Source organism: Lotus japonicus, chromosome 3 (genome assembly GCF_012489685.1).
Source record: "Lotus japonicus ecotype B-129 chromosome 3, LjGifu_v1.2".
In the NCBI taxonomy this organism is placed as follows: Eukaryota; Viridiplantae; Streptophyta; class Magnoliopsida; order Fabales; family Fabaceae; genus Lotus; species Lotus japonicus.
Window position 1 is genome coordinate 29,180,852 of NC_080043.1, and position 72,089 is coordinate 29,252,940.

Below are 72,089 nucleotides of genomic sequence, written 5' to 3' on the forward strand. Positions count from 1 at the left end.
CTGATTTTTTAATAGAACAATTTTAACTTATTTTGTAATGGTTTTCAAGTAATTTGTGAATTCATAGTTTTGTGGTCAATTGATCAATAATTAGGATTTTTATTTTGTTGTTAAACTTTAATTGATTTTATGTTGAGCTTTGATTTAATTTGCAACTGAACTTGATTTTTTTTTTTACCTTACTTTTCAAGATACTAGAGTATTTTTAATCTTCTCTACTGACATTGGTGTGTTATTTTTTTTTTGTTCATCAGAATGTCTCTTTGTATCATTTTATTTAATTTTAATGTTTTTCGGCACACTTAAGTACTCTATGTGATAAGGATAATGGTGGTGGTTATATATGGTCAGGTGGTATTAAAATTTTAGAATAGGAACCTCCAATTTGCACTTTCCTGCTCACTCTTATTTGTTAACTACTTTATGTCTTACTTGAAATTGATTGCTTATAGTTATAAGGAATGTGGTTATATATAGTGGGGTGGTGTTAAAATTGAGAATAAGAACAAGCACTTTGCACAAATGCAATACTTCCCTTCTGAATACGTTTCATGACCACAAAAGAATGAAGCTTATTGACAGATTTGGAAACACAAAGATTGAGAAAGCTTTGCTGGATTGTAAGAGAACAAATATGAATTATACCTGGGGAACGAATGATATGAATTCTGGAAAATTGCTGAATTTGGGAGGAGAGTATTGGCTTTTGGTGTAATGCACAAGATTTTTATGTGAGGGTCATTAAGGCCCCTTGAGTTAGTGTTTGCCTAAAAAAATATTCTTTGGTTTTCCTTTTGTTCTTCTAAATTTCTAATAGTTTTTTAAAGCATAGTAAATGAGAATTAAAATTCTATGGAAACTGCTTTAGGGGAAACTCAAACATATTGAAACTGAAATATAAAAAATTAAAATCCTAATTTAATTTTTTATTTGAGTAACTGAAAATTTTGTGGGATATTTTTATAGTTTATTTATTAGGAAATTATATAGTCAAAAAATTAATATGTAATTTGAATTAATTTTGTTGATTAATTAAAGGTTAATGAAGAATCATAACAAAGAAAGAATTGAATAGTTACACGTAGTATATAATAATATATAACGCAAAACTATTCAAAATTTCAAATTCAAAAACCGTAACGGCTGAAATTGGGCACATGTCTTTGAAAAATTATTTAAACCTCACAAAAAATAATAATTTTTAATTAATTACTTATAACTTTTTTTGAAAAAAAAACTTGAAGGAGGCACTTCTACAATAATGGGTATGTAACAAAATGCATTATTATTTCACTTTAAAATGTTGACTATCACTATATTCCAAAAATTAATTTACATTGATTATTTATAATTCTAAAACTAAATTATAATCTTTTTTTTATTACAAGAGGAAAACAAACTAAATTCTAATCTAATTTAATTTAAATTCTAAACTAATCAGAAATAATTAATTAAATCCTTTAATTTTTATTCAGTTACTATATTAAAATTAAACTACACTTAAAAATGTTCTTATTTTTTATTTCTACCGTTAAGGTTTTAATGGAATTTGGAATGAGTATACCCTTAATTGTACTAATATTTAGGACATCAGTTTCCTCTATCTTTTTTTTCACATGCCTTGAGTTCTATTCTCTATTCCCTTATATAAAGCTGACACTTTCTTTTGCGACCATTGCTATTGAGCACGACAAATGTGTCGTTAAATCATTCACTATAATGTGTTAGGAAAAAACAAAAAACAAAAAACAAAATGTCTTTTAAGAAACAAATTTATGATTTCTTATATCTAAAATAAATTTATTCTTTTAATCCATAAAATATCTTTTAAGAAATAACACATTTAAAAAAACACAAAAAAAAAAACAAAAATGGATGTCCCCGTGCATCGCACGCGTAAAAAATACTAGTAATATGTATTTTATAAGATAATAAATGAATAATAAAAAAATAAAAACAATTATATTTTTTGAACAAATAATTATTTTTTGGTACATGAACAAATAACTATTGATCATTTACATAGGTAAATTCTAATTGAATAAATAAAATTTTCATTAAATTCAAAATACAAATTTCAAAATTTTTATTTTTAATATATGATCAGATTATTGGACGGATATAATAGTGGTTTTCACCCGACTTGATTGATTATTGATGGTTTTTTTTTATAGGCAAATGTTAGATGTTAGAAATGTTAGTATATTAGTCATTCCTCAGAGTTCGAACCCTAGACCATTCACTCTTCATCTCATCAACCTTTATGTCCCTATCTCTTACCACTTGAGCTATCCTTCGATATTCATTGTTTTTAAGATGTATCATTTTATTCCATCAGATGGTCCGATCACTTGACCGGTTTCTGATTGAACTGGTCGGTCCAGTTTGATTTTTAAATTTGTGATCATATTTTACTTGATTAATTTGAGAGTTAGTCTCAATTCTATATCCACCGAAAACCCAGTAAAAAATCCAGGGAAAACCAAAATAAATTCAATATGCTTATTGTTTTATCCATGAAAATTGAGATGAGGTGTAGTACCTAGAGTGTAAGGAACGTGATGTGAGATTCCCAGAGAGAATGAGAGCGTAACAGCTTTAGAGAGAGAAAGTAACTGAATTTTAATCTTATTATTTCTCCAATGAGCTAAGAGTCCTTTACAATTGATATTCATCCCCTATTTATAGATGTGCAGTTGGGCTTGGCGCCTTTAACCCTTCCTAATGGGCCGGTTGGGCCTCTGGGAGGAGGCCCAAGTCCCTGGTCCACTTGTCGCCCTAAGCTGGCGGTCCTGGGCGAGGGACCCTGAGGTCTCGCCCAGTCCACAAATCCACATGACACCGAGCTCGAAGCATGAGAGCTAAGTGTGTCTTGAAATAGAAAAACTAGGGCGACGACCATGAGAAGCTAATTAACGCTAAAACTTGAGGTCTAACAACAAAAAATAATGGCCAACATGGCTTGATAATTAAAGCTTTAAAATTAACATTTTGAACGTCTTGCCACGTTCCCTTGGCGGCCCAAGTCCACAAGCGGGCTTGCGACGATGACGCTTGGTTCCCTCGCCTTGATTTTAGTTGTGGCCGCCAGAGTCCACAATGCCTTGACGCGTGTACATCACATTTTATGTGTTGAAACAATGCAAAGGTCAATGAATCTGCAGAACCTCAACTGCTATTCCCGAAATGCCCCTTCAAATCTCAATTGAACCTGTCGATTTGATTTTGAACCAATGAGCTTCAACTGTTGTAACCCTCCGCTTAACGCGTTGTTCCCACTTCCCGAAATCCGCGTCACACTCCCTCGAGTAATCATTTTATCTTGCCACGTCGAGGCTCGATTTCCCAACCGCTATTCTCCCTAGCCTTTAAATTCTTCCTCTTTCCATCATTCATCACTTGCTGTCAACTGTTCTCATATTCGTCCCTGGCTCTCATACTGTTTCCTTTCGCCGATCTTGCAAACTCCAAGCTTCGACCCTTCTTGCTCCTCTTCTCACAGTCCCTTCCTGGTTAGTTTTTTCATCCCTTCTTTCTTCTTCCATTTTTACGATGCCCACTGCTGGGGCCCTTTCCTCTACGAAGGAAATCAAAACTCATCGCTTGACAACCTTTGCCACTCTCCCTTCCCCCATCTCAGAAGTTCCTGAACAGGGGATCCTTGATCAACCATCAGAGCTTTCTACCAGCGGCTCTATTTCTGACCTTGCCCGCAGGGTTGGTGGGCTTTGTTGTTCCCCTTCGTTAGAGAACCTTCTTCGTACCACCAGATGCCGGGGGAAAGACCGCCTTTGGCAACACCGCGTGTTTAATGACCCTAAGTACTCATACTTCTTCTTTGTATATGAATACTTGTTTCTTGATCTTGGCGTTAAACTCCCCTTTTCACCCTTTCTTACCCAAGTACTGTGCGATGTCAACGTTTCTCCTGGCCAACTTCACCCCCGCTCCTAGACCTATCTAAGGTGCTTTGAGATTCTCTGTTGTAGTTTTGATGTGGCGCCTTCCCCTGCCCTCTTTTTTATTTTTTCTTTGAAACAGATTCTCGATCCCTGAGGACCCACGGTTGGGTCGTTCTAGTGCCTCGGCCGGATCGAGAACGGTTTGCTCCTTATCAGGTTGGTTCCGAATCTTACTTGGCCCGCCGGTACTTCCGGGTCGTCGTCCACCCTGCTTACCCCTCGTCATTCACACAGAGGGAAGGGAGAGCCCTTTTTCCTTTTTATTGGACACAGTGTCCCAAACCCATATCCGATTCTCCCAAAACGTCTTCCTCCTCTAGAGAAAGTTTCGCCATTAGGGTCTTATCCCGGCTTCCCTTTTTCAATTGCGCTGAACTACTTGGCGCTCCTCCGGGCTCCAAGTTGTCCCCCCGATTAGGTTTTCCCTTTTACCGTCTTCTTCACATCGTCCTCCGAATCTCTTCGTTTCTGATGATTTTCCCTTTTTACTTTTCAGGAAATATGAAGTTCTCTACTGCCGATCTGCTGGAAGCTTTCCTCTCCGAGAACGTTAAGGCGCCCTCTCCGGTCTAGGTTGGAGAGAAAAAGCGAAGCTCACCGGTGGGCAATGGTTCTCCCAAGAAGAGGAAGCTAGGCGAGCCAAGCTCCCCAGTTGCACCTTTGACCGTCTCGGGCGATGGGTCCATCGCGCCCGACTCCATTGTTCCTGATAGTGTACACGATTCCTTGGCGCTCGATCAACATGGCGAGGTAAACGCTTCCCCAGCCGTGGGTACCTCTCGCCCCCTGACCTCAACAGGGGGCCAACAACCACCGTCCTCTGTCCGCCCTCCGTCTCCTCCGCCCGTCCAGACTACTCATGGTTCATCAGCCCCTAGCTCTCCTAGGGTTGGTGGCGGGGAAGAAAATCTTTCCTCGGACCGCCCAAAGGACCCTTCCAGCAGCTCTTCTACCGACCCTTTTTCCTTCTTGCTTTCTCACCCTTATCTTGAAAAATTGAGGGAAGTGCCCAGCCAAAACCCGCAGGACGTTACCCAAGAAGCCGTGTCAAATCTTCTCCGCGCCGGTTGTCTGTTCGCCCAAGTGGCTTGGCAAGGTCGACCCCTTACCAGAATTGCAGAGCTTCGCCAGGAGGTGGAAAAACTGCATTCTATCAACCTTCAGGCCAACAAAACCTGCTCCAATTTGTCCAACCAGTTGGTGTCTGAGGTGGATAAGACAAAGAAGATGCAGAAGTAACTCGGGGAAGCGCAGCTTGCACAGAAAACGGCGGACGAGAAAGAGAGGAAGCTTGAAGTCCAGTCGAGGAGCTTCGTATGGACCTTGGCACCAAGGAGGCCATCATTGCTTCTCAGGAGGAAAACCTTGCTGCTAAGGACAAGGAGATTGCTGATTTGCGCGAAAAACTGGTGGATAAAGGTAAGATACTTGCTGAGGCCCAGCCGGATTTGGAATGAAAATGCAAACTCTTGGTTGAGAAGGATGCCCAGGCTATCGCCTTGGAGAAGTAGATAAGGAAGGTGGCTGCTCATGCAGCGGCTAATGAGCGTATCCGCGGCTTCCTAATTGCCAAGGCTCAAGTCAAGTACCTCCATCCTACTATTAACCTTGACCTCCTGGGGGCTTTCAAGAAGGTTACCCCCACCGGACTGGTGGGTCCAGAAGATCCGCCGGAAGTTGCTTGCGTTGACCTTGGAGACACTGTGGAATAAGAGAAAAAAGATATAATGTTAACCTATTTCGAGTTATTGTAATGCTTAGTACTTCTTTTCTTCGTTTAAACTTTTTGTTTGTATTTTACTTTCAAGTTATTCGATTTAGCTTTACTTCTTTATGTTTTATGCTTGTTTTTGCGCTTTTTAGAGTTTTTCTCTCTCGCACCCCCCATAGTTCCCTTGTTCCTGAATTACGTCTGAAGACATTGATGGTGTGCCTTGTTTAACTAGGACTTTTGCTCAGTTTTTGAACCGAGGCTTTGTCCACACCATATTTCCCGTAAGAGCAGGTGCGACCTCGCCAGTTTTTTCCTGTCGAGGACTTATTGCTGCTAGGGACCCAATGACCATATTGGTTTACCCAGACTTATGCATAGTTAGGTTCGCTCGCCCATATTTCGGGGAGGTTTTTAGGATAAGAAGCTTATCCGCACACATCGCCAATGACAATGAGTGACAGCGAGCTGCGTCGGCTTTTCCGGAGCGATCCCCAGACATCAAGGTCGTGTTGGGATCGCCACCTTCAGGGAATTTTTCCCACCCAGCGCTCGTCGCAATTCAGTGTGATTGAAATTGCTGGATACCATTTTTGTATTTTCAATCAGACGTGATAGTCAACAAACTCCTGAGATGGAGAACAAGAACGTGTATTTATTTTTACCATTTAGGCGCTTTGGCCAACAAACTCTCGAAATGGAGAACAATAATATGCTTCTTCGTTTTTAAACCTTCAATCTTCGTGGGATGCGCCTAACTGATCATCCTTGCGCTGAAACCAGCTCCCCGTCAATACTTTAGCTGTAATAGTATTTCAGGCTCACCGCGTTCCAGGAACGTGGCACTCGCCTTCCGTCTAAGCTCTCCAGGTGATAAGCCCCCTTCCCTAAGGCCTTCAAAGTTCTGTAGGGGCCTTCCCAGATTGGACTCAACTTATTCCCAGTGTTCCTGGTTCGTTTCTTAAGCACCAGGTCCCCCTCCTACATCGCCCTCGGTCGCACTTTCGAGGCATACTTCGCCGCAGCTCGTTGCTTCATCGCAGCCTCTCTGATGCGAGCTTCATCGTGTGTTTCCGATAACAAATCTAACTCCACCGCCATGTTGGAAGAATTCTCGCCCTCAAACCGCGGCGCTGTTCGCCAAGAACTGTTGTCTATTTCTACGGGCAACATAGCGTCCGCCTCATAGGCCATCCTGAGAGCCGGCGCTTCAAACCCCGCAGGATTATCTTATTCGCCGACTCTGCTTGCCCGTTAGTTTGAGGATGTTCCACTGAAGAGAACCTTCTCTGAATACCCATCTCTTCGCAGAATTCTCTTGTTTGGTTACTTGCAAACTGCATCCCATTATCTGAAACGATCGCCCTTGGTACCCCGAATCGGTATACGATTCTTTTCCAGTAAAAACTTACGACCTTGGCTGCAGTAATGCTTGCGAGGGGCTCGGCTTCCATCCATTTGGTGAAGTAATCCACCGCTACGAGGATGAACTTCATTTGTGACCTGGCGGTGGGGAAAGGCCCGACGAGGTCAACTCCCCACATGGCGAAGGACCATGGGGAGCTAATCGTGGCCAATTGTTCCGGCGGGGCCCTGGGCAAGTCTGCAAATACTTGACACTTTTCACATTTCTTCACGAATTCTGCACAGTCTTTTCTTATCGTGGACCAATAAAAACCTGCCTTGAGGACTTTGCTTGCCAGAGACCTTCCTCCGATGTGACTAGCGCAAACCCCCCCGTGAACCTCTGCCATAACATCCTCATATTTCCCAGGTGGAAGACACCTTAGGAGGGGCGAACTAAATCCTCGTCGAAAGAGTATCTCATCGAGTAATGTGTAGTGTCCCGCCTCTCTCCTTTGTTCCTTTGAGTACTTCACTACCTCACTTGGTTCTCCCGCCAAGATGTCTACGATGGGGTCCATCCAAGTTTCTTGGCGGTCAACTGAGGCTAACAACTCTCCCTCTATGCTAGGATTGGCGAGCGTCTCTTGGATCACACTTCGATTATTTCCAAGCTTCCGAGTGCTTGTCAATTTTTCTAGGGCGTCCGCCCTTTGATTCTGCGCCCTTGGCACGAACTCAACTACTACCTCTTGCAATCGACCCACCAATAGCCGTACGCGCTTCAGATATTTTATCAAGGCCGGTTCCTTCACCTGGAATTCCCCATTTACTTGGTTTGCTACTAATAGCGATTCCGTTCTAACTAGCAAACTGTCAATTTGCACCTCAATTGCTAGCTTCAGACCTGCGATTAAAGCCTCATACTCTGCCTGATTATTGCTGGCTTTAAACTGGAATCTGAGGGACTGCTCTAATACTAACTCCCCAGGCCCTTGTAGCTTGACCCCTGCTCCACTTCCGTTGTCGTTCGATGACCCATCAACAAACAACGTCCATTGCGTGCTTACCTTCTCACCGTCTTCGGGCGTTAACTCCACCACAAAATCAGCTAAAGTCTGCGCACCGACCTTCCCCTTTTGTCATATTGCAAACTGTATTCCGATAACTCAACCGACCACGTGACGAGTCTTCCTGACAAATCTGGCTTCTGCAACACCTGTCTCAGAGGAAGATCAGTCCTTATATTTACCTGAAAGCTTTGAAAGTAAGGTCTTAAGCGTCTGGCGATAACGAGGACGGCGAGCGCCGCCTTCTCTATGTTCTAATACCTGATTTCCGCCCCTTGGAGTGTATGGCTTACAAAGTAAACTATTTTTTGTTCTCCGTCTACCTCCTGGAGGATTACCAAGCTGATCACACGATCGCTGACGGAGAGATACAAGTGCAAAGGAAGACCCTAGACAGGCTTCGATAGAACGGGCGGTGCGGACAACATCTATTTGATGCGTTTAAAGGCTTCTTTGCACTCTGAACTCCATTCAAACGCCGCGTTCTTCTTGAGGCATTTGAAGAACGAAGCCGATTTATCGCCCGAATGAGGGAGAAACCTGGATAGGGCCGCAATCCGCCCCGTCAGGCACTGCACCTCCTTCACGCTATTCGGGCTTTTTCGTTTCCTGGATCGCCTTACACTTATTTGGATTGATCTCAATTCCTCTCGACGTAATCATGAAGCCTAGGAACTTCCCGCCCTGTATGCTAAAAGAACACTTCTCCGGATTGAGCCTCATGTTATGCTTTCGGCGCCTGCCGAAAGTTTCTGTTAAATCCTCGTGATGGCTTGATCCCAAAACTGACTTTACGATCATATCATCAACGTAGACCTCCATGTTCCTTCCTACTTGGCCCTCACATACCTTATCCATCAACCGCTGATATGTCGCCCACGCATTCTTCAGTCCGAAAGGCATAGTCTGATAACAGTAGTTTACCCTGGCGGTCATAAATGTCGTTTTATCCTCATCCGACGGGTGCATCTTGATTTGGTGATATCCCGAATAAGCATCCATCAGACTCAGCAACTCATTTCCGGACGCCCCATCCACTAAATTGTCTATGCTTGGTAATGGGTAAGAATCTTTTGGACATGCCTTGTTCAAGTATGTGTAGTCCACACACATTCGCCATTTCCCATTCGCCTTCTTTACCATCACCACATTCGCCAGCCAGGTAGGATACTTAATTTCCCGGATAAAGTCTGCCGCCAGTAATTTGTTTACCTCTTGTTGGATTGCTTTCTCCTTTTCATCGCCCATTCGTCGGCGTGTCTGGGTCACTGGTTTAATTCTGAGATTCAACGCCAGCCTGTGGCAAATGAAGTCCGGGTCTAATCCTGGCATGTCCTTGTGACTCCAAGCAAAAAGATCCAAATTCTCGCCCAACAGCTTTGATAATCTCTGTTCCTGGACCTTAGTCAGTCTGGTCCCTATTTGAGCACTTTCTCGCCCAATTTCAGTTCCTTGGTTTCCTTGATTGGCGTGGGCCTATTGACTCGCCCTTCGCCCTGGATCTAGGTTTTCTTCCGGCGCCTCGACCTCGTTGCATCGGTGTCCTACCGAGGCGCTCCTTTTCTCATACCGATCTACCGCGTTGCAGTAGCACTCCCTTGCAGTCTTCTGGTCCACAACAACTCTCCCAATTCGTCCATTTGGCAGAGGATATTCAACCGCCAAATGTGTCGTCGAGATCACGGCGCACAGTCGGTTTAAGGTGTTTCTGCCAATTATCACGTTGTAAGATCCCTCCGCTCCTAGGATTAAGTATCTCACCTTCAGCGTCCTAGCGTTCTCTCGCTCGCCAAATGTGGTTTCAAGGTCAAGGACGCCTCTCACCCATACTTGCTCGCCCGCAAATCCCACCAGAGTCCCTGCATAAGGAGTGAGGTCTCCCTCATTCAAACCGAGCCTATCAAACGCTCCGCCGTAAATGATGTCTGCTGAACTCCCCTGATCCAAAAGTACTCGTTGTACATTGAGTTGGTTGACACGAAGGAGGTTTACAATCGGATCGTCCATATGCGGCTTTACTCCAAAGAAGTCTTCGGATGAAAAGGTAATGTCTGGGTGTGAAAAGCCGAAAGGAACCTCCGTGACTGCGTTCACCGCCCTGGCGTGGGGCTTTCTAGCTGCACTAGTCACTCCTCGTCCTCCAAACCCTCCAGCGATCGTGTTTACTCCTTTAGGTATCAAAGCATTACCGCCCTGTGTTCTAATAGGTTTTTCTGCCGCTATCAGCTTTCTCACCTCGCGCTGCAACATGCGGCATTCCTCCGTGACGTGGCCTATGGCTTGGTGATAAGCGCACCATTCACCTTCCGGTTTGCCGCTCATTCGCGTCGCTCGCGGTTCCCGGAGACTCTCTGCTTCGTACGATTTGTCCAAGCACGCCAGCTTTCCTTTTGGAGACGAATTCCTCCACTCCTTCGAGGACTTCCAATAGCTTTTCCTTTGCAGTGTCTAAGGGTCCGCTGCTGCATTCGCCCTTCGGACCTCCGTGTCCTGCTGCTTCAGGCGACTATGGACGTCACGAATCAGCCACCTCCAATCCTTGCGAGCGTCCACCGGCTGAGATGATGGCGGTCCTTCTCCTAAAGGTTCCATCAAGGAGACTGAGGACTCTGCTTCTTCACCGCGTCGCCTTCCATACGCGCGGCGCGAATCACGCATGTGTTTCATCCTTCTTTTACTTCGCCGACGTTGCGCTTCCATCAAGTGTCGCTAGCGAATCAAGAATTTAACCGAAAATCAAGAAACCAAAAAGGAATTGCACGGAAATCGAACTTCTCTGAGCCAAATCACAATCCACGTAGTCTGGGAATCGAAATCTACCGATCCCCACAGACGGCGCCAAATGTTCTATCCATGAACAATGGGAGTTTAATGGATATGCACTGTGAGTGTAAGGAACGTGATGTGAGATTCCTAGAGAGAATGAGAGCGTAACCGCTTTAGAGAGAGAAAGTAACTGAATTTCAATCTTGTTATTTCTCCAATGAGCTAAGAGTCGTTTACAATTGGTATTCATCCCCTATTTATAGATGTGGAGTTGGGCTTGGCGCCTTTAACCCTTCCTAATGGGCCGGTTGGGCCTCTGGGTGGAGGCCCAAGTCCCTGGTCCACTCGTTGCCCTAAGATGGCGGTCCTGGGCGAGGGACCCTGGGGTCTCGCCCAGTCCACTTATTGTTCACGATTGAACTTTCAGTCAGTAGACCAGTGAAAAAGATTAAGTATATTACTCCAGTGAGAAAAATATGATCTTTAGACATACAGAAGACCCCCTTTTATAGTGGGTGAGTCTCTAACCCTAGCTCTCATTCCTATTGCACAATCCATTAACTAAAACGGCTAGGTCGCACTGATCAGGGTGGGCTACTTGACTTTCCCGCCGGTCATGCTGCGGTTGCGAGTCTTCCGTGCCGTGATTGCGAGTCTTCCGTGCTATGATTGCGAGTCTTCCGTGATTGAGGGGGACTTAACCGTAGCGTTGCTCTGCCGTGATTTGTGGATGGGTGAGTCAGTGATCTGGTCAAACCATCATGTCTGTGTTGGCTCTAGAGTATTTCAGGATGGATGGGCATCTTGGAGTAACCTGACTGGCTCTGTGTCAATGTCATGTCTACGCGGCCCAAGTCTTAAGACAGCTTGGATGTGTCCCTTAGAGTGGTATGTCCAGCCTAATAATGGTGTCTCGTCTGGTCCAAATCGCGGAGCGGTCCACTTACCACAATAAGGTTGAGTACTCTTTGCGGTCGGTGACTCTTTACTTTTAAAGATAAATTAATGATTAAAGTTCAAACATATGATAATACAACTGTTAGAAGTCATTTGAATATTCAAATTAGAAAAATGTCTGGAAGGTATACTGGATCGTTCAAACAAAGTTGGAGGGAGGGGAAGAGAAAAGGAAAGAAACACACAGAAATTGAAGAGTTAATTTGTTTTTAACCTTAGTCCAAATTCATTCATCGATTTCTATATTTTCTTTCATTTTCCCTGCCCCTCTCTCCAACCAAACATAGTGTAAAGATGTGTATATTCTAGCTATCAAGAAATAAATTGGAGATTAGATCGTGACAAAAAATATCACGATTTATCAGTTTAATCAGTTAAGTTTATAGTCAAGTTGTAATTGTAATTGAATTATGATGAAATCAAACATATGATAATACAACTGTTCAACTTGCCGGTCCAATTGGAATAATTATATCTTCACACCTAATAAATGAGGTGTAGAGAAGTGGAGAAAGAGAGAGATAAGAAGAAATAAAAGAGAGAAAGTAAAGATGCGATAGGTGATCTGATTGATAAAAATCAAAATAAAAATATATAAAAATGAAGGTGGAAAAAAAATGAAGATGTGTGTATATATCATAACCCTCGCAATGCAATTATAGTTTTGTAGTTTTATTGTTTTACATCATTGATTGGATGCAGTGTATGGGAAGGCTAATAAAAAAATATACTTTTGAACGGTCCTTGGTGGCTATTGGGAGTGAAATTAAATACTTTTACTCAAATGACACTTGACGACCTGGATGCTGGATCCAATAAAAGTAGTCTTTTCTTTTTGAACGTTAATAAAAGTAGTCAAGACTATGCAAAGTGAAGTTGGTAAAAATGAGCCACATATTGGATTTGACTTGAAATTAGTGCATTGATTTGACAAAATAAAGTTGACAAAAAACTAGAAATGACAGAATAAATTATGTATCCAAGACTTAATCAAACCATTGACTCATTCCTAACTTCCACAAGAGATCAGAACCCTAAACCACTACAACAAAAAGTGGTTTTAGTGCATCTTTAGCTTCAATTCGAGCACCACTAAATATGGATCCATCTCTTCAAAAATAATTATTTGTTGCTTCTACTTGATGTAGACTAGACCTAGATGTTAATTCATTTGGATTTTCTAAACACACACTTAAGCTACAATAGTTATTGCTTTTAGTGTTAAGAGTTAAAAGCTTTGCCGGCAGGTATGCTTAGATGTTATTGTTATTGCCAAGGTAAATCATTTTTTTCTTGCAGAAGATTGTTTGTGGTCCTGGGCTAGGATGGGGGGCTCGGGATGATTTGTCATGGGCAGAGCCGGGCCTGGGCCTGTGCAAGCAGACCCACAACCCAAGGCCTCCAAAAAGAAGGGACCCAAAAAAAAATTTGAATTGTTTTACAACGGTTATCCTTAAAGAACCACTGTAAATAATCTATCTTTTACAGCGGTTTGGACCGCTGTATAGTCCTTTACAGCGGCGAGCTCTACAGCGGGTCTGAACCGCTGTAAAAGGCCTTTTTTGGCGTAGTGTTCCCATTAAACTTTCTCCAAAGAAAAAATTTAGGGGTCCATTTTTATTATTTACCCAAGGCCTCCAAAATGTCGGGACCGGCATTGGTCATGGGTGTCTTGTCGCCTCTTGTGAGGTGAAGACCAAGTCGATTGTCGGAGTTGGGGTGATGTCGCATTTCTGGTTTTGTGAAGGAGGAGGCCGCTCCTTCGTCATCAGGTGGAGAGTCGTGCCTGGTGGTTGGAAGGTCTGAGGTTCTTCTTCATCTTTTTCTATTACCTGTGTTGCTCCTCTTTGGGTGGATTATCTCGGTTGTTGGTGTTCATTAGCCTTGGCAGGCATGTTGAAGGGGTCATTTCTAGCTTCTTGAACATGACAAAGAGGTACAAGCAGCTTCTTGCGACGTTGATGTTCGTGTGGTTGTAACTTCCAAACGGCGAAGTCGACCTAGTAAGGCTAAGAGCAGTGTTGCTGATGAGTCCAGTTTATCTTCTAAGGCAAAGCAAGGTCGTAAGCCTTGATCAGCAAACATTTCTTCTCCTAGAAGCGATTTTTTGGTATCTTCTTCATAGACGTTTACCACTTTTTCTATTAGTCCTCTTGAGGATCTATTCCTTGGAGTTATGGCTAGAGCTTGTCGAGCTTGGTTAAAGGGGAAGGTAGTTAGCTTGGTGTTTGATTGCCTGGCGACTCAGATGGTGGAGAATCATGCACGTAGGCGATTTTGTTGGATGGTTCTTTTTTCGCTCTTGTTCATATTGTTTTGGTTCTCATTTTTTTTTGGAGATAGCATATTGGGTGGTGGATTCTCTTCTTGGGTTAGTTGAATTTTCCCCGTTTGAACTTTGGTTCGTTGTTTTGTTTTGTAGAGCTATTTGTTTTCAATTCTCTTTATAAATTGTGCTCATATTAGGGATGACAATTTCCACCTAAAGATGAGAATCTTTGTGGCGACTGCCCCGTTTGGAGCACCGACCTTGGGAAATTTCCCCCCGTAGGAATGGGGATGAAAAACCCCCCTATAAGATTTTGAGGACAAGGATGAGGATCATCTCTTGCCTTGCGGAGTCCCCACCCTGTATATATAAGTTAAAAAATAATAACACACTTACAAATATTGAATTACTTAGTTGCATTATCATATATTTATATTGAGTTTGATGTAGTTGCATTATCACTTGTGTATTTTATATAATTAATTAAAATTTTAATGACATTATAAGAATTTTTGTGGGGAGATGGGAAATAGGGATGACGTAAAAATTCACCCCTTTATGAGAAATGGGAATTGGGGCGGGGAGAAAAGAGTTGTGGGGATGGGGAGCGGTAAGTTCCTTCCCGCCTGGCCCCGCCCTCGCCCCGCGTGGGTGCCATCCCTAACTCCTATATTTTACAGAAATATACTCTATTTTACTTTAACTATTATATATATACACAATTTTACAGAAACTAGTCAAACTATCATATACAAGTTTGTAATTGTCGTTAGTATTTTTAGTTATAATAAATATATTAGCACTAAATTTATAAAATTCTGCTCCTTTTTAAGAGTAATTTTTAATTTTTAATAAAAATACTTAATAACTTCTTAATATAATAATATTTATATGAATTTATTTTAAATATTTTTTATTATTAAATGAGAAGTATTTCATATATAACTTCCTAAAAAAAATTTCATATATAAATTAAGGAGTATATTTATTCGTGTAAAAAAGTTAAGAGTGTCACAATCTGTTCCACCATTTTTCCACAAAATCAAACTATATTATTTTATGAGTCTTATGTGCTGTCTTGTTTCACGTTAAAAATATAACAAACACTAAACATAATCAATATGCTTTTGTTCCATCCCGTTTTAACCTGGTTACTTATAAATACTGAGAAAACGGGTTGAAAATTGAGTTTAATGGATATGCACTGTGAGTGTAAAACAGTTTTACACTGCCAACCAATCATAACATGCCACGTAGGAGAAATAATAACTTCTATTTTAAATGAAAATGAAAATGAATATATGTGTTATAACGTGGCGAAATTCAATTGGATGATTGTGTATAATCTATTTACACTAGCGGTGCATATCCCTTTAATTCTTGAAAATTATACAAAATGTTCGTGGTTTAAGTTTTTTTTTTGAAACATTCGTGGTTTAGGTTACCTTGACTACAATTGAGCATTATTTAATTTTAATGTTTAAATGACACTAAACCTTTACAACAATTGAAGATGCACAATAGAGACTTGGCACAAACAGTGGCGGAACTTGAAGAAAAAGTTTGAGGGAGCTCAAATAAGATGATTAAATATTTTATTTTTAAAAAAGCTTTTTTGTTAAAAAGGGAAAAATGTCCAAATATCATAAAAATAGCGGAAGGCAGGGTTCGAACCCCTTACAACAAAGTTAAAAGCAAATTTCCTACCGTCAGAAAGCTTTTGATTATAAATACTTCTTTTACGTATATATTGACTTAATTGAATAAGTTTCTTAAGTACAATGCATTTTAAGAGTTTTTTCTAGAATTTTTGGGGGAGCTAGAGCTCCTCCCTGTCTCCTAAAAGGTCCGCCACTGGGCACAAATGTGGCTAGCTGTATTTTTATAATTTTATTCCTAATTACTCCCTCCCTGCCTATTTTCTAACGAACAAAATGGAATACATTACAAACACCAATTTCAACCTGGGAAAGTCATATCCAGTGCTGATACACAGACCACAGAATAGTGGTGAACCACTTGGGACACCACTACACCAGAAAAGGGCTTTTACAGCGCCCCTTTTACAGCGGTTTAGGTGGCAGCCGCTGTAACAACACAAACACGGAGCGGTTGATGGGCTATTACAGCGTTTTATTAAACTAACCGCTGTAAAAGCATTACCTTTAAACAGCGGTACTCTTAGAAGGCGCTGTAAACACAAAAACACGGAGCGGTAATAGGCTTTTATAGCGGTTTATATACTGACCGCTGTAAAAAATAGGTTCCACTATTTACAGCGTTTATTAAACTAACCGCTGTAAAAGTAACGTAAATAATAAAAATCATGAATTCAGGTTCCGTGGATCGAACCCAGGTTCCCTTAATAAAAGGCAATAGTCTTTCAACTAGGCTAGATTCACTTTATGTTAGATATGTACAATTTATAGTATTAATATAAGATTTAGTTGATTTCTTTAATAATTGGTTCAAAAAATATTCTGTGTGGGATTCGAACCCGAGGCACCACAGAAAATATAATGAGTCCTTTCCACTGGGCTGTTACACGTTTTTTATCAGTTTGTTCGTTTTGTGTATATAAGTATTATTTTCTTTATTGATTTTGTAAAATTACATCTGTAACTGCAAACCCTTATTTTTTACCAGTTACATCTTTCACCAATCTGCTACCTCACGACGTAATCTCGACCTGCTACTTCTCTCAAAGCCCTCGCCACCTCCTGCCGTCGCCGCCTCCATCCCTTCCGCCGCCTCTGCCTCTGCCTCCATCCCTGCTGCGCCGCTGCCTCTCTTGTTTTGGGTCGCTTCCTGCACGGTTGTTGCCCTGTTCTCATTATCATCCTTTCGAGACTGTAGCTTTGAAGAGCGTTGCTTCCACCGTGTAAATCATGATGTGGAGACTCCAGGTAGCTTCCATTGCTCAATGTTCATTATTGTTCTAACTCTTGATCTTGCTCTTTGTTCATCATCGCTCCTATTCTCGATCATGCTCTCTTTGCTGTTTGATCCTGGATTTAATGCTCTAACTCAATGGATCTCATAGGCTCTAACTCAATAGCTCTATTCGCTATCAAAAATCCCTCTTATGCAGTATTTCTCGCTCAATTTCATCAATCTAGGTCTTCTCAAGATCTGATGCCTTAGTTCAATAGATAGTTTAGTCGAAGCTTGTTGTGTTTTAGATTAATGTTAGGGTTGTTTTTTTTTTTTTGCTAGATTGACATTTCAATTAACATTGCTTTGTTACTTTCATCGAGGTGAACAATGTATGGTTAGAGGGAACACCCATCAGTTCCCCTTTCAGCGCTCTGGAAGAGCGAATTGGCGAATGAGAAAACTAAGAACCGGAGATGGTAGAGGCTAGGGAGAACAAGAAAGGAGAGGATCTCATGCTACTAAAAATCGAATGCCAAAGGGTGGTGGGAGATGGAGTGTGTACATACTCTGTTTTTTTAGTATGTTTCTTTCTTGCGCCATCACCTCCTGCTTTTCTTTTACTCAGATTTGATAGATTGTGATTTTGATGCATCAAAAAGTCAATTTTTGTGTGATGTCTTATTTTTTAATACTAGCATGGCAAGATGATAGAGAAAAGTAAATGATTGAGTGAAAATGTTATGCTATGCTGCTTGATGCTGAGTTGCTTTATATTTGTCTCACCTTTGTTATTCAGTTTGAATTTTTAAATATTCTGAACTGTTGATGCTACACATGTATGCAGAGGATCAGGAGGTATTCGCCGACTGAAATTGAAGGCATACACAAGTATTTTTATAACTTCGTATATTAAGAGAACATATTGAGTACCCTCTCTGGAAGCTAAATATTTGCATGTGCTTGACAATTTTTTCAGGAATATATACGAGATGGCATTGACTGGGCTAAAGTTGAATTATACCTGTACCCTTCCTTGGATGCTGTCATTTCGGTTCAAACTGATTTACGGAAGGCACACTTCCATTAGCAATGGATTCACTCTTCTCCTTATCTCTCTATGTGGATAATGATGTCTTATGCTTGATTGTGTTGTGTTTATTAGGGTTTCATTTCGATTACATTTCAAATTTGTTGTTTTGTATTTGATTTAGGTTTGAAATTGATATCGTTAACTTATAATTTTTATTTCAGATCTTTCTCTCTTTGAATGCTGCAATTGAAGATTTGGATTTGTGGGAGATGGTGATTCCGGTGTTGTGTTGCAGGTTTTGGATGCATGTGTCGATCATAAGATGCGTTCAGTCTCTCATACAATACTTTCTTGATTCTTCACTCTACTCCACCCTCACAACATCGATTCTCAGAATTGAAGGGAATATGAAGAACACCTCTGTCCAAGCATAGTTGCCTATGCTACAGTCCCCGGAAAAGAAGCAGGTACCACCAGTATAAATAATAATGCTAGGAAATCATCTTGCTCCTGTTCAGGTTTCTATTTGTCTATTCGCTTTGTGTATTATTCCTAATCTAAAGAAATTAAAGCTAGGAAATTCCAGATAAATTTTGTTATAGATGCATGTGTCTCTTAGTTGGATAGTGAGTCTAAATTTTAGATGTTAATGTACTATAATGATAATTCCTATGATTTCCATCTCAGCTTACATCGTCTTGTGACTTAAATCATAAACAGGTATTGATTTTGCAGCAATATATTTTCTAAATTTGGATAATTTTCATATAAATAGGTAACTTTTGTTTGTAATCAATGTATGGTATTGGTGAAATTTAAACCGTGCATTTTTTATTTTGGGTTAATTGCACTTTCGGTCCCTCAACTATTGCCTTCTTGCGAAAATCGTCCCCAAACTTCAAAATTAGCAAAAAACACCCTCCAATTATACATGTCGTTGCACTTTCGGTCTGCCGTTTGCCTTCCGTGAGAAAACTAACGTGAGAAGCTGATGTGGCTCCCTCATGCGTGTCTCACGTGACCTTCTTCAGAGAGGTTGATGACTGGACAAGTCACATGCTTCTCACGTGACTCTGAAAGGCTCCAGCGATCATCTCTCTCCTTCATCGTCTTCTTCACCATGAACCATTTTAGAGTCACGTGAGAAGCATGTGACTTGTCCAGTCATCAAGCACTTTGAAGAAAGTCACGAGAGACACGCATGAGTGAGTCACACCAGCTTCGCACGTTAGTTTTCTCACGGAAGGCAAACGGCAGACCAAAAGTGCAACAACATGTATAGTTGGAGGACGCTTTTTGCTAATTTTGAAGTTTGGGGACGATTTTCGCATGAAGGCAATAGTTGGGGGACCAAAAGTGCAATTAAGCCTTTTATTTTTCTATTGAGGGGCTTGTGTAGGGTGTCCTGCAGGTGAAGAAGGAGTATCCGATTCATTTTCTTTTCTTCTTTTCTTTACCTTTATTGTCTTAATTTCTTATCATGAGCTCATGTGCGTCTATATGCTCAAGTCGGTGTATATTGCTCATGTTTGTTCAATGTTTATGTTATTGTTTAGGTTTTCATTTGTCACCACTAGCCAATAATATGAGAAAACTGATGTGTGTGTTCTCTAAAACCACACAAGAAACTGTTAATTGCATTTCATTCTTAAGTACTTTTTCTGATAATATAGTATGTCGGTGTATATCTGCATAGCATGTTGATTTCACTAATCTTGTAGGTAACATGTATATGCAGGTAGCTTGTACCATCCACTTCACAAGTGACAAGAAGAACCAAATTAACACCATCTTCTTTTAATGTGACAAAGTAATGTGAGAAAGTCTTGATTTGATCATTTATGTGAATGACAACTTCAAAGGCCATCTCTGTTTCTTAATGTAAGAACTGCACATTCTCTTTTTGCTTCCCTTTTCTTTTCAAATAGTTAGAATTAGAATGAACTAATGTTGTTAAGCTCATTTTATTAGCTTTCAATTTTTCTTTTTAATTTGGTTTTAGTTTAAATATGTACTTAGTTATCTATTATGTGAATAAAGGTTGATTTGTTGTAATCATGGAAAATCAATCGTTATTCTTTTTTGTTCGTGTCCATTTTATTCTATATTCATTTTTGAAATGCTGACATGGGCTCACCAGTATAGTATAATAGTCCTTGCTTCTATTGTAATACCTATTGTTGGACAGTGAACACCAAGGTGGACATGTGATTCAATGTTAAAAATGCATATTGGCTAAGTGACGGGGTCAGAGAGAAGATTATACAAATGGTTAGTTTGCTGCCACTTATCATTTCTCATCCTTATAAAATCAAATGATTATCTGATTATTTGTTTGATGTAAAACCATTATCTACACTTTCTCCTACATGCTAAACTTTTTGAACTAGTTGATTTATCATATGATATATGCTCATTACTCACAGCTCATCTAGCTTATAGTTTAATTGTTTTGAATTCCTTAGCATGATAAAAACCATATCAAGATGGATGAGGAGCTTGAGATTTCTTCCACCAGAACTATAAAGCAGAAGTTTGTCTTCTCACATTTGTTGTCTGCTTCCTTCTATATTGTAAGATTGATCCTTATGCTATCATTTTATCTTCAAGGGTCTTTTATTAAATTCTTTAAAAGCATGCTTAAATTTTTTAACTTGATCGAATTTAGCATTATCAGAATGTGTTTGTTTGATTATTGACCTTATTTAGGTATATATGTTGTTAAATTGTTTGGTATGGCTCTTCTCGGTTATCCATACAAGCAGCTCAATGATGTAAACCATTTGTGCATTTTATTTATGTTATTTACTGGCGGTTTGTTGCTAACCAGTAGGCACAATGAACTGGCAAAAATTCATGTCAATGGCCATCTGATTAAGGTATTCATCAATGAGATGTTACTGTGCTTATATGCTATACCTTGTTTTAACTTATGTTACTGTGTTATACCTTGTTTTAGTTTGGTGATGTGTATTGATTTTGCCGTCAGCTTTCATAGCTTTTGAAATGTGTACCCTTTCGGTTAAATTATGATCAATATATCTTATTTTCAGAAAAAAAAAAATGTTGATCTTTTGGCTGAACAGGTGTGGTAATTAATTCAACCAAAAAAAAAAAAACAAATTACAGCGGTTCCGTGGTGGAACCGTTGTAATATATATAATCAAATACAGCGGTTACCGCCTGAAACCGCTGTAAAAGAAGACTCAAGTACAGCGGTTATTTTAGAGAACAGCTGTTGTAGGTATGTATTTACAGCGGTTTTATTAAATCAACCGCTGTAAATAATGAGTCTTTTACAGCAGTTAGAACCGCTGTTAAGGCTTTTACAGCGGCAAGATCTACAGCGGTTCTGGACCGCTGAAAACCGCTGTAAAAGGCAAAAAAAAACCGCTGTAAAAGCCATTTTTTGGTGTAGTGCACCCAACTTTGTGGCGGTTTAGAACCGCGACAAAATTAAGCCGCCACAAAATTGAAAATGGAGGAATAAATGACTTTTTCACTTTTGTGGTGGTTTCAAACCGCCACAAAAGCAGTGTCGAAAGTGGTTTCTACTGTTGCATGGGCCACCAATATTTATTGAGTCATATCAGACCAATAGAAAGAAAATAAGAAGAACGAAGAAAATCTCTGCTATTCTCAATCTACAATTTCTAACTTGTTTATTAACTGGGCCTTTATCAGCTAGGCCTGCAAGGTTGTCACATGACTATTTTACAAAAAGGCACTTAAATAAATCAAGAAGGAAAATGAGCCTACGGCCCAAGAGGCCTTTAACTAAATATGCCAATATCACACGTCTAAACAAATTAATATATGTTTGACCTAATTTACTTTCAAAAAAAAAACGACCTAATTTTGTTTTTAATACACGAACTTAATAACAAAATTAAATCAGCGAAAAATGAGACTACTAACTGAGGAAACATATTTAAAAAAATTTGTATTGCCACCACCTTATATCCATTCATGCAACCCTTAAATTCGTAAAATCCGAAAAAAAAATTGTTCCTTCATGAACATCGAGATGGGGTATAATACCTAAGGTGCAAGGGTGTCTCTTTGCCAGGTTGTCGCAAGATTCAGCCACATCCGCTGAAGCTGAAGAGCTCCGCCAGAGGGCTTAGGGTTACCGCCATGCCACACTCGAAGCGCATGGCGAGCGCGACAAGTTGCTGACCCAGGTAGCGGCCCAAATGACTAAGCTGAACAATTTGGGTATCGAAATGAGCTGTCGCGAGGAGGACTTGTCCGCTTGTGAAGAGAGAACAGAGGAGCTGGAGGGCGAGCGAGACGATTTGCAGCAGGAATTGAAGGCCAAGGCTGAGGCGATTGCCGCGGGCAGGGCTTCCTGCCTCGTCAGAGACAAAGAGATCGCGTTCCTTCAGAGTGAGTTGGGGTCGACGAACGAATCTCTCACCGAGGTGAAATCTGAATTAGAAATAAAGGCCAAAGCTGTTGCGGACGCGGAATACCGTGCGGATTCTGAGGTCAGAACTCTCTGGGCAAGGCTGGCAGCTAGGGCTGCCGCTGAGGCCGTGGAAGACAAGGTCGCGGTTTCTTCCTCGCCAAAGCTCAAGTTCAATATCTTTATGAGGGAATTGACCTCAGCGGGACGGGAGCTTTCAAAAAGGTCCCCCCCAGGGATTGGTCGACCCGGACGATCTCCCGGGCTTCAATGCTGCATATTTTGCGGCTGCTGAAAACGCAGGAGAAGCAGAAGATGTTAATGTAGTGTGAATATTTTGTATTGATTTTTCTTACCTCCTTTTTTTGGTAATTAATATAACCCCACGTTATTTAATAAAAATTTGCTGCGATTTCGTTTGTCCATTTTTCTCCTCGTTCGCGCCTTTGTGCCCTTCGGGCTTTGCATTTTGTGCTCGTGTAGCGATTTTGAATGTGTGCTAGCGAAACTAGGACTTTAGCTCAGCCTTGGACTGAGGCTTTCTCCTTCACACCAATATTTCCCCTAAGAGCACGTGCGGCCTCGCCGGTTTTATCCCGGCGAGGGCTTACGGTGCTAGGGACCTAATGGCCATATAGGTTTACCCAGACTTATGCCTAGTTTTTGTTCTCGCCCATAATTCGGGGAGGTCTCGTTTGTCCATATTTCGGGGAGACTTTTTGGGATAAACTGCTTGCCCTTGGATAAGGAGCTTTCCCGCACACATCGCCAACGAGAGGTCAGCGATTCACGTCGGACTTTCCGAAGCAATCCCCAGACATCAAGGTCGTGTTGGGATTGCCACCTTCAGGGATTTTTTCCCACCGGGCGAACGTGACATGTTAGTTGAGTTGCTATCTAGGTAGCAGCGGTTCGCGTCGGACTTTCCCTGAGCGATCCTCAGACATCAAGGTCGTGTTGGGATCGCCACCTTCGAGGAATTTTTTCCACCGAGCGACCGTCGTATTGTAGTCCAGCTAGGAGTATTACTTGAGAATATCCTTTTGTATTTGATTTGTAAAAATTTTACATGGGAGGGATGCCTCATTAAAAAACTCCCGTGGCGGAGAAAAATAGTGCATCTTTATTTTTGGTCCTAATTTTGGTTTTGTTGCTTTGTCCTCGTTCCCGCTTCCTTTGCTGCGTCCTCGGCCCTGCTTTCCACACGCTACCGCTTCCAGCCCCTCGGGTCAAAGTATCATCCCCATCATCACATCTTTCGAGCCCGACATGCTCGCTATCCACTCATCGTTATTTTTGGGCTGGCTTCCTTCCATGCTCGCCTCGTGACAATGAGGAACTTCTCCTATCTTGCCCTTCTGCTTGTCGCGCTTGGACGCCCCTGGCTTGAAAACTACCGAACCCACAGGCTTCCAATATTTTGACTCTCTTTTTGCTTTACCTGGGCGACGACTCACTGGGCTCTTTTTCCTCGCCTTCCTCTTGTCCTTAGACCGCTCGCCCGTCTTGTTATCTCTTTTTTCGCCGCTGCCCTCCTGGATGATTCTCTGACCCATTCCTTGAATCATGATTCCTTTTCCCTTTTGCTCATCTCGCCTTGAATTTGAGAGATTCGGTTTCCTGAACATTGGCAGTTCCCAGAGTTCTGGGTCCTTTGAGCTCCGGCTGAAGAGGTCAAAGTTGTCCTCTTGACTAACCGTGAGCCTGGGCTCGATCGCCAACACCCCCCTGCTGAATTTATACGCCTCTAAGTCTGCGATCACACTCACCCAACGCTCATCTGCTGAGCATCCGTGAACTGTCTGTCCCTTCCCGTCCTGCCATCTATCCTGACCTGTCCTTGGTTGCTCCCTGATCTTGCTATCTTCCTGTCAACCCCCTGCTTCGATCCCTCTTGCCTGCCCTGATTACCTTGGACGACCTCAACCTCATGACACCTGTGTCCCTCGCCAGCTCCTTTCTTTCCATACAGGCTGAGACAGTTGTTGTAACATTCTCTCGCCCTCCTTTGATCAACTACAACCTTTGGTAGGCTGCACAGAGGCGATTGAGTGTGTTCCGTCCAATGATGACGTTGTAGGATGCCACAACCTGCAACACAAGATACCTTACGCGGAGTAGCTTGGCGTTATCGTCGATACCAAAGACTGTGTCCAGATCTACATATCCGCGTACCCAGACTTGCTCGCCCGAGAAGCCTACCAACATTCATGTATAGGGCATCAAATCTTTGTCCGTCAATCCTAATTGATCAAAAGCATTGTCGTAGATGATATCAGCGGAGCTTCCTTGGTCCAAAAGAACCCGCCGCACATTGAAACTGTTAGTCCTTATCATCACAACCACGAGATCGTCTTTGTGTGTCTTGATCCCTTCGAAATCTGCCGACGATATCACAATGTCTGGATGCTGGAAACCGAATAAAGTTTCATACTGTTGCACTGCTCTCACATGCCTTCACCTTGCCGACGCTGTGTCTCCGCCCCCGCCGAAGCCACCCGCGATTGTGTTTATTGTCCCAACTGGCGGCTCAAGGTCTTTATTAAAGGTTTCTTCCACCCCTTTCTTCCTTGTTGCCAGTGTTTCCTTTTTGTCAGCGGTTGGCGTTCGTCTCGCCTGCGGTCATCCTGATGACGTCCCCCTTTGTACCGGTTCCCTTGCTGTCGTTCTCCATTCCACCGATCGCCACGGTCGTTCATCTGCGATCGTCCCTCTCGAATGAGCCTCTCAATCTCGTTCTTCAGGGTAAAGCAATCTCCCATGTCATGGCCCGCCGAGCGGTGATACTCGCACCACTTCGTTTTATCCAACGCCATTCGGGGCGGGTCGGCCTCTTTCTCGCCTTCCTCAAACGCGTGGGTTGCCTTGACCTCTCGAAGCAACTCCGTCAAATGTGCATTTAGACTCCTCCCTGAGTCTTCTCGCCGCCGAAGGTCAGCTTGATGTCACGGTCTGCGGCGCTCAAAATTTTCCCTCTTTGGGTACAACTAGAGCTGGGCGAATTGGCCCGTGCCCGCGGGCCGGCCCGCTTAACCCGCAGTCCGCGCGGGCTGTGGCCCGCTGATTGGTTGCCCGTTTAAATGCGGGCCTACGCGGTCTGGCCCGCTCAACCTGCGAGTTCAGGCGGGTTGAACCGCGGTTTTGCGGGCTGGACCGCATTATAAAAAAAAACCTTGAAATGAAGAACTGGCCCAACAGGAAAAAAAAAGGTTTAAGACACCAAAAAAAAAAAAAAAGGTCCAACCCATTCCTCTCTCTAAAATCTGATCTGATTTCATTACAAACCCTAAATTACTTTTGGTTCCTCTCCTCTCTCTCTCAAAACAGCAGCCACCCCATTCCTCTCTCTCTAAAATCTGATCTGATTTCATTGCCCAGCACCCATCACAGCAGCCACCCGCGGCCACCACACACGCTCCCTCTCTTCCTCACGCCGCCGTGCCACCGCCCATCAACCACGCCGCCGCGCGCCGCCGACGTAGGGAAGCTCTTCATACCCGAAGGCCTCGACGAGGTCGTTGAAGTGGGATGCTGTGTGGAGTGGGAAGTTTCTGAGAAGGACGGCGACGGATTGGTGGAGGAGTGATTCGAGGTAGGGTTTGTGGGTTTTGATAGACTGTGTTGCGGAGAGAGGAACCGCAGTTGCGGTTGCCGGAGAAGGTGATACTGCGGCGGGGAATGGAGCTCCGGTGAAAATTTTCTGCTGTGGAATTTGGATTTCTATGATTATTACTAATTATGAATTATTATGTATCAACAAAGTTTGACAACTTTGAAAAAAAAATCCATTCATTTTTTAATTTAGTCATTCATAAGGTTTTTTATGAAAAAAAATATTTTTAATTTAGTTTTAAAGTGCATTTTTATTATTTTTTAATTTGGCTGGTGGCCCGCGGGCCAGCCCGCTTATCCGCGGGGCGGGGGCGGACCAGCGTATCAGAGGCCCGTTTAAATGCGGGCCTACGCGGTGTGGGCCTACGCGGGGCGGGCCTACGCGGGGCGGGCCTATGCGGGGCGGTTTAACCGCATACCCTGCTCTAGGTACAACGGCTCCTTCGCAACCTTCTCTCCTGTCCTCCTTCGATTGTCACTTGCTTGGTTTTACTGGCGGAAAACTGAACAAGGAATTTTGATGAGAAGTCACAGAAATTAGTAATGGATCCTCGGGTTAGCGTGGTAAACCACGCCATGGCTGTGCCTTTGAACGTAGCTGGAAACATCCTACACTTCACAGCGTCGGAAGCGGCACTGATCACCATCTTTGTATTGAAATATAACAAGTTCTCCTTGAGATCAGCTTTCCCGCTATAGGTTTCAAGGACAATATTCTTCATGTTATCTGGTATGGCAACCTCCCTCACTGCCGCTGAGAACGGCTCGAATTCAGCTACGGCCTCCGCTTCGCACTCCCCTTCATCCTGCTGCTCGGAACGATAATATTCTAGCTGTTCTTGTAAATAATCGTTTTGCTGCCGTATATCGTCAACGCTACGGATCAAGCGCCTCCAATCTTGGTCGGAGATCGGTGCCTGCGGTGCCGGAGTCTCCTCCCCTGAAGCTTCGAGTGAGTGCGCTGGTGATATCTGCTGCTCCGGTGAAGTTGGCGGAGAAGGTAACTGAGGCGTTGGAGAAGGAGGTCGAGGTTGTGGTGGAGGAGGAGTTAACTGATCGGTTTCTTCACGGCGAACTTGCTCGCGTCGCGGCCTGCCTCTCACGCGACGTGGAGGCGAACCGTGCCGCCGCTCCTGATGCTCGTCGCATTGTCGACGACGTGTCTCCATCAATCTTGGTTTGTGAACCGGAGAATTTCAAGCGGAAAACTAAAACTGAAGAAAATTCACATAGAGAATCGAACTTCTCTAAATCCAATCGCGATCCACGTAGTCCGGGAATCAAAATCTACCGTTCCCCACAGACGGCGCCAAATGTTCCTTCATGAACATCGAGATGGGGTATAGTACCTAAGGTGCAAGGAATGTGATGTGAGATTCATAGGGAGAATGAGAGCGTAACCGCTTAGAGAGAGAGTGTAACTGAATTTCAAGTTTGTTATTTCTCAAATGAGCTAAGAGTCCCTTACATTTGGTATCTCTCCCATATTTATAGTAGGGAGAGTTGGGCTTAGCGCCTCTAAATCATTATAATGGGCCGGTTGGGCCTCCGGGATGAAGGCTCAGGTCCCTGGTCCGCTCCTCGCCTTAGGCCAGCCCTCCTGGGCGAGGGACCCTGGAGTCTCGCCCAGTCCAAAAACCCTTAAAAATTTGTCCACTCGCACTTTCAAAGTGTCTTACGTACGCACTCTCAAATTGTGTTTGGTTACACACTTTAAAGTGTGTTCATTACGTTGTTGATAGCAGAAGCATACATGAAACACTTTCTCTCTTGGTTGTCGTTTCTTTGTTCATGAGTTCCAAAGCATGCTTGATAGCGGAGCGACATGCATCATGGACACAAGTTCATCAACACAATGTGTAACTTCGGGCTGGAAAGCCTTTAGCTTTCTAGTATTCAAATATTAATGCAGGAAAACGATGAAAGCTTCATATCCAACAGTGCCATGTGGCACCAAATCTGAAGTGATATACCCTGGCTTTCCTTCCTGAAATGATCCATCATTTCCATTGTTAAATCGAATATGTGATTGGAGGAAAGCAAGTTGAATCTAAGAGAGGAAGAGAAGAGATAAACCAGGGTAGATTTATGTTTTATCTACTCCGCATGTGACGCACTTTATAGTGCGCAAGTGATGATGGTGGGGGTGGAAAATTGAGGTGAGTATTTTTTTAATTAAGGGCAGTGGCAGACCTATGGCTTTGAGGGGGTTCAGCCTGAAAAAAAAATAATGACACGTACTCCCTATATTTTTTTTTGAACCCCCTAAAAAATTTAAATTATACTAGTAGACCAAGTTTTGCACATATTTACACCAAAGACCCATTCACTTCTCTCACTCCCTCACTCAATCACTTTGTGTCTCTTTCTCTCGCGTACGGCGTACCCTATGCTCTGTTTGGATAAAGAGATGAAAATGAGAGGAAGGATTATAAGTGGAAAAAATATAAATAGAAAGAATATAAGTGAAAAATGAGGTGATTTTAAAGTTGTTTACATTGATGGAAAAAAATAAGAGAAAGAAAGGAAAAGTGAGAGTGATATTTACATAATTACTATTGTACCCCTTATTAATATAATATATAGTAATACTTTAATAGGGATCAAATTTTGATTGTGACACATTTTATAGAATCTCACGCATACCAAGGCAATTATAGGTGCCCTTGGTTGTTTTCCTCGCTGAATTGAGCGGAAAACAATAATGTGACTGTAGTCCATTCCTTTTCCGCGCCCCCTCATTTTCCTTGCCCATCCAAACACATAAAAATGTTATTTTCCACTTATAATCCATCCTACCAACTTCCTTCCCCACAAAATACACTCAAACAAACAGAGTGTAAGTCCCTCCTAGGCTCCCACCAACCTACCCAAGCACCCACCAAGCCACCAAATCAGACCACATCGCCTTGCTCAGGGGCGGACCCAGCACAAAGTGAGGGGTTCATATGAACCCCCTAGAAAAAATTACACTTATCCCCCTATATAATTATTTTTTTGAACCCCTTAAAAATTTTAAATTATACCAGTAGACCAAGGTTTGCACCTATTTGCACTAACGACCCACCTATTTGTACAACTATGACTTGTATAATTTCTTATGTATAAACATATTAAAGTTGTTTTTAATTATACTTTTACCGATATGTTCATTTGAAAAATTTAAACCCCTGACCCCAGGTTCTGAATCCACAATTGATTAAGGGTATTATGTTATTTTCATCACTTTATAGGTGACAAGATGTAGGGGCACGACACCAAATACTACTCCCTTAAAATAAATGCAAAAAAAGGATTGTGGAAGCATCATCCTAAGCTGCAATGGAAGAGTAGTGTTTATGGCTGCGTAAGGTTCCAACATTACCTTAGAGAGCCGAATTCTACTTAGCCCATATTGGGAATAATTTTCCTTTGGTGTTCATGTTTTTAGACCCCTATGGGTGATTGGTTAAGTTTGTTAATCAAGATTTAGTGGAGGCTACGCCCTTTATTTATGTTCCTGCTTGCTTCTAGGTAGCGTTCACTTTATTTTGCGCCTAGCCCCTCCATTAAAAAAGATTGTAAATGTTGCAGTTCAACATGCCATCCTTTCTATGTGCCAAGTTTCCACCTGCACAATACAAAAGGGTAGAGATCAACCACTTGCAATACAAAGTACATTCTTAATTATTGTATTCCTAACCTTATATCTAATTAGATAACTACAAGGGCATGTTGAAAATTCAAGTATTGCTGAGAATTTAAGTGTGAGTTGAAGTCTCACATAGGTTAAGTATTGGTGAGGAGAAGACATTCTGAAATTCTGGTACACGCAGGACATATGTTCTACACAATGTCCCGGACAATGCACGCTGGGGGTTTCACCCGAGAAAAAACAGAAAAACAATAACAAATAACACAGAGGATTGATAACCTAAATCGGTGCAACATCACCTACATTTAGGGGTTTCACCCGAGAAAGAAAATCCACTATTAGTAATATTGGTACACTCGGTCTTAGATGAACAAGCCCCTTGTTCAAAGCTTTCCTACATAATACTACCTAGCGTTTTATACTTAGTCTGTCCCCTTAAGTATGAGATCCCTCTCACTTTTCTCACAATCACTGTCACAGTGATTGAAACAATAAACAACGAGAGATTGAAGAGATTACAACTCAACTAAACAAACCAACTCTATGCCTAATGATTTTCAAAGGAGGCAGTAGAGTGGTGTACAAATAACAATAAGGACTCACAAAATACAACCCTAAAAACACAACTATACGGTGCCCAACGCACACTTAGCAACTAGGGTTGGACTTCCTTATATATATGTTCTTTTGTAGGCCTTGATCTTCAATGGGCTGAACGAACAAAGAGTTCATTAACTAAATATGGAAAAAACCTTGTTGTCAAAGATTTGATCTCAAACATATTTTCTCCACAAAAAACAAAAGCAACAACAAATCTCTCATCAGAAGATTTGTTCACATAATAAAACAATCACCTCATTCTGAATCTGGAACAAATATTTTAAACTAGTAACAAATCTTATCAAATTAGATTTGAACACAAAAAGATATAATCTTCTACAATTTAAGCCAACCCTAACTTGTTGATCATGTCAATCAATCCAAAGTTTCTAGAAAACACGCGCAACACACAGCAGCTACGCATGGGCAAATGTTGCACCAGATGCTCCAACATTTGGTAGCACATCTTGACAGATAAAACATCTTAGCTAAAATGTAGACAACTAAGAAAATATGAACAACACTTTATAAGAGATGTGACCCATAAACCTAATACATTAAGGTTTTGAGTTAAAATGTGGCGTCGATATCTCCTGGTGACAATGTGGTCACTGTAGAGTGTCCTGTTGGACCATGGTGAGAACTGCGGTACAAGGGTGGATAAGCTTCCGCGGAGGGGGGCATGATAATGTGGTGTTAGCTCGCACTTGAGGGGAGATTGCTGAGAATGCAAGTGTGAGTTGAAGTCTCACATTAGTTAAGTATGGGTGAGGATAAGATTTTATAAGAGATATAACTCATAAATCTAATGCCTTAAGATTTTGGGTTAAAATGTGACGTCAATACCTCTTGGTGTCTTGCTCCTCGGCCATGGACTCTGTCTCCCCAAAATGACATAAATAGAAAACCAATATTCAGAAGTTTTGTAGAACTTGGAATTTTCAGGTTAAATATGTGAGAACTTGATAATTTTTCTCATCAAAACGGAGATGAGGCAAGACAAACACCCACTGGCCGGATATTAATTTTTTTTTGTCTTAAGGAGTCTAACTTTCACGCATTATTTTTTTTTCTCTGTCGCAACCATGATTACGGCGGGACGGCGCTACAAACATTAGAATGCAGAAAATTCGCCACCAACATTTTTAAAGAGGAAAAACGTTAGAAAACCCATAAGAATATAGCCTTTGAAACCAGAAACGGGTCCAAGAGTCAATTACGCATAGGAAAGGTACTAGTATCCTAAGCGTCCATTTATAAATGGTTACCCTAATTAATTATGCAAATTCACTTAGCTTTCTAAAAATTTGTTTAACCCCACAAGAAAATCATTTGATTAAGGATTATTTTATATTCTATTAAGAGAAAAAAAAGATTATTTACAATTTTGGTTAGACGGTTGTTGATGCCCGCCCCTGCGTATTTCTAAGTGCAATGGAGAATTCAAAGCCACGTACTTCTTAAAATACTTTTAGATTGGTTTGTGTTTTTTCATTTTAAAAAGGTTAATCATATACTAAGATATCTCTAATTTTTTTTAGAAAATATATCATTTAAATTGGTAGGTGGATTTTATTACATACAAAACCAGCCAAGCATTAAGAATTCACGTTAGTTTAAATTGATATTGGAAATATTTGTGTTTTGATAAGTTCAAGTGGTAGGAGCTGGAGACATATGAGCTGGGCAGTGGAAGGTCTAGGGATCGATTTCTGACAGGTGCAATTTATCTTTTCGATGTAAAAAAAAAAGATAAGTTACAAGAGAATAAGAAAGTTCACGACATGTAATATATAGTTGTAAGAAACATATTCTAAGTAAGAATCAGATCCTTTCTAAAAAACCCCAATCCCATGTTGGAAAGAAAAATAAAACGTATCCTTTTGGCAAAACAGTAACCGACAAGGAAGCAAAGGAAAAGGAGAAAACATGGCAGACAAGTGGAGGGGAAGGGTAGCTCACTTGTGGTGAGCTAAGAGAATGAAGGGATTTGCAGGGTGAAGGGACATGGTTCGAATCCTGGCGAAGGAACTAATTTACTAACAATTAACAACAAACATTGACTTATAAAAAAAAGGGCAAACAGTGAGGTCTCAAGGAAGAAGAACCATGTAAACATCATAGCGCAACATCACCTGATCTTGATTATAGCAGCAAAAGAACTTTCACTCCCGAACGTCCTTCCTCTTGCGGTATTCTGCGCTCCGTCCCTTCTCTTCTTTCCAAACTCAGAACTGTATCTCTTATTTAGAATTGCAGTTCAAGGTTGAAACTGCAACTCACAAGTGATCACACAGTTTCTCTCTCACTCTGAACCTGCCTCTACCCCAACAACCTCCTCTATTTATAGTTGTCTACCTAGAGTTTGGTCTCTAGCCTCCCTTTGATTCTCTCTTGATTTTTTTCCAGTTTACTAAATTAAACATGATATTCCTTGGAATCTTTACCTCGTAGAACAAGAAATTCTAGAATCTTCTAATTATTTATTATTTTCGGATTTATTTAATTAATAACTATAAATTTTGAAATTATTTAATTAAATATTATTATCATAATTTAAAGTGCTAATTTTTATATATTTTAAACATGTAAGCTACATTAAATTAATATTATTAAGGTAGGAAAAAATTAGGTGTTCACATTCTCTATATGGTATCCCACGGCTAGCATACATGAAACTAAGGGCATATTTAATTGCAGTTTTTCAAAATAGTATTTAAAAACTGTTTTTAGAAACTGTTTTTAAAAACAGTACTGTTTGAATTAGTTTTTTTTTGAATTTCGGTTTCATTCAAATTAAGAAGAAACCATAGAGGCTAAAACATCATCCTGGATGATAGAGGAAATCTCAAAAGGAGCCTCTTCAATCCAAACCATACAACCCAACTGAAAAGCTAAACGAGCCATCGCGTCAGCGACACAATTAACAGTACAACGCACAAAACTGAAATTAAAGACATCAAAATTAGAAAGTAATAAATGACAAACCCGGACAACGGTGTCCAAATGCAAAAAACCGCTATCCTTCCGCTCCTACGTCTGAACAAGAGCCAGACAATCAGACTCGAACCATACCCTCTGGAAACCAAGTTCAGCCGCCAAACCAAGAGCCCACCGGAACGCCAAAGCCTCCGTTAGCACCGGATTCAGAACTGGACTAGTCACCATGGTTTCCGCTGCCAAAACTTCGCCACGACTGTTGCGGACAATCAAACCGAGACCTGCATCATGAGAAGCTTGCACAGAAGCATCAAAGTTTATCTTAAAAATACCAGCAGCTAGTGCCCGCCAAGAAGACTGCAACTCGCGACCAACCGGAGAAGCGTCTTGCTGAAGTACAAGGGACGGACGGAGCGCTGCTGCTTGCGGCAGGATCTGGGCTACGGACGTGTCCCGCTTGTTATACACCAGCTCGTTTCGAACCTGCCAAAGAGCATAGAGCAGCGTAAAGAGAATTCCCGCAGCAGCAAGAAACCGAGACATGAACTGCTGCACAGAGCACTCGACGTCCACACGAATAGCCAAAGGGGAGGCAAATAAGACCCGCTTTGCAAACGGACAATAGAACAAGACGTGCTCAACGGTCTCTAGAACTCCTGGACAGCGTGGGCAGCAAGGCTCTTCCACCACACCCCGACGGTAAAGCACGTCCTTCACCGGCAATACTCCAAGGCTAGCACGCCAGACAGTCTCACGACAACGAGGCACATCATCAGCCTTCCACAGCTTGGTCCAATGCGCATGAGATAGGGTGGACGCTGTTGAAGATGAAGCTTCATCTTCCATATGCTTTTTCCTGATGAAATTATACCTAGTTTTCACACTATAGCTGCCATTACTAGTCTCGGGCCAAAAGAAACAAACTTCCCGTGCTTGCAAAGACAAGGGGATAGATAATATAGTTGTAGCCGTAGGAGGCCAGCACAAATGTTCCACCAATTCACGGTTCCATCGAAGTCCGTTCTCTTCAAGGATATCCGACACATGAGTGACGTTCAACTCCAAGGCCACATCATAACGAACCACCACGGGACAAGAAGTGGGGACCCATTTATCATCCCAAGCCTTAATGTTCTTGTCATCACCCACTCGCCACATTCCTTCCTCATGAAACAACCAAGATGATTTCAATAAACTAGACCATGCGTAGCTCGGTCTATACCCCTTCTTTGCCACAAAAATTGATTGATGAGTAAAGTACACCGCTTTATACACCTTGGTCAACATAGTATCCGGCTTGGTCACTATTCGCCACCAATTCTTGGCCACCAAGGCTACGTTGAAAGCCTTAAAATCTCGGATACCTAAACCACCACGACCCTTGGGACGACATATGGTGTCCCACTTGAGCCAATGGACCGTGTGCTTATTGACATCGCCACCCCAATAGAACCGGCTAATAAGACCCTCAATCTGGGAACATAAGCTGTCAGGAAGAAGGAAACAAGACATAACGTAAGAAGGTATAGTTTAGGCCACAACTTTGACTAATACCTCCCTACCTGCTCTGGAAAGTGCTTTTTCTTTCCAACCCTTGAGTTTTTTCCAAACCCGGTCCTTGACAAAATTGAAGATCTGGATCTTAGACTTCCCAATTATTGTCGACAAACCAAGATACTTGTCAAAACACTACACAATCTTTACGTTCGTCAACCCTTTAAGGTGATTAAAACAAACATCAGGTACATTTCGGCTAACCGTGAGCTGTTTTGGTATTTTAATTTTAAAAATTGAAATTGAGAGCTGAAAATAGTTTTTGAAAACAAACTAGCTTCTAAAAATAAGAATCTATTTTTGAAAATTGTAATTAAACAGGCCCTAATTCATTCGAAGTTTTGAGATTACATTAAATGAATATGTATGCACAATAAAACATTCTCCACACATATCGTTCAGAGATTGAACTATATGCTAGATGTTTAAGGAGCTTAACTATTTACCCACTGCATTAATCGATAATTATTAAAAATTTGAACAACTGTGCATTACCATTTACCAATATTTACCATGTTTCGATAGACAAATATTTCATGGAATATTCTTAAAATTAAGAAAACTAAATTTTTGTTTATCAGCAAGAAAACTAGAATTAATGTCCTAGTTAGTGTCATGGGATTATTTAGTGGAGCACCAATCATTTTCAGCGGTGGTTGTGCTTATAATGGGACATATAATATGTATTTGATATGTAATTGAGATCAAGAATTAAAAAAATACCATAAGAAGTGTAACAGAAAAATATTACTATAAACTAGAACTTAAAAAAAATCAATCAAAGATCTAATAAATTTGGTTTTTTCTAGAATCAGTCTATTGAAAAGTCAAGCAACCACAATAAGCAGTCCTGGTTTCGATCTGTTTCAAGTCAAAGTAATTCGATTTGTTTAGAAAGCATTGGAATTTGAAGGTTTAATTTTTCAGGAGTCTGGGAAATATATATTAATTTATCTGAAGGATGAGAAAATGTTCATATACATGACGACGATTTTTTTGGAAAATTAATTATGATGTTTCTTGTGGTGCCCATTGCCCACTAGGATGGAGATAGAACATTTTAGTCTACCGGTACACCCCAGGGGGACTTTTAACAATTTAAGTCAATGTATTTCCGCCCCATCCCTTCTCCTCCTTCTAAAATTTGACTAGATCTTTGTTCCAACAAAGAAAAATAAACTCTTAGCTTGTTTTTACTGAATTCTTTAAATCCGTTCTTGAACAAGTGGTTTTTCGGAAACAAGTGATTTAGTGGTGTATTGACCATCAAAGCATCCAGACCATAAAACAACAAACACTTGTCAAAAAAATAGATAATGAAATAGAAACAATTTGTTGGACCACCATAGGTGGAGAAACATAATTTAATACCCTCATGTTCCATGAATGAGATTCGACTTCAATCAAATTAGAAACATAACACACATCCATCCAGAAGCAGTTTGAGCTCCAAACAATCTTTTTTAGCAAAGACTCCCTCGACATTGTCGAACTATTACCAGATCGTGGCTTTTAGAAGCCACACACGGTTGAAGCAAATGTTAAGTTCAAATATCCAAATTAATTGCTCCAAACTCTAATTTTGCTGATAACAACATTACAGTCATAAAATTATTGAGAAATGACTAGAAACTATTGTGCAAATTGAAGTTTTAGGAAAGAAAAATACAGGAGCTTGAAGATATGACGCAGTAATCTTGATCATCTGTCAAATCATAAGGCTTTTCTATAGAAGTGTGAAGGATATATAGACCCACAAGATCATTATCATCCGCAATCTTCTTTCATTTTCCAAGTTTTCATGGGAACGTCTGTATTGTGCGTATATTTTTAAGAAAAACATCTACAGAGAAGACAACATCTGCATACAGTACACATCTAGTGAAGACCAGTTCATGGTTATCTTTTGAGTTTTGACACAATCATGAAGGTTATAAATACTCACGTTGAAGTAAAGTGCACATCAAGTCCGAATACTAAAAAAAAGATCAAGAGTAGCAAGCATCAATCCCCGAAGAGTCAAAATCAAAATGGAAATATTGGTTTTGCATGTTATTCTTCTGCACTGCACTGTGTCATCAACTAAATAGGCAAATCTTGGACCAACTGAAAAATGACTTGTTTTGCCATCCCAACTCCCAAGTTACAAATCCAAATCCCCCACTTTGTTTTTTGTGGAATTTTAAATTTAATGTTTCAATTTAACATGTAAAAGTTAAATAAATATAAGTGAGTTTACATTATTATTATTAAATTTAATGTTTCAAGTTCTAGGTTCACTACTAAAAAAAGCAAATTAGCGAGGGGCGCAATCCGTCGCTAAATCAGGAAAATTCCGTCGCTAAACATTTACCGACGGAACGCCATCCGCCGTGTAAAGTGGCGTCGCTGAATATTTAACGACGGAAAATTAAATCCGTCGCTAATAGCGACGGAAATAGGCCGTCGCTAATTTATATAATTCCGTCGCTAAATCATTTACGGGATTACCTCATGAATCCGTCGCTATTTCCGACGGGATATTCCGTCGCTATTTACGACGGAAGTAACTAGCCGTCTCTATTTGCGACGGAACGTAGCAGTCCGTCGCTAACTACCTGTCATTTTTATATCCATTCCCTCTCTAATTTATCAACGGTAGAGAGGGATAAAATCCGTCGCTAAATTTACCACTGGGTAACTGACAGAAATTTTTTTCTGTACAATATCAATTCAATAACCAGATAATCAGTCATCATGAAAAAAATTGATATGTAATATGCATCATCATAAGTAGTAACTAACCAGATAATCAGTCATCATGAAAAAAATATTGTAAAGAAAGAAAAAGAAACCTATCTTTAGCTGGACTATTTACTACATTACTTGAAAGTGATCTTTAGAGCCCTAAATAGTGATAGTGGAACCAAGATGCATTTCAGAACAAACCATGTAGCATCAATGAGACTGAGACATGCATACTCACAAAGAACTTCATGTGCCGTCATCCGCTTCTTAGGGTCTCTTATAAGCATTCTTCGAACAAGGTCCTTTCCACTTTTAGATATATTTGGCCATGGGTCAGAAACAAAGTCAAGCTCTCCTTTCAAAACTTGCTCAAATATTCCTTGTTCCGTTTCTGATACAAACACCAAATACATAAGGTACTTAATAATAAGTAATACAGATCATAATCAAAACTAATGCAGTCAACCTCCCTTAATGACTCATACAGTCAACCTCCCTTAATCGCATATCTTCAATAAGACATAGCATATGGGGACAAACATATCAAAATTGGGGAAACCAGTTGCTGAAACAACCAGGTTGTAGTAGATCAAGAAAATTAAGAATTGAAAAGAGGCAAGATGATGATCCAATAAGTATTAAAAAGGATGAACACAACTCTTCAATACATAAGACCTTGATCATGGCACTATTTATCCATTCAACATAATTGTCTGACCCATCATACTTCTCGCTGCACACTGTCAGTGCAGAGAAACCTGGCAGGGTCCTTAAATTTTACTATAGGAAACAGGTCTATACCACAGGTGGTTCTGAATGCCAAAGTGGAAACATAAGTACAACTTTGACAAGTTATATGGTGTGTGTGTGGCTGTGAGCAAGTTCAAAAACAACTTCCAATACAATTCATTCATATCTGCAGATAAGAAAGCTCAGAGTTTTCCTAAAATCATATAATTATAAGAAAACTGTGATTTATTTGAGATTCTAGACCCAGGGGCCAAGAAACACCTCCACAAGCAAAAAAAATTGAAAAACAATACGCAAATGTAAAGACTAAAGAATATAAAAGCTTTTTCAATAACAAGAATCACATCTACATCAATTCATATGAAGTTGTGAAATACTAGCAAGGAAAAACAGTACATGTGTCTATGACTATCACGTCTTCTATCCCTATCTCTTTCCCTTGTAGGGCTTCGCCCACTATAATATTCCTGTAAATCATTCAATAATTAAACCAAAATATCAGAACAACTCACTTTCTACATTCTCAAAAATAAGATTTGATTAGAAAATAAAGGGAAGCACCTTCTCATATGCCTTATCTTCAACCTCATCAACAGGCTGGTCATTATCCTCTTTCTCCTCTTCCTCCTCAAAATCTTCTTCAAGTGCACTTCTCCACCTACAAAACATAGAAGTTGAAAACTAAACATCTTCACACCACAAAATCACATGTTTGTATTCTATATTCTAAAGCGTCAATTTCACAGTCACAAACGAACCAAGCACTACTCAAAGCAAACAACTCAGTAGACCAATGTTTTATTTTTCTAAGCACGGTAAAGCAACCGGGGAAAATTGCTCAAAGCACAATTTCAAATGTAAAGCAGATAAATGAGGACAAGGTTTTAATAAGGCTTAATTGCACTTTTGGTCCCCCAACTTTGGCCTTCCTGCAAAAATCGTCCCCAAACTTAAAAATTAGCAAAAAACGTCCCTAACGTTTACACCCGGTTGCAAAATTGGTTTTCCGTCCAACTTCCGTCCAAAATCTAACTGAAAATGGTGACATGGCATTTCTAAATTAATTTTAACTGAAAAAATAATTTATTAATATTCTTTAATTAAAATATTTAGCCATGTACCAAAAAATTAAAATATTAAGCCATAATCCTCTCTCTCCATCTTCTCCCAAAACCCTAATAGACCAGAACCAATCTGAGGAACGCCGCCACCTCTGGCTCCCTCCCCAACCACTCTGACCACTTCGATAACAGTGGCGCTGACCGCGGTGGTCCGAGAAACGATCGCGAGGGGCGGCGCATGTGATTGCGAAGCTCCATAAACAAAGAGAGAGAGAGAGAGAGAGAGAGAGAGAGAGAGAGACGACGCAGACCTAGAGGAGGTGGCGGCGGCGGCGCACAGATAAAGGGAAACGATGATGGTAACGCGTGATTCAGGTCGGGAAGGAGGATATGGAGTGGGTGGTGACGGCGGCCCCTTGGCTTGGTAGTGGAGGATGAGGCCACAATGGAGAAGAAACCAGATGAAGAAACACGGTCTGATTCTGAGATGAAGAAACCCAGAGGAAGATCTGGTCCGATGGGAGATGGTGGTGTTGATGGGATTGGATTTGGATGGCTTGCCTTACCTCCTTCATCCTTATCTGTTCTGGTTTAGGTGTTGTGAGGGACAAGCAAAAATTGGATCTAAACCCCAAAGTTAGAAGATGAGAGAGAGAGAGAGAGAGAGCTGGGTAAGAAGGAAATTATTTCTTGTCTTTTTTTCTCAGGACCTACCTGCTGTTCATGAACCTGCCCTAGCTTATCTCCATCCTCCTCTGTTCTTGACTTCTTGTATTTTTTATTTTTTTAATGATTGCAGAAAGCAACATTCTGCAATGGAAGGAGAATTGCAGAAAGCATTTATGCACCAAACCAAGAAGATGAATGTTAGGTTGCGGTTGGAGTTGGATGAGAGGGAGCGGTAGGGGGTTGAGGTTGAATTGTGACGGATTATCTCCGTCACTAGTCCCAAAAATAAAAAATTATATTTCTTAATTAAATTATTAATATTTTTCAATTAAAATATTATTAAATAATACCACGTCAGCAATCTGTTAGATTTTTGATGGAAGTTACACGGAAAACCAATTTTGCAACCGGGTGTAAACGTTAGGGACGTTTTTTGCTAATTTTGAAGTTTGGGGACGATTTTCACAGGAAGGCCAAAGTTGGGGGACCAAAAGTGCAATTAAGCGCCTTTTAATAAAATCACAACTTTAACCCCTACATGCTCCTCGACAGACAAATAGAAGTACATCCCAAAAACAAAAAGAAGTAAAATGGTGACGCTCAGTTTAAGCCTACTTCAACTTTGAATTCTCCAATTAGTGAGAGAAAAAAAGTTATTTCCATCAGTTAAACACTAAACATAAAACATAGTAATGTAAGTAAGTTCTTCACACAAAAGCAAACCAAAATCATCAGAGGCAACTACCTTCTCTTGTTACGCAGCATAGCAATATCATAGGAATAATCTTTCATGAGAAGCTCATCAATGACCTCATCCACATGCGTCAACGAAAACTCTGCAACACCAATAGCAACAAATTAGCTTAACAAGCACACACGCACGATAGATAAAAGCATCATCAACAGAGAACTAAATTGCAATCACAACACAAAAGCTAAGTTCAATACACATTATATCAGAACCAGTAAGACGCAAATAAAAAGCACCAAGAATCCTTACATACCTGAAAACCAAACACATAATCAGAAACCATTCATTCGTTGATTAGAAAGAATTGAAGAGCAAAGAAGAGGAAATACTTACGTTTTTTATGAACTCGATGACGATTTCCTCATGCTTGTGCCCTAATTGGTTCCTCAAGTTCCCATCATACAGAACTAAATAGAAGGGAGGAGGCGTTGGCTGTGTGTGGCTTGAAACGCGAAGGGGTTTGAAAGTTGATGTGTGTGGCTTCGACACACAAGAGGAAGGAGGCGTTGGCTGGAGGGTTTGCAAGTGGAGGAGGTGCGGCTTGGAGGCGGCGCAATGGAGGAACAATGGCAAAGGGAGAGGACGCGCGAGATCTGGAGATTTGGGCACGGTTGAAGATCTGCAGAGGGAGAGAGAGAGCAAGAGAGCGGCTGGGAGTGAGAAAGGGAGAGGGGGCCCTACAGGCGACGACCATGTGAGAGTCGAGAGGAGAAGGAGAGGGCGGCGGGGCGTGGGAGGGAGCGGTGGCGGTGCAAGGAGTGAATGGTAAGCCTTCAGATGTGTTAGCGAGCATGAGTGAATGGATTGGTTAAGTGTTTGGAAATATTTTAACCTAGTAGTGTTCGTAAAGTTAAATATATTTATTTCAAAATGATGACCCTATTTTAGTAGTGTTTTTAGGGTCATTCCTTTGTGTGTTTTGAGTCTTTTTGTTGAGTCTCATGTAGTGTTTCATGCATTCTCATGCATTTTTATCTTTTCTTTAGTCTTTATTTTGTTTTGGTAATTTAGTAGTTTTATAGGGAGTTTTCTTGCATTTTAAGTAAAGTTTAGGACTTGCATGGTTTTGTTGTGTTTTATGAAGGACCTCTTGTGCTAATGAGCTCTTGGAGCTTCTAGAATCTTTCTTGACTTGTTGGTTAGGTTTGGAGAGCAGAAACTGAAGGAGAAAGAAGGCCAAGAAGCATGGAATTGATGGAGAACTTAAAGAGGATTGAAAAGAGGAGTTTCAGAAGCCAAAAAGTCCTTTTCAGGCGAGCTTAAGCGCCTAGGCGTTGGGAATGGGCGCCTAGGCGCCAATTAGGTCCAGAGGCATGTTTTTCAACATGCAATTGGCGCTCAGGCGCTCTGAATTGGCGCCTGAGCGCCCAACCTCGTTTATTTTGCCTATAAATAAGGCTTAGGCCAATTTCTTTGATACATTTGGACATTTCACTCATTTTTGATCAAGTTTTAGAGCTGAGGAGAACTTTGGGGCCAAGGGAGGCTTCCAACTTGTATTCTTTCTCAGGTTTTCTTTACATTTTCTTTATGAATTCACTAGCCATGAGTGGCTAGTTTACTTTTTGCTTTGGGTTAAGAGATTCTATGAAATTTTAGTTTGTTAAATCCTATCTCTATGCATGAGTCTTGATTCAATCTTGTATTTCAATTCCTTATTGCATGCTTAGCTTTGGTGCACCTTTGCTATAAGCTAGATTATAATCAAATAGAAATTTGTTATGATTTAGGGACATGAATTGGAATAGATCCTTCTATACTTGCTTCTAGGCATAGAGTGAGGGTAGGGTTTTGTTGGCCTGAACATACATGCTTATTTACATCTTATGAATGTTTAAGTACACAAGGAATTGGGCTTATCTTTCAGTTTGAGAGAGTTACTTTTGTGAGGAATCAACTAGTAAGTACATAGGCTATAACAACAGGAGTTAAATCAAGGTTTCACATGCATAGGATAGGTGGACTAAAATGGATTAGATGATCAAAAACCCAAGGCAATTTTCCATCATTTGTTTTTCACAACTTATTCATCATTGCTCTTTTGCAAAACTTTTGTCACAATCAACCAAAACCAATCTTTGAAATTTACTGCTTTAAGAACTTGCAAACTTTAGGCTTAAATCAACAATTCTCACTCACAATCCCTGTGGTTCGATATTTTAAAACCCGGAGGTATTCGTACACTTGCGAATTGACCAACACAAAACATATTAAAAAACATATCATCTAGCTCAAATGGTTAAGGCCTTCCCTTTTGGATACAAGACCCAGGTTCGAATCTGGGAGAAAAAATTATTCATTTTTAAAAACAATATATTTAGCGACGGAATTTCTGTTAGCTTTCCGTCGCTAACTTCTTACAAAATTTACCGAGGGAATTAGCGGCGGGAGGTCATCAGCGACGGCTCAAATCCGTCGCTAATTTATAATATAAAATATTAAAATAGAATTAGCGAGGGAATTAGCGACGGAACAACAACGAGGGGCAAAATCCATCGCCAAATCCGTCGCTAAATTTTAAAACAGAAAGTTTATTTCCAAAACGTGGATCCGTCGGTGATTCCGTCGCTAATAGCGATGGATTTATTTCCGTCGGTAAATCGCGTTTTTTTAGTAGTGGTTCAAATCCTCCCCACTCTCTTTTTGTGAAATGGTAAATTTTACGTTAGGGACTAAACTTCGTTAGCTGACTAAAACTGACGGAGAGACTAATTTGACCGACTTCTCCCACTTTTAATCATTTAAGAACCAACTTGACAACGTGTCATACTTTAAGGAATCAAAGTGATAATTTACCCCATTGTTATACGTTACCAAGGTTTTGAACGAGAATCTTGTCTATTTTTTGTGGCATGTGATTTGACTCATAATTAAAAAAAAATTCATTGTGTTATTTAAAATATTATTTAACACTATTTATAATAGGGTTAAGTTTTTTTTTGAAAAGATAATAGGGTTAAGATGAAACTACTCAAATCCTTAATTTTTGCTATCATTTATTTAGGATAATTTTTTTTTTGAAGTGTTTAGGTTTAGGATATCAATTACCAGGTAAAATGGGTATCCGCAAAATTACGTACATAATTTGGTAGATTATAAATTTTAGGCCTAAATTTTACGAGAACTTATTTAAATTTTAAATATATTGTTTGCTTTTTTAGGCTTAATTCCAGTTTAGGTCCCTGATGTTTCACAAATGTGCGGTCTGCACCCCCCGTATTTAAAACGTGCGGTCAAGCTCCCTCATGATTCCAGAACGATCTATTGAGACCCTTCCGTTAAGTTTCGTCAGTTGACTAAACGGAACTCGCTGACGGTGCATTTATTTATTTTTATTTTTAAAACAGAATTATTAAATTCATTAATTTTGAAAAAGCAAATTAGTGATGAAAATAATCCGTCATGAACTTAATTATAAGCAAGCTTCAGTATTTGATCTGAATGAAGAAATACCAAAAATTCTGTTATAATTAAGTTGCATCTGGAAGGAGAAGAAGAAGTAAACCAAGAGAGGCTGAGAAGAGGTTGTGCTTCTTCATTCTATTCTCTTCTATTCTTCCTTCAAATCATCACGTACATAGCCATAATCGCTTCCCTCTCTAAGTGACCTGCAATCTGGACTCAAGGTTCTCCTTTCTTCCCTTGTTTGTGACCTACGATCCGGGTTCTTCTGCACGATCTGGATTCTTCGCCATGATATTCGAATAGGGTTCTGGGCAGGAGCGTATCCGGGATTTTATTGTTGGGGGGGGCGAAATATAAGACTAAAAAAATCTTCATTGAAAGTTATATAAACTTTAAATAGTAAAAAAATATTTAAATACAACTCTTTGTTCTTTCATAGTACTAAATTTATTTATTATGGTATCTCGATATAAACAACTAATAAATTTATGAGAAGATCATCTTCAATTTTGTTGCGAAGCCGAGTCTTAACAACTTTCATTACAGAAAAAAATCGCTTTGTAGATGCTGTTGAAAAAGGGAGTGTCAAAAAAAGAAGTATCAATCTATTAACAAGTGGAAACATTGTTCCTTTTCCTGTTTCAACTAACTTCGGGTAAAACTCAGATAAACTAGAAATTTTTCCTAAATTAGGATCTCGGGAAACATGTGAATAATAATGTCTCTATTGGAACGGAAAATTCCTTCTTTCTAGCTTGGAAAAACACCTATAGTCGGTGACCATTTCAAAATTCTTGGGGGGGCGATGGCCCTGCCTGCCCCTCCCTAGATATGCCCCTGGTTCTGGGTTGTTCTCTTCGATCTTCGAGTAGGGAGAAGATATATTTGTGGAATTGTGGTCACAGATATGGGTTTTCTAGAAAAAAAATCTCGCATCCCCACCCCCACCATAAACCCAATCCCCCAAGCTTGCGTCGTTGTTGCTCGCAGTGAAGATTGGGGTTTACGGTTTCATTCTCATCTTCAATAATTGAAACACTCAATGATTGGGGTTTTTGGGTTGGTGTTTGCTTCTGGGTTGATTGTAGGTATAGGCTTAGTGCATTTGGGTTCTTAACTTGAAGAAACAGAAAATTGCAGATAAGGATCCATCAATTGAAGAAGAAGATTCATGCATGGTGGATCTGAAAAACTGTGGTCTGTGCTTCAGTGTTTGATCTGAATTTTGGGGTTGGTGGGGGCGGGGGTGTTTTCAAGGTTTTAAGATGGGGGTGGAGGTGGTGGTGCGGTGGTTGAGTGGTGGTTATGCGCAGTGGCGGACCTTAAAGTTTACATAGTGTAGCTCCCTCAGAGATTTGGCCAAAAAATATTTTAGAGTATAGGATATATATTATACTATATAAAATCACATATATAATGGGGGTTTTCGAGGTTTTAAGATGGGGTGGAGGTGGTGGTGCGGTGGTTGAGTGGTGGTTATGCGCAGTGGCGGACCTTAAGGTTGACATAGTGTAGCTCCCTCAAATATTTGGCCAAAAAATATTTTAGAGTATAGGATATATATTATACTATATAAAATCACATATATAATATCTAACAAGGGTAAGCTATGATTTGGCCAAAAAAACTTATGTCAGCTTCACCGTACCAATTTTTTTAACTTGGGCTTTGATTATGCTACTTTATGTAAGAAAATTTAGTTATTTCATTATGGTTAACAACACTTTATGTGATTTTGATTTTAGTATATAATATCAAATATCAATATATAAATTAATGATTCTCTATGAAATATTTTTTTTTGCTGTTAACAAAATATTTCAAAATTTATATATTTAAATTTATTTGAGCTCCCCCATAAATTTTGTTGAAGTTCCGCCACTGGTTATGCAGTGGTGAGAAGAAGAAGAAGAAGTTGGTGGTGATGGTGCTGGGGTGGTTGAGTGGTGGTTGTTGCGGTGGTGAGAAGAAGAAGAAGAAGAAGAAGAAGAAGAAGAAGAAGAAGAAGAAGAAGAAGAAGAAGAAGAAGAAGAAGAAGAAGAAGAAGAAGAAGAGGAAGAGGAAGAGGAAGAGGAAGAGGAAGAGGAAGAGGAAGAGGAAGAGGAAGAGGAAGAGGAAGAGGAAGAGGAAGAGGAAGAGGAAGAGGAAGAAGCTCTAAGAGGAAGAGGAAGAGGAAGAGGAAGAGGAAGAGGAAGAGGAAGAAGCTCTAGTTTTACTCAACAGAAGCTCTCTAGCTAAACAATAGGTTTCAGTCTTTATATATAGCAGTCATCCAGGCCTTGTCTTCGATGGGCTTGGACGAGCAAAGGTCCACACAACACTCAGGGAGTTACTAGGAAACAAATCTGCAGAAAAGTCTTCAATAATAAGTTTCCTATTTCAGAAATAAAACTCCCACACAATCTCAGATCAAATCATTGAAACTGATTTGATCACATAGAATATAATCCTTGCACGGCCCATAGAAGCTTCCAAAAATACCCTAGCTTGATCACCAAGTAATCAAAACGAAGCTTCACAGAAAACCTAGCCAACTCATTGCAGGTTTCACAGGGACAGATGTCAAAGGCAAGATGTTGTGACATCGGGTCCGACATGTTGGCCAAAAACTTAACTTAGCTAAAATGCAGACAACATAACAAAGGAACAACATTTTGTAACCAATGAAGGTTTGTTGCACTTGAATGTTATAATCTGATGACTAACATTTTCTCTCTTCTGTCTGATCTATTTAATTATTGCTTTGTTACCTTCTATCAAATCAATCAAAACCCCCCTTTATATTTGCTTTGGTTTTACTCTAATATCAATTAATAATTTATCAAGTTCTTGTGAGAACGATCCTAGTGTTCATCACCTTGTACGGCATTCAAAGAAAAAATACTTTGACACGCACCCGCGACAGTGCGTTCGTCAGAGTGGAAATAAGCCAAGCCAAACTTTGCGTGGCCCTTGCCTGACCTGCATTCTCTTTTAGTGACCCAAGCCTGGCCTTCGGCCTTTGAAAAAACGAATATTAAGGCCTGACCTGACCTATTAAAAGGCCTGGCTTGGCCTACAAGCCTGCTTAAAAGCTTATTTCACAGACAATTATATCTAAAGAAGGTTAATGGGTCGCAGACTATAGGTCATGGGATAATAGACCAGTGGGCTAATATATCTTTTTATATATCATTGCATTTCATTTTCAAATAATAAAACTTGTATGTACATCATTGCATTTCAAAGAACAAAATCTTCTCATATTTAAAACAAACACAACTAAAAAGAAGTGGTATGTGATTTGTACAAACATGAGAACCAAATTGTATATTATTTTGGTGCTAGAGTTTCTAAAGTTTATGTTAAATATTATATTTATTTGTAGTATTAATAAAAATAATATATAAATAAGCCGACTTGTCAAGCTAAATAAACTTTTTTGATAGCTTGAGCCTAACCTTTTTAGCTCATTAAGCTTTTTAAAAAGTCTAGGTCCAACTCTTTTAATAAATGAGTCAAGTCAAAAACCAAGTCTCTGACGAGCCAAGCCATAGGCCCCTGACAAGCCGTCCGGCTCATTTAATTTCCACCCCTAGTTACAAACGAAAAAAAAATTATAACTTTATTTACGATTAACTTGAAACTACATCTACTTCAAAAAAAGAAAGACGAAGTTAAACAAATCCTTAATATTTGCTATCTTTTATATTCGATGTGAATTACCATGCACACTCAAACATAGTCCTCGAGAAGCTAATGCTCCTACTGATTGCCTCGTAGAGATGGGTGTCTCGTCTCAGTGCGTGTTTGTTATACTTGAGGATCCTCTTGATCCAACATGAGTTTGCATAACTTATTTCAGGTTTCGAGTTTAACTCTCACCTCCCCGTAGGTCGAGAGTTCAAATCTTCCTAAGGTTTGTAAAAACTCAACTGATGTGCAACCCACTTGGAGAGATCCCCAGTACTTCTACTCAGGGGTGAGCCTCTGTTGGCCTCCCCAGCAAGCCAGACAACCTGCCTGGTAGTTTGGAGGTGTTTTCTCTCTGTTCTACCATTTTTATAAAAAAAATTAAAGTAATATTAAAAAATGTTATAATGTGTTTATATAATAAGAATTCAAAATTTAAATTTTATAATTAGAAAATAAATTGAATAACATGTAGATGAGTAAAATAACATGTAGTATAATTTTTTAAGTGGAGTATATTTTGGTGGCCTAATTAAAGAAAGTGGGTATCCATGTGGAATCACACAAGACTAGGATGTCAAAATTACCTACATTCATGGATAAAAATTTGTTATGGGTAAAGTTACCTGCACCCACGGGTATCTAGGGTCGGCCCATGGCCAAAGCCATCCAAGCAAGGGCTTAGGCTCCCCAAATTATTATTTTACTAAGTAAAAAAGATCCCCAAATTTATTTACCATGTAAAATGGCCCCCAAAATTAAAATTTATCTTTGATTAAATGGATTTGCTTTATTATCTATTGAAAAAAACATGTTAAATCAAATTAATTACGATAATTTAATAAATGATTTTGCATCTCATAAAATTCGATAAAGATGATAATTTTATGTAAAAATTTTTGATAAAGAAATATTTTTTAGGTAAAAAGATCTCACTTCAAAGTTTGCTTTATGCCTCATTTAGAGTTGGACCGGCCCTGCGGGTGTCCACGGATTTTTAATAGATATTTTCATTAATCCATTAGGATTTAGCCAATTGAGCTGTTTCATGTACCGATGGTGCCACTAATGTCATGCTACAAATGATCTTTGATTAAGAAATATAATTAATATTCTAAAAAAAATGATAGAGGTATGAATATTGATGTATCCATATCCATGGATACCCACCCGATATATAAAATACTAAAATATCTTTTATATATATTGAAGTTAATAAGAATAGCACAATAAGGGGAGGGGGGAGTTTGAATTGTGCCATCCAAAAACTTGGATTTCCAAATGATTGAACGATTTATCGTCTTCATTGATATCGTTTGGTGCAGCGAAATTGTGAGAGTAGAGAAAGAGACAATGAACGCCATCATTTTATCCTGGTTCACCCCTGAGCGATAGGGCTACATCCAATCCTTGACTATACCAAGATTTCACAAAGCTCAAGTATCAAAGACTTCTCCTTACAAGTATTCTTTGACCCCTGCCTCTTCAGACAAAACAAGTATTCTTTAAACACTGCCTCTTCAGGCAAAACCAATTATTCTTTGGACACTACCTCTCCAGGTAAAACAAGAATTCGTAGGACTTCTCCTCACTAACTATTACAAGGACTCTTCCTTTACAACAAGTATATAGGAATTCTCCTCAAACAATCTTTTTCAAGATCATTTCATCTACGAGTGTCTCTTATAGAAATAATGATGATAGATAAATTTAAGTTCACAAATCATGAAATATTTTTGGATGAGGTTTGACTCTAAGACTATACTTTATGTTCTATCACATGAAATAGTAAGTTAGAGATTTGACTCTTAAGAAAAACTTATCTTGATGTTGAAGCATACAATGTTGATGATCGTTTCTGAGTGATGAGCTCCGAGGCTTCTTTTTCGTTTAATTACTTTGAGCATAGAAGCTCATTAATGATGGTGAGCATAAGCGCGAATTCTACAAGTCTTCTATTATTTCCTTTATACTCCTGAATCTGCTATGAGAGAAAGATAGTCGTTGGAACGTGTTCTTCAAAGAGCTTCTAGTTGTTGGATCAAATGATACATTGTGTACTTGATTCAGATGTCTTGCTGGCATAATACTGTTTGATTGAGACATTTTTTCGAAAAGATGTATTATGTCAACTTGTAGGTAACATATGTCTGAGCTTCTATCTGTTGTTGTATAGATATGGAAATGTAATAATGACACATTTGTACTTCTTGCTTGGCATTGTCCTCTGTTAGAATCATGTGATCTTGACTTTGCAAAACTTCTTCAAGAAGCTATTCTGAGCTCTTTTCTAATTTGTCTTCAACGGTCATTTCTTAGACTTTGCAGCTTTCATCATTTGATAAACCTTGTTCCACTCATATAATATGATTTGCTCGCTTTTTTGCTTCTGTCGTCTTTCCTTTTTTCAGACAATCTTTCCTCATTGTTCTTCTATTGTTCAGACGATGTCTCTTGCTTCATCATTCTTCATATTAGTCACTAGGAGTTTAGTGATAAGCTTTGACCAATCACTTGAAGCTTCTTTTCTTGAGATGAATTGTCTTGAAGTGTGTTGCCTAGATGAGTAGATGATAGTAAGCAAAGACAATAAGTTGTCTTCCATTTCTCCAGTTCTTGTATGAGAGAGAAAGAAGAAACTATATATGTTGTCGTTGTGCTCGTTTCCTTGATAGACGTGCTTCATAGTGTATCACTTGATTTCTTGCACTTGACTTTCTCCTCTAGATTGTCATAGATGTATTTCAAAATCCTTGGCGCTCATTCTCTGATCATTGCTTCACTCATTCATTCCTTGAGATAGTTGATGAATGTGGATGCTGAACGCAGTCTTCTCATCTGATAGCTTCGTTTGATTTGCATGAGTTGACTTGAAGATTTAACTTCTTTTGCTTTAATAAGGTCTTGATGCTTTGACTATAATTTTGTAGATTGTCTTGTGTCTTGATCATTCTTCTCTTCTCTAGCTCAGACGTTGTGGCATGTTTGACTTTGCTTGTATCGTCTGGCCTTGTTGCTTTGACCTTTCTCCTTTTAGGTTGAGCGTCTTCTTGCATAATCTATGCTTTGAATATAAGACGATAAGGTATGAGAGATATAAGTATGATTTCCTGAAATACAATTCACATGATTTAATCACTTCACTTATACTCTTGAAAATTGTTATAATTCAAATTATGATAAACGATATATCTAGCGTTTGAACTTAACATATAACATATATATATATATATATATATATATATATATAATGAATTTTGTATTTGAATTATAGTTCTCCTAAAAGTAAACTTGTACAATGGTAATGGTAAAAAAAAACCTTAAACCAAAAAAATGGGTAGAAAATAAGTGTTTTCCTTTACATATTGATTGACTGTAAAGATTGATTGACTGTAAAGTCCAATCTTAAATTTTATTTTTAATATCATTTTCAATTGAACAAATATATGCAAATTCATATATGTTCATGGGTGTCGGGTGTCCATGGATACCACGGATATTTTAAAATCCGGTTAAAACTCACTTAATGGATGTTCATGCAGGTATGAAACGGGTACGTGCAAGTATAAATTTTTATCTACAGAGTGAGTGATGAGCATATACTACCCATGTCCATCCATACTCATTGACATCACTACAAGAATAACTCTCAACCCCTTCCTATCATGTGTTATTCCTTTATGTGACTAGCTATTTATTTTCCGTGACTATAAACTCACCCACCACATTTATTTTCCATATTTTGCACTAACTTCCCTCTATAAGTTAACCACTAAACCCACTCCCCTTATTTATGCTTTCAAGACAACCATTAATTTCCCTTTAGAACCACTAAACCCACTATTCTTATTTATCCGCGGCCACATTGTGAGCAGCTATTAATTCCTAGATTCAAAGGTTCCCTTCTCCTCCTCCTCCTATTAGTGTTATAATATTTGCTTCTCATTCTAACAATAAGTTTCTATTCTCGATTTTCTATGATTCATTGTTTGCTTTTCATTCCAACAATAGGTTATTTTATTCTCGATTCTCTATGATTCTTATTTGATCTTTTGATCTCTTTTGTGTTAGGAAATAACACAGCTGAAGAAGTAAAGTAAAACCAGGAGCGCAATCAACAACACAAGAATATAACGTGGAAACTCCAAAACCGGAGAAAAAACCACGGCCGTTGTCAAAACCGACAACCAGAGAATAAACACTATGTGAAAATTGTTACAACACATAGACTTCACTCTCAATCACCCCATAACTCCAGTACACTCACACTCTCCAAAGTAAATATTTGAACTACATCTCACAATACTCTAAAACAAGAGCATAAGAGAAAAAGAAAACACAAATATAAACTTAAAGTGTTTTTAGGTGCTACATCTTTGGTGTTTTGGTGTGTTGAAACAAGGAGCCTGAGATCTCTATATATAGTCTTGAACCCTCCCACCCCTCACTAATCTAAGCGATGTGGGACTTCTCCAAGATGCATAACTTGATCTTTTTCCTCCTTCATTAGCAATGTGAGACTTACATTGCAATCAACCCCAACATTTTATACATGTCCCTTCAACATTTATAATTTGGGAGAGTGAACACTGAGCTATTTGGGGAACTACCAAAGTAGAGGGTACTAGCAGAATGAAGATTTTCAAAGATGTCTTCATTTCCATAGGAGAATATAAAGAAAGGTCATAATGCTTTTCAAAGCTTTAGCAATGGATTCTAATTTCACAATCCCCAACTGTAAGTAGAAAGTGTCTAATATTTATATTGTTGAAGAGATTAGTATAGGGTTTAAACAATCAAGAGGGTAAGAGTTAACTATTTATTTATTCTACTCATTCTCTCCAACATGTGGTTTGGAATTAAAACCTTTACGGAGGAGGGGAAATTGGGTCAATGTGGGATTTCATTTGCGGTAGTTTCTTTAGTGGAACCACAATATAGTGGTATATTTTCTTGCCTTCTTCATTAGTGTTTCTTCTCCCTTTCATAAACTAATTAAGTAAATAATTTAATATAATAATATGGGGTTGTCTAAATGACCCATGATAAAGTTTGGGTTAAATAACCCATCATCCAATCACATTAGAGATAAGTGAGTTGGAATTTCTATATTTTATTTATTAATTTATTATTTATTGTGACTCTTCCAAAGATTTTGGATAGATTTATCTTGATTGGATCCTGTAATGGTTCACGAGTCTTTACACCTACCCCTTTCCTTATAAATTGCACTCTTTCCCTCCACTCTTTTCATTCCACTTTTGTTGCAGTACAAGATATTAGACAACCCAACAAGATATAGTTAACTTTTCCCAAACCTAGTAAACCATGGCTCTCAAAAACATCATTCTCTCCTTCCTCATCCTTCTCTCCTTCCTCATCCTCTACTTGTACACACTCACCACCACAGAACAACCCAGTTTCTTCGGGCGTTCCAGCCACTTCAGATTCTACTGGCAAGATGTGGTGAGTGGAGCAAACCCCACCGCCATTCAAGTCATTCCACCACTCCCTAAGTTCAACACAACCACTACCTTCGGTTTGGTGAGGATGATCGACAACGCTCTCACCTCAGGACCCGAACTGAGTTCAAACCTAGTGGGGAGAGCTCAAGGGTTCTATGCCTCGGAGTCACAGACGGAGTTCAGTTTTCTGATGATTCAGAACTTTGTGTTCCTGGAAGGAGTGTACAATGGGAGCTACATCACCATCATGGGGAGGAACCCGGTTATGCAGAAGGTGAGAGAGTTTCCGGTGGTTGGCGGCAGCGGGCTCTTCCGGTTGGCTAAGGGATATGCTTAGGCTAGCACCGTGGCTTATGATCCTAAAACTGGGGATGCTACCGTTGAGTACAATGTTTATGTTTCCCATTGTTAATTAATAATTATCGATGATGCTTTTGGTAGCTAGCCTCCACTGGTCACTTGTGGTCATGCTTAGGTTTGCTTCCTATTTATTTTAATTTGTCGTGTGTTTGTGGTGGTAGGTATCACAATTTGAATAATAACTTAGAGTGGTGAAACACTCCTTAACCAATAATATATGGATGAAAATCATCTTTTTGTGCACATTGCTTGTCCTCCTTTCCCTATCATTTTATTCAGAACTCAACTAAGTGACACACACACTAGTTCAAATTACACATTACTTTTCCTTTGACTTTAACGTCTTCCTTTCTCTTCTCCCTTCGGCAATCCAAACGTATACAAACTCTGAGATGATGCAGTTAAAGGAAATATCGCTACAAAAGGAGATAATGCAATTAAAGAATATATATTGATATTGGCACAATATAAGGAGATCCACCATATACTCTCATATATCCGGTATCAATCAGGTAGCATAATTCTTTGAGATATTGTTATATATACTTTATTTTTGGTATCTTTTTAACTGTCCGGTATCTTTTGTAATTTCTAATTCTATATAATATAGAGATAAACGTGAAAACCGTCCCTGAACTTTGAGCGAGAGTTGATTTCCACCCCTCGCCGGAAAATCTTCTTATGGATGCCCTCGAACTTAGGTCTTTTATTTGGAAACCGTCCTTCCCGTTAAAAAGCTCCGGCCGCCTCTGGCAGGTGTCCGGTTTGGTCCTATCTATACATGCCACATCATTTCATTAAATGACGTGTTTTTTTTTTATTGGCAAAGAAATGCATTAATGGAAGCACAAGAGGTACTCAACTCATAATACATCAAAGTAGGGAAAAAAAGAAGAGATAACAAAATAACAACAACCCTCTTGGAAGCTACACTTTATATACCACCAAGAGGACCAAATCAGCAAAATGTTACAATAATCTTGAACCCAAAATAAATACCCCCATACAAACTGCATCAGTAACAAGCCACCAAGCACCAGTATCTTCCACCATCAGAAACAAACATAGCCTTTGGAAGTGAAAGCACAAAGAAATTATACGTGCTTCAATGCTGCAAACTAATACCCAGCCCATGATGGAGACCAATACAAGTAACCAGGTTATCCATTCCCATGGCAGAGTAGAAAAAAGCTCATCAAGCATATATTAATTAACTCCCCAAATCTTTCCTGATTAAAACTTTAATTAACCCTAAAACAAAACTAACACTAACCTAACTTCATCTCAAAAACCCATAAAAATCATCATCTGCACCTATTTCTTTCATCATCTTCATGAGGTTCATCTCCCAATTTCACAAAAATCCCGAAAAATCCAAGTTGAGCACTGTGTTTATTGCTTACCATCTCCCAATGGCCACATCTTTAGCAAGTTTAATTTGTTTTGAAATTTTGTAAAAAATAAAATAAAATCAGAAAAAGCGAGCTCTTTGTTTGGGCAAGTGAGGGTGAAGACAAAGAAGCAAGGGAAGAAGATGAGGGCGAGATCCAAGAGGAGAGGAGAAACGAATTTCAGAAAAGCGGCGGAGCAGGGGCTAGATATCACTAAAGTCAGACTTGCCACCCTCACAAAAACCCTAAGTTCTCTCATCCTTCTCTTCTCTTTCACAAGCTGCCATCACACACACAGGAAGGAGAGAGAGAGAGAGAGAGAGAGAGAGAGAGAGAGAGAGAGAGAGAGAGAGAGAGTAGGGTTCAAGACTTCGAGGGTGTCTCGCAATTATAAGTAGCATCTTGGTCGCTTCGTTCTTGACATCTTGTTGGGATCAAGGCATCAACATTGTTAATTGTTCATGAGGTCGACAATCAGTCGTCGTCACGGATATGGGCATCAACTGCATCACCATTCATGGGATGGAAGAAGGTGGAGATGGAGGCTATAGAAGGAACAATGACGATGAGATGGAAGCTAGGAACAAAATGAAGAGACAGCCCACCAAAAGACCCTTGTTTCTGTGCGAGGATTTTGTCATCAGAGCATGTAATTAGGACATAAAACTAATTGCTTTTTTGTGAAAACATAAATTGATCAAATGAGGAACTTGTCAATTTTTCAGGTCTGTTTGATTTGTGTGGTTATAGGAAAATGCATGTTATTGTCAATTGCCTTTGAGCAACTTTTCCTGATTATTATTTCAAGCTTTCCCGTTCAAGTGCACCCATGTAACCATTTTCTGGGTAAAAGAGATGATGACCATGAAGAAATAATTGGAGTTTTTTATGCGAATTTATTAGGAGATGAAGTTAAGTTAGTGTTAGTTTTAGTTTTAGGTTAGAGTTTGAATTAGGAAGGATTTTGGGGGTTAATTAAAATAGGGTTAGTTATCAAATTGGTCTCTGTCTTTGTAAGGCTGTTTGAGTTTGGTCGCTCGCCGGAAAATATTGTGCTTATGGTCCCCACGATTGCGGTCTGTTTGCATCTGGTCCTCGCCGGAGGGCGCTTGCTGAGTGGCAGGCCAGAGCTTACGTGTCATTATCCACATCATATTTTATTAACTTTTAATTTCCACATATTTAAACTCTGCGGTCTGCACTCGCTGCAATATGGGGGAGGAAGATGGGCTTCATTGTTTGAGGGATTGCTCCTTCTCCCTCAAGCTTTGGGGTCGGTTAAGGGCTTGGAGCTGGCGAAATTTCTAGAGCCAGGATTGTACGGAGTGGATTCGTTCTCAAGTTAACAGCAGTAACAACACAAAATTTATTACAGAAATTTGGGGTGTCTGGAAGTGGCATAACAACGCTCTTCTTGACCCAGAACCTTGGAGCTTAGAAGCGTGTTGGAAGAGGCTAAGTTTTGAGAATGATGATCAAGTTTGGTTTGTGAATATGGGTGAGGGAAGATTGCTCAGTATTGGCTGGACAGCTCCTCCTCTGGGCTTCGTTAAATTAAACACGGATGGAAGCCATTGTCAACATCGCGGGTGTATAGGAGGTGGAGGTTTACTGCGTGGTCACTGTGGGAGTTGGCTAGGAGGTTTCACATCTCATGCTAGCTTGGGAAGTCCTTGGCTTGCTGAAGCTTTGGCCTTGAAAGATGGTATGAATTTCACCTGGAATCGTGGCCATAGGAAGGTATTATGCGAGGTTGATTGTCGTGAGTTGTCAAAGGCTATCGCAGACGTCGGAAATATGAGGAGGCATGCTCATGTTGCTGTTCTCTTGGAGATCAAAGACTTGATGGAGAGAAGTTGGTGTATCAGAGTGACTTGGATTCACTGAGAAGCGAACTACCCAACAGATTGGCTAGCTAGGCAGGGAGCTTCCTCCATGGACCATGGGCTTAGGGAGATTGTTAATTCTAGTCCGGAGCTTGGTCTCCTCCTTTTGAAGGACCGCCTAGCGGTTCCTTAGTTTTTTCTTTCTGTTTGTTGTCAATTTTCCGATGTACAAAAAAAAAACAATTAAATAATACAAATAAAAATTAATTAAAAATTGAAAAATATAATACAAATATATTTATTGTTTAATTAATTTTTATTTATTAATTTTTAATTAAATATGTGGAAATTAAAATTTAATAAAATATGGCATGGATAATGACACGTAAGCTCCAACCTGCCACTCAGTAAGCTTGCCGGAGCTCTGCCTTCCGACGAGGACCAGATGCAAACAGACTGCATTCATGGGGACCATAAGCCCAATATTTTCCTGCGAGGGACCAAACTCAAACAACCTTACAAAGACAAAGGATCAATTTGATGATTAACCCATTAAAATATAATTATGTTATTTAAAAAAAAACACGTCATTTCATTAAATGACGTGGCATGTACACATATGACCAAACCGAACACCTGGCAGCGGCGACCAGAGCTTTTTAACGGCAAGCGGTTTCCAAAAAAAAAAAACCTAAGTTCGAGGGCGTCCATAGGAAGATTTTCCGGCGAGGGGTGGAAATCAAATCACGCTCAAAGTTCAAGGACGGTTTTCATGTTTATCCCTATAATATGTATATATATATATATATATATATATATATATATATATATATATATATATCACACGTCTTATAGCCTATCGTCGCTCGTCACACTTTCTTCCGCCGACTTCTTCTCTCCTTCATCATGATCGGTGAAAAATCCCCCTCCTATCCATTTGCCTATAAAAAAAACTCACCATTTCCATGATGATTCATATGACCACAACTAAATTGTTTTCTATCAATTATCTTATGTAGAAAGTTAGGTATTTTCCAGTCTTTCGTTCTCGTAGTATATCAGATATAGTCATGGTTCAATCACATCAACCCAAAATTTAACGATGGTCGAGCATCTTCAAAACTTTTGTCTGCTAACAGTTTAAGTCTCGTGTGACCAACGAGCGGTGATTGGACATCTAGGTTAGAGGTTAGGCCCCTCCTATTCAGGTTTCTCTAGTGTCAAAATGGACAAATTGTCTTTCCCTTCCTTCCAAGATCTTCATTCAGGTGCCCACAATGAAAATCTACTCCAAAACCATGGAAGATACTCTGCCATCTCCTACGGCTTTAGGTTCATAGTCTTCTTGCTTTTCCCCTACATAAATTCTATAAAAATTGTTGAGCATGGATATTCCAATGGTCATGGTTGTCGTTCGTTATTACCCTTCTAGTTGTCAAATTTGTCGAGAAGAAGGACATTTTTCTGACATATGCCTAAATCTCTATACACGTGGTGCATCCGATCCCTCGACCATTTAGCTGAAGCCTTCAATGCTTCATGCTCTCTTTCAAGGTTAGGTAAGTCTGATTGGCAACACGATACTGGTGTGACTGCACATATGCCTTCTCAGTCAACCCTGCTTGAGTTGGCTATTGTTGTTGGTAATGATCAATCTGTTAATATTTCACATATTGGTTATTAATCTCTTAATGATTCTATTAAACTCTCGGGTTTTGGTTGTTCCTTGTATTTTCTCTCAATCAGCAAATTACGACTTATCCTACTATGTGATGTTTACTAAAAATTACTTTGCAGTTCAGAATCGAGCAACTGGGAAAATTCTGGAAAAATGTCGGAGTAAGTAGGGCCTCTATGTGCTTAAACGTGTTAGTCTAATTTTCTCTCATCTCACTGTTCGCAGAAGCGCTAAAGGGATCATTTGATTTGTGCCATTCTCAATTAGTGCATGCTTTTCGACATTTTGCTTGCTTTTTCTCTTACTCTCCTCTCCCCCATTGGAATTATCAAAAAACATCACACATATTAAACGATAAAGGATAATAAACGATGACATGGCAAACAAATTAAGCAATAAACAATTAAGTGATATCATGGCAAGCATAAAAACCAGACGACGGTGTTGCAAAAAATCCAAAACCATTGCAACCAAGTCACCAACGAGAAATTTTCAGATAAAGAGTTTAAGGAAGTGCAAGCATGGAAATTAAAAGGAGGTAAGAGATCAAGAGATAAAGGGGCTTCAATTAAGCTTCTTGAGAATCAGCTCCAAAGTGTCTGTGATGGCAGACATCCTTTGATCCACGTAGCTTTTTGTTCTCTGAACATACGATAGAGTTGATGTACATCAGCTACGTTGTTGTTTGGCTCCTCATCTTCTTCTTCTGAGATTTCTTCAATCCTTACTCCAGAAGAAGTGGTCTCAGTGGTTGGCAATAATTGCTCTTCAGGGTGAATGTAGAACATCGCCTTTTGAAGTTCTTCTAGCATTTCTTTCATATTTACTTGAATGGGCATAGAGATCCTCTGAAGAATACTTTCCATCTCACTCACATTTGGACCGGGAAACCTGGTAGGAAATAGACCGAACGACCAATGTTTCCAAGAAGCTAAGCAGATCAAGAGCTCCCTTGAGCATTGATATGAACCATATCCCACATAGCCTTGACAGACATAAATCTTCCATTTGGAGTAATCCGGTGGAGGAATGTCCTTCCAAACAACTAGAGTATAGCTCGAATCAAATTCAAATGTTATCTTCCAAGAATGAATGATGAGCTGTCAACGGTGTACGCCATGCTTTGCAAAAATAAGGACCAAGAGTTGCTCTACTAATGCTTAGATATGCTTGCAGAAGTGTTGGTAACGTCTGAGGAGAAGTTTGAACATTCTTTTCTTCTTCAGTTTGAAATTGCGGACGATGTGCAAAGACATTGGCAGAATTAGCAATAAACGCCTCACTTGTTGGTTTAATTGGAATTTTGGAGATAGGACGGACCGGAGCAGATGAAATGGACAGAGTAATTTGATTCCCACTTGAAACATGTTGATGGCCAGACAAAATACCTTCTTGTGGGCTCTGAGCACAAGGCCAGGATCTGGCAGAACAATATCATCATCATTTTCATTTTCATCATTGAATTCTCCAATTACTTTTCGTTTGGCGTATCGAGGTACAACATGATGGTTTTCTGAGGACGTCTGAACCTCCTTTAGTTTCTGTCTTGGGCAAGATTCTTGTGGAGTTGGTGAAGTTTGAGAGGGTTGCAGAGAGAGTCATAGAGGTTACTCGACGAGACCTGTTCCTTGTGGCAATTACCTGAGATTTGAAAAGAGGAAATTCTGAAAGTGGGTTGAGTAGGCTTCTCAGGCTCCTCAACAGGCAAATCCAAGATCTTATTGGAGTCAGTAATCACGCGTCTAACTTTGGGTGCCCTGGGTAAGTTGGCTTCATTAAATTTCCTTTTCCTTTGGTCTTTAGTCAACTTCCTCTTCTTCTCATTTACTTGAAACTTCTGACAGATAGCATAATCATCAAAAGAAATCTTCATTTTCTGAAAATCTGAGAGTTTGATGAGAGTGGGCCGCACAATGTCCTCATCGAGGTAAGCCCAAGTCTCTACATATGAAGCCAGAAGTCCGTTCGTTTCGATCATTGTTGTGATGAGTGATCCGAACGACAAATTTCCTTGGGGTCTAGCCAGAAAACTTATTAGGAAATCCATATGAGATAGGCTGGATTTACCTTGATCTTCTTCTAAATTTTGTATAGTGCATAATGCGCATGTTGATTAACTTGATTTATTGCTCCCTGTCTCTGCAAGATGACCTAGCTAATCACAACATAAGCAAATCCTAGTTCGTCCACCAAGTTGCTTGTATCAACAGTAGTCTGTTCCCCATACACTTTCCATATGCAGTTGGAATCAGTAACTTTTGATTTCCATCCTTGGGACTACCGTTCGCCATCCTTGAGATTCACATACAAAGCGGCGACAACATCATGAACGGTGAAGGTTGTGATGTTATTATTCACCTTGGTGATGATGGTTCTACTCCTCTTCCTTCTCGCACAATCATAGAATTCCTTTATCAAAGGAACATGCACCTGCTTCTGAGCAATAATGTAAACTGTTTCCCCATCTTGATGTAGTAGTTTTCCAATACCGGGGAGTCTGACATGGATGTAGAGTTCCATGTCAATGTATCGAGGTGTGACAATATCACAATCTCCCAGTTTATCAACAATTGGTGGTCCAATTTGTTCAATCTGAGCACGTCTTTGAGCAGAAATGTGTTCAACTCGAGCTCTTATAATTATCATCTCTTCTTGAGTTCTATCTATTCTTGTTCTTGAGCTTCTGGTTGCGGAGGATCCAGCCATTGATGAAAGGAAGTTTAAGGATGGCTTGAAGAGACAAGAAATGAGTTTATCAGCTTTTGAGGATTAGAAGATTTGTGGCGATTTGGTGGAAAGGGAAAGAGGTCTTAAGTTGAAAAAGAGTTATGTGGTTGAGAAGTTGAGATGCCAGTTATTGACTTGGGTTACTCAAGGAAATAATGCGTTTGTAGGATTCGAGGCAAAGACAACGAGGAAACAACCACACATGTCGTAGAAACCTACTTCAACATTTAATGTGGTGTGACTTTTGCTTTCTTTCAAACTGTTGTGCCATGCGAAGAGATGACGTCATTGGCGTTTGAACTTGATAATGTCAGACGATCAGAAAATAGTCACTCTGAAACAGATAGGACAATATTGGTTCTGGACGATACTTCATTGCATGTACTACCTGCAGTAGACAATCTCCAATGGACACTACCTGCAATACTCAATTAGTGCATTGGAAAACATATTTCAAGGAGCAGAAAGAAAACCAATGCTTTTATGTTATCATCATGTGCCCTTGGATTCTGAGATCTTATGATTGATGGTTGATCTCAGGCTTCTAAGTGCAACAAACTCCAATGTTGGTGGTAGGCTGAGTAAACTACTTTGTTGTCTACCATAATCATGTCTTCTACACGTGTAGGGCTTGTAATGCATCATCTGCTAACAAATGTTGGACTTCCAGAGAGAGAGAGTTCACTTGACCTCCTTTCTACGGGTATACCTTGTTCTTGCATCCTTCCACGAACCTTCTATGAATAGACATGAAGAGTAAATGATTCTTCATGGCTGAACTTCGGAAGGTAGGCATTCCTTTGTCAACAGAATCTCATAAGTGTCTTCGCTGTTTGCGCTTCCAAGATTTGAGCAAGCGGAGCTGTTGAAACTGCATTTATGTGTGGGTTATCATCAACATCTTCTGGAGTAACATCATCATCGTCTTCAAGTGGTTCTTCATTTAAGACTAGCGATTGAGAATTCTTCAGCATTCATTGGAGTCTTCTTTGAAACATCTGGTTGCAACAGGCTTCCTCTTTGACTTGTCTTTCAATAACATTTTTGGATTACTGCTTCCAGGTACAATGAATGATTACCTAGGATTCATCTTGCTCGATGGCTTTGAGGCATCTGGAGATATGACTTTGTACGAGTCTGGGTTCATTGGCAATCCTTAATTCTTCCCCATGGATCTTTACTCCACACCAGTTAAGGTGTTAGTAGTGAGAGACCATGCTTTGATACCAATTGAAGTTGATCAGAAGTTGCACAATAAAGGGGGGGGGGGGTTGAATTGTGTCATCCAAAACTTGGATTTCCAAACGATTAAGAGCATAGACGCTTGAGTGGTTGTCGTTTGGTGCAGCGGAAATGTAAGAGCAGAGAAGGAGTCAATGAACACCATCATTTTTATCCTGGTTCACCCCCTAAACGATATGGCTAAATCAAGTCATTGGCTATACCAAGATTTCACTATTCAAGTATCAAGGAATTCTCCATACAAGTATTCTTGTCCATGCCTCTTCTGGCATTGTTGAGTATTCTTTTACCAGTGCCTCTCCAGGCAAACCAAATATTCTTTTTTCCACTGCCTCTCTAGCCATTAACAAGTATTCTCAGGACTTCTCCTTACAAGTTACAAGTATTAATAGGACTTCTCCTTACAAAGTATGTAGGACTTCTCCTTAAATAACCTTTCGCAAGATCATTACCTTCTACATATTTTTCTTCTTCTAAGAGTGATGTGATAGTAGATACAATTCAATCCATGAACCATAAAGTATCTCTTATGTTCTATTACATAAGAGATAAGAAAAAGATTTGTCTCTTAGGAAAATCTTCTCTTCATGTTGAAGCAGACGGTGATGATGATTTTTTCTTAATTGGGAGCCAAAGACTTCTTTCTATAAGCATTAGAGTTGTTTTCTTTTGAGCGCTTAAGTTGTTGCTGCAAGTCTTCATATCTTCTCTTTATACTTTGGAGTCTTCTGTGAGAGAAAGATTGCTATTGGAGCGTGTTATTCACAGAGCTTCAAGCCATTGGATTAAATAGTGCTTTTTTGTACTTGATGTCAGTTGCATTAAATGCATGACACTTTTTATGAAGACCTTTTATACAAAAGATGTATTTAGTCAGTTGGTAGGTGACATAGGTCTAAACTTCTATCTGTTGGTGTAAAGATATGATAATTTGATAGTGACACCATTTTACTTTTTACTTCGTGTTGTACTCTGTTAGAGCATGTGATCTTGTATTACGATACTTCCTCAAGAAGCTATCCTGAGCTCTTTTCCAATTTGATTGCAACGATCAATATTTAGACATTGCAACTTTCTTTCTATGATAGATGTTGTTCTTTACTTCGGATGTTTTGCTTCCATCGTTTTTCTTCCTTCACTCGTCTTTCCTTTCTTCAGACGATCATTCTGGTTCAGTCATTCTTCTTTAAATCTTCTATTGGCCATTAAGATCTAGAATCACCTTTGACCAATCACCTGAAGCTTCTTCTTAGGAAACGGACTTGTCTTGAGAGTATGTTGCTTGATGAAGATAGATAAAAGTAGGCATCGACTTTACTCCAATTCTCCATTTCTTGTTTGAGAGAGAAAAAGGAAAATTTAATAATGACACCATTGTACTTGTTTCCGTGATCAATGTGCCTTGTGAAGTGTCACGTGATTCTTTGCACTTGACTTTCTCCTCAAGAATGTCAGAGAGATATCTTCAATTTGAAAGTGACATTGTTTCTCTAGATATTATCTTTATTGGTTAACTTTGAAATAGACGATGAAAATTTTCAATAAGTGTAATCTTCTCTTCTATTAGACGATCTAGCATATTTGACTTTCCCTCGCTTGTACGATCTGTCTTGTAGCTTTGAACCTTCTTCACTAAAATGGAACGTCTTCATGTATTGTCTTGCACTTTGGACATCAGACGATGAGAGATGTGAGTCATAAGTGTTGTTTCATGAAATATAATTCATATGAAATTTTAAGCATTACACTTATATTCTTGAAAATTATTATCATTCAAAATATGATAAACGATGTATTCTGTCTTTGAACTTAAGACAAACTTGTGCATATATATTTTGATTTTGACAGCAATACAGAGGCAAGAATTGCATCGAATATTGTTCATAAAAGCTAAGCAGCAACTTGCTATCTGATTGATTTGGGTTGTGGCCTTATGGTCTAGTTGGTTAAATAGAAAGAATGTTGTTTTTAGGAATGAATGAATATGTAGGGAATGTGAATACATCTTATACAAATTAAATCAGGGAATTGGATGAACACTTTGTGATTTCTTCATGTGTGTGAGTTTGGTACCCCATGTACGCCCTAATATTTTCTTTAGTTTTTTTTATACTAATATATTCTTTAGTTGAATAAAAAGTATAATTTATTTGCATCACCCTACAATAATTAACTTAATTGACCGACATTTTATCTTTATCATAGAAACTAAGCTAACTGATAGTTAACATGATCAGGGATTTCGAGTGGTATTTCATTTTTTTTAGTGCTAATCTTGTTTTTTTTTTAACATAGCGCCTATCTTGCTTAATTACACTTTCAGTACAAAATTGGCATTCACTTAATAGTCTTAAAAGAAAAAAAGAAATAATCTTTTTTTTGAAAGCAAAAGATATCTATTATTAGAGAGGTAAAATTCATGAGAAAAAACCCTTTCACAAATAAGATAAATCAACAAACCCAAACTAACAAAACCCCCCAAACACCAAACCTAGAGAACGTGTCTTGTTAAAACCTTCCTAGGAAAAATCCATCGGAATAAAAACCTCGGGAAGGAAAAAGAGTACAACATCTCCTAGAGTGCCTCTGAATCACTGTAAGCAAAAACCAATACAATTAATCTTAAACAACCCAAATCTAACCACAGTAAGACAATTTCAAATAACCCTAAAAGCAACAATGAAACAAACAAGATGAAATGATAACAACTCAAACCACAAAGAACTTATGTCTCAAGGGGTCTCAAGGGGACCCATACTTATCAGGATGGCTGCGTTTGAGATGCTGCACACACCCATCAATTTCCTCCTCATCAGAACCTTCCCAAACTAGACCTAACTCTTTACCAACCGTCCACATCTGACGAGCGCGCTCATAAATACAATCCTGAGACTAAGAAGACGACATACCCAAGGGATCCACCCTACCAGATGTTGTGTCAGACACACCTGATGCCTCTACGACATCAGAACCAACAACCTGAAACCTTTGTTTTTTCCTTCCCCTCTTAGTTACTTTCTTAAGGCTACTTTCCTAGTTTATTTGCATGCATTTTAAAATATTAGTTAAGATATTTTGGCCATTTTAGGACACTTTACGCTTATCTCATGCATTTTATTGTTTTCATTTGGTTTTAGTATTTTTCAACATTTTATATTATTTTCTAGATATTATTAGGACTTATTTACTTTAATTTAGGATTAGATAAGTTTATTTTAAGGTGTTATCTTATTTTTATTTGTCTTAATTTAGGAGAAGATATGGAGAAGAAAAGAAGAAATAATGAAAAACATAAATTTAAAGAATTCTGGACGCTGGAATCATGTAAAGCGCAGGTGCACGGGGTTACTATGCACCGGCGCTGGGATCGCGACACGTGGTAGAAACACGGTGCGCCTGACTACGCCGGATCATTTTCTGCATCAGATAGGACAAAGAACGCACAGAACACGAAAATCACTATAAATTCCGTTTTTGACCTATTTTTGGGCATCTTTTTATCTTTCTCTTCTTCTAACCTAATAAACACTTGAGAGACTCTTGGAGGCAATTTCTTGGTTGGGAGGGAGGCTAGGCCCTTGAGGGTCGGTGTCAGGACCATGGAGAAATGTGACAACTTCTCTGGACGTCCTTGGCTCTATTCTATCTTGGGTTTCACTTTTCTAATTACCACTTTTTGTCGTCTTTTGACTCTATTTTAGCATTTGAAATGATGTAGTTTGATTTTACTCTTATTCAATACATTTTTATGCAATTATAATTTATGAATTTTCATTATTCGGCGTTTCTCTCTTGGTTCAATGTTTCAATTGGTCAATAGATGATTTAAAGAGTTCATATTAATTCATAAATAGATTGAGAAATTGATACGAGTTAATGTAGGCTTAGTTCATAGAAAGGGGAAAAACACCTATGTCTTAGGTTTAAAAATTCTCTTTGCGCGTTCATGTATCTTTTACCAATGTGATGATTTTTAGGATTTGCATGAAAATTGAGAAGTTGATGTTAATTAAGTTAATGAGAGAAACCACCCTTGCATTAGTCATCTTAAGAAATGCATGTCTTAGGTAGGGTTGAGGTTTTCTAGGTGACAATATGAGACATTAACTCTTAGGTATGAATATCATCAGTTGGGAATGGGGTCTAAACCGAGTAATAAGTCGGGATACTCACCTCTCTAGTGTAAGATTATCTAGTAGGAACTATTAGAATTTCTTGAGTGACAGTCAGAGATTCTATCCACTAGGACATGAACTTCGGAGGGTTAGGAACAAAGCTTGGGAATGTCTTATCGAGTAGGTATGTGTTATAATGCTCATTTTATGATCACTAGGGCTTAAGGAATTAAGACTAGGTTCTTAATTGGTAGATTCACTTAGCTAAGGAGTTAGTAGGTGAATAGCTCTTATCAACATCTTAAATGCTAATTTCATCTTATAAAAGTATATTGGTTGAGAATAAGTTGTAAATCAAGTGAACTCATTTTTCAAATATGTTTTCTTCTTTGTTTGTCTCTGTGAACTTCTTTTATCGTTTTCATTTATTTAAATCTAAATAAAACACATCACTTTTAAACTGTTCAAACAAAGTCTAGCTAGTGAGACTAGTGCGTAGCAACACAATCCCTGTGGAGACGACAAAACCCGATACTATACTACGATTGAGTCTTGAAAGGGATTTGATAGTAGTTAGTGGAGGAAAACCTCTTCATTAAATATCCTTTCATCAGGCCCTTAGAGTGCTCCTTCTTTGTTGTTCTTGTGGTTGTCCTGCTTTTTGTCAAAAACAACCTGATGTCGAAGCAGATGTTGTGCCATCTGTCTTTGTGTAGCACATGACATTAGTCCATTACTTAAAGTGCTTATGTGTGCCCTGAAAATCTGGTGAAGATTTGATTTGTGGTTACTTGTGGTTTAAGTAGTTGTATCGTGGTTCATTTATTGTGGTCTAGTTTAATTGTTGAGACAACCCCTGATTGAAGGTTGGTCTCTATTGTGTCGTTGCTTCAACCTCTGGAAACCCTAGAGTAGCTGTTGGAGCATATAAATATGAAGACCTAAAACGTGAAGACAACTAAAGCTTTTGAGAGAAAAGATCAAGTGTTTTAGGATTGTTATTTATGTTAGTCCTTGTTTCGTTGTGAACAAACCTTGCTCATTGATTCTATAAAGCAAGGTTGTGTTATGTGTTCCTTGAGTGTTAAACTCTAATTGTTGTTGTTCTTACCAATCGCTGTGGCAGTGATTGAGAGAAAGTGAGAGGGGCTCTCATACTTAAAAGGAAATACTAAGTAGAAATACACTGAGTAGATTAGGAAGAGAACTATGAGTTGTGGTGTTCATGAGTGCTTGTAGTTCCTATATCTCGAGATAGTAGATTTCCTTTCTTTTGGTGAAAACCCTCCAGACGTAGATGAAGTTTGACTGAACTGGGTTAACAACTCTTGTGTTGTGTTTTGTTTCTTTTATGCTTTTGTTGTTTGTTTACTGTTGTTCGATTGTCGAAGCTATTGTTCAAGCATCGCGTAGAACATCTGCTATAAGGGAACTAGAATATCATTCTCCACATAAGGAAAATAGGAAAGAGACTCAAACCTTGAGAAAATCACATCAAGGAGAATCACTGAGGGAAAGAGTGGTCCAACACATGACGCTGATCAAGTGAGATATCTGGAACATCCAAAATTCTGCCTCAGAACCAACATGACCATGAACCAACTTAAGGTCGGAACCATCAGCTAAACCACCACTCAAGCCTGTATCCACTAGACACAAAAACGCACCAGAAGACCCACCCCGAAGAACATCACCTGGAAGATACAAAATATAACGTCTCTTAAAAGACGCATAACCCCACGCCGCAAAGCATCAATCCTCACATCAAAATCCTTTAGAACATAATAGGTAGACAAACCCCCATAGGTAGTCCAATCCATAATTTCCAACACAACATTTCAATCACTAACAAATTAATGATACACTCATAATCCAATAATTTGAACGAAGGTTATAGCGAACAGTTGAAGTTAGTCCTTAATGATTTGATCTCTCCAAATTAGTGTGGTTTTGTTCCGGGGCGGCATAGTTCGGATAATGTTGTTATTTCTCAAGAGGTATTCCATACTATGCGAACTCTGAAGAAGAAGAAGAAGAAGAAGAAGAAGAAGAAGAAGAAGAAGAAGAAGAAGAAGAAGAAGAAAGGGTATGTTGCTAAAGTGGACTTAGAGAATGCTTATGATAGAGTCAGTTGGGAATTTCTCCAAGATACTTTGTTGGAGGTGGGTTTCAACCTTGACTTTTGCAACTAGATCCTTAGTTGAGTGAGCTCTTGCCCCTTCCAAGTGCTTTTTAATGGGGATAAGACACATCCTTTCCATCCAACTCATGGTATTCGTCAAGGTGACTCATTATCTCCCTATCTTTTTGTGATTTGTATGGAGAAATTAGCACACATCATCCAACGGGAGGTTGATATTGGTAATTGGAAGTCGGTGACACTTTCAAGAGGTGGCCCCCAATTATCTCATCTTTTCTTTACGGATGACTTGCTTCTTTTTTGTGAAGCTTCCTATGATCAAATTGCTGTTATGAGCAGGTGTTTAGAAACTTTTTGTGAGGCCTCCGGCCAAAAAGTTAGTTTGGAGAAATCTCGCCTCTTGGTGTCCCGTAATGTCCATTCTCATGTGGCAACAAGACTTAGTCATGAAGCGCATATTCCCTTCACGGCTACCTTGGGAAAATACTTGGGGGTCCCTTTGATCAATCGAAGAACTAATAAGGATACATGTTGTTCCTTTGTTATTGTCTGCATTTTAGCTAAGTGAGTTGTGTGCCAACTTGTCGGACCCGATGCTGTAACATCTTGCCTATGACATCTGTAAGGCCCAAGTTTTAAGCTTTGGATAAGTGAATAAAATATAAGGGTTTATTTGATTAAAATAAATTTGTGAAGGAAAAGGTTCAGGAAAAGTCCAAGAATTTTATCGAAAAACCGATAAGAGTTATAGCACGACTAACATACGCCTAATCCTAGGTCAAAGGTTTTAGTGAATAGTTAATTTACACATTAGGACACGATGGAAACTAATTCCAAAAATCTTCAGAGAAATGTTAGAACTTCTCTTTTTCGTCTATAAACGATTATTTCGATGCGAAACCCTGGAAAGTACGAACATCAAATTCCAATTCTCGGAAGTTTGCCGAAACGGAATCCCTGATAGTTCGAGAAACCTAAGATCGACAGACGATGAAGACTTTTTCTATTCGGAGCTTCAAATGAAGATTCCACCCGCGTTCTCCTATTTCTATTGTTATTTCTAATCTTTCTTCAGAAGGAAGTTTTCTCATCCCACGATCACTGCAAAAAGTAGTTTTTCGGGATAAACCGACTCACACCGACTCACACCGACTTTGGATCGTTTGATTTAATTCCAAGAACCCTGCTTTGAGTTCTGGAATTCTGTCGCCAGAACCTATCTTGGAATTCGCAGAGGAACACGCAGGAAAAATCGGAATCGCAAAAAAATCATTTTTCCGCATTTTCCAAAACCTATAAATAGCTAGAAAATGAGATATTTTCAAAACCCACCCCATTTTCTTTCCCCAAACCCGCGGCCAGCTAGAGGAGAAGAGGAGGAAGTGATTTTCGCGAATCTTTGCCCGTTTGCTTCACCGATCGTTGCTAATCGAAGACCTTGAGGTAGGTAAACTACATCTCTCTTCTGATCGTCGTTTCTGTCGACTTCTTCTATGTCTTTCTGTGCTCAAAGTTTTGAGCTTTTTGTAAAACTGTCCAAATAAGCTGATTTCAGTGTCTAAACTTATTCCCTGCATGCCCCTGAGCGTGTTCTGCGGATTAGATTTTGTCAGATGTCGACGAAATGCCGCTGGGATCAATTTTTGCATCAAATACCCATTTTTAGGCAAAGTCGCAACCTTTAAGCTGTAAACTATCGACTTGGCTTAGTGCTAGTAGGGTTAGTCGTCAAAAACGTCGTTGTTGACGTCCCCATCCAATTTGTTTTTCAAAAATCCAGTTTTTAAATTCTGAGCTGAAAATAATGACCAAACTACCCTTATATCAGTTTTCGATCCGAAAATTTTTCCGAGCTTAGAACCGTCTTAGTTACGGCATATGATAACCTAGGAACCAAGTTTGATCGAAGAAAAATCGACCCTCCCAATTAAGGAAAGTGGCCGAGAGCTATATCAAGGGGAGAGGAAATCCGACTTTTTCGAAAACTTGTCTTAACGCGTTAGATTGTCGTACCACAGAGGTTGTAATGTACCGTGTAACCCTAGGACTTATTGTTTGCTGAGTTTTTGACTCATTGTGTCGATTTCTGTGATTTTTGCTTAAGGTTCTTTTGAGGAGTTTCCTGGAAATCAAGGAGAGGAGCGTGAAGGAACTTGCGAGGAGGAAGCTGGAAGACCCACCGGTGAGGGCTACTCTCTGAATTACTAGATAATGCTTTAGGTGTCGACGGATTCGACTTGGTTTATGTGTTATGCACTTAATTGCTAAATGTCTGAAATGATTTTTGAGGCTTCAGCCGATCTTGTTGAGTACTTGATGCCATGATATTGTGTGCTAAATTATTCACATGCTATGTGCTACATGGTTAATTTAGGATGTGTTGGAATATGTTGTTTATGCTTATTGATTGAGCTGTTTCATTTTATGCTATTCCACTCGTGCCTATGTTTCTGGAAAGTGAGGATTGCGGGCAAGTCATGCCGAATTTTTATGAGATTTTGAGAGAGATTGATAGGACGAACAGAGTTCGGGCCTTGTTATGTTTTAATGGATCAAGACCTTCTCAGGAATTATTTGGGATTATGGGATCCCTGAAACTCATAGGAAATATTATAAAGACTAAACGAAACCTATTTTCTCAAGGAAAATTCATAAGACATTAATCAATCTCTAAAACCTTTGAACAATGATAACAACCTTAGATAAGAGCTTAGAGCTTGAATATTAGTTTTGAAGATATGAGAAGTGTCGTCGAGTCCAAGTTTTGAGGAAACTTACAAGTTTCCGAGTATGTTGATACTCTTTTGCTCGATGAGCAGGTTATTGTTTGGCTATCTAAAGTTTAGCCGGAGACCATAAGTTTCCAAGTACATTCGTACTCTTTTGCTCGATGAGCAGTTTATTGTTTGGCTATCTAAAGTTTAGCCGGAAACTATAAGTTTCCAAGTACTTCGGTACCATTTCGCTCGATGAGCAGTTTATTGATTGGCTATCTAAAGTTTAGCCGGGGACCATGAGTTCCAAAGTACATTCTTCTTCTTTTGATTAATTCATTTTGTCGCAGAATCGACATTTACCTTAGGGTATTCTTTTAGAGACTTTAAGTTATTTAGAACACGTGGCGACGTGTCGAGTGAGGTCGGAGACGTTGTTTGACTAATCACTCTGCATTCATGCACTCATTTTGAGGTTAATACACGGCGTGATACCGGACCTCGGTGGATTCCAAAATGGACATAAGACCCGGATTTCCATATTTAGGACACTACGATGGTCCTTAGTAGCAGACGGAATGGCAGACCTACGGGTTCACTGCTGATCTGACTACTTTTGTGTGGTGTAAGAGACACGCGAGCAGGAAGGTACCCACCGTGGC

General features: G+C 39.5%; 2 protein-coding genes and 2 long non-coding RNA genes across 4 annotated transcripts; 3 read left to right on the forward strand and 1 right to left on the reverse strand.

Annotated features, from left to right (window-relative positions):
- The first annotated feature begins 16,750 nt into the window (after positions 1–16,750).
- Positions 16,751–18,605, forward strand: LOC130748385 (uncharacterized). The gene is made up of 4 exons (XR_009022670.1): positions 16,751–16,985; positions 17,337–17,534; positions 17,801–17,844; positions 17,933–18,605. It is a non-coding gene; the product is annotated as an uncharacterized LOC130748385 (long non-coding RNA).
- Positions 18,606–19,234: 629 nt separating this feature from the next.
- LOC130748800 (uncharacterized) lies at positions 19,235–21,391 on the forward strand. The gene is made up of 3 exons (XR_009022775.1): positions 19,235–19,867; positions 20,175–20,257; positions 20,452–21,391. It is a non-coding gene; the product is annotated as an uncharacterized LOC130748800 (long non-coding RNA).
- Positions 21,392–33,036: 11,645 nt separating this feature from the next.
- On the reverse strand, positions 33,037–40,975 carry LOC130743911 (uncharacterized). Its single transcript, XM_057596126.1, has 9 exons — positions 40,946–40,975; positions 40,824–40,851; positions 40,687–40,777; positions 38,773–38,869; positions 38,608–38,678; positions 37,954–37,970; positions 37,663–37,852; positions 33,278–34,666; positions 33,037–33,184 (listed from the first exon to the last, which is right to left on the reverse strand). The coding sequence occupies exons 1-9, from the start codon at positions 40,973–40,975 to the stop codon at positions 33,037–33,039; spliced, it is 2,061 nt and encodes a 686-aa protein (XP_057452109.1).
- Positions 40,976–53,040: 12,065 nt separating this feature from the next.
- Positions 53,041–53,837, forward strand: LOC130748329 (dirigent protein 19-like). Its single transcript, XM_057601513.1, has one exon. The coding sequence runs from the start codon at positions 53,098–53,100 to the stop codon at positions 53,569–53,571; it is 474 nt and encodes a 157-aa protein (XP_057457496.1). The 5' UTR covers positions 53,041–53,097; the 3' UTR covers positions 53,572–53,837.
- Positions 53,838–72,089: the final 18,252 nt, after the last annotated feature.

Bases quoted from the DNA above. Each gene is read 5' to 3' on its own strand.
- LOC130743911 (XM_057596126.1), bottom strand. From the start codon at position 40,975: ATGGTTTCTGATTATGTGTTTGGTTTTCAG. The intron at 40,778-40,823 runs GTGCGTGTGTGC...TTGGTGTTGCAG, and splicing joins TGATGATGCTTTTATCTATC to AGTTTTCGTTGACGCATGTG. The intron at 38,870-40,686 runs GTAGTTGCCTCT...TATGTTTTGTAG, and splicing joins ATGCTGCGTAACAAGAGAAG to GTGGAGAAGTGCACTTGAAG.
- LOC130748329 (XM_057601513.1), top strand. From the start codon at position 53,098: ATGGCTCTCAAAAACATCATTCTCTCCTTCCTCATCCTTCTCTCCTTC.